Source organism: Vanacampus margaritifer, unplaced genomic scaffold (assembly GCF_051991255.1).
Source record: "Vanacampus margaritifer isolate UIUO_Vmar unplaced genomic scaffold, RoL_Vmar_1.0 HiC_scaffold_22, whole genome shotgun sequence".
NCBI classification, from domain to species: domain Eukaryota; kingdom Metazoa; phylum Chordata; class Actinopteri; order Syngnathiformes; family Syngnathidae; genus Vanacampus; species Vanacampus margaritifer.
In genome coordinates this window covers 2,999,620-3,070,744 of record NW_027520732.1, presented here as the reverse complement: position 1 = coordinate 3,070,744, position 71,125 = coordinate 2,999,620, and positions in this window count along the sequence as shown.

Below are 71,125 nucleotides of genomic sequence, written 5' to 3'. Positions count from 1 at the left end.
GGTTTCAAATTAGGGTTTAACATTAGGGTTAGCGTTTCAAACTAGTGTTTTACATTTGGGTTATTGCTTCAAACTAGGGTTTTATATTAGGTTTAGGGTTTTAAACTATGGTTTCAAATTAGATTTGGGGTTTCAAACTAGGGTTTTACATTAGGGTTAGCGTTTCAAACTAGTGTTTTACATTAGGGTTAGTGCTTCAAACTAGGGTTTTACATTAGGGTTAGAATTTCAAACTAGGGTTTTACATTAGCGTTAGGGTTTCAAACTAGGGTTTAACATTAGGGTTAGGGTTTCAAACTAGGGTTTCAAATTAGGGTTAGGGTTACAAACAAGGGGTTTTACATTAGGTTTAGGGTTTCAAACAAGGGTTTCAAATTAGGGTTAGGGTTACAAACAAGGGGTTTTACATTAGGTTTAGGGTTTCAAACTAGGGTTTTACATTAGGGTTAGGGTTTCAATCTCGGGTTTCAAACTAGGGTTAGGGTTTTCCAAACTAGGGCTTTACATTAGGGTTAGGGTTTAAAACTAGGGTTTCAAATTAGGCTTAGGGTTTCAATCTAGGGTTTTGTTTTAGGGTTAAGGTTTCAAACAAGGGTTTTACATTAGGGTTAGGGTTTCAAACTAGGGTTTTACATTAGGGTTAGAGTTTCAAACTAGGGTTTTACATTAGAGTTAGGGTTACAAACTAGGGTTTTACATTAGGGTTAGGGTTTCAAACTAGGGTTTTACATTAGGGTTAGGGTTTCAAACTATGGTTTTACATTAGGGTTAGGGTTTCAAACTAGGGTTTAACATTAGGGTTAGGGTTACAAACTAGGGTTTTACATTAGTGTTAAGGTTACAAACTAGGGTTTTACATTAGGGTTAGGGTTTCAAACTAGGGTTTAAAATTAGGGTTAGGGTTTTAAACTAGGGTTTATCATTAGGGTTAGGGTTTCAAACTAGGGTTTTACATTAGGGTTAGGGTTTCAAACTAGGGTTTCTAATTAGGGTTAGGGTTTCAAACTAGGGTTTTATATTAGGGTTAGGGTTTCAAACTAGGGTTTCAAATTAGGGTTAGGGTTTCAAACAAGGGTTTTACATTAGGGTTAGGGTTTCAAACAAGGGTTTTACATTAGGGTTAGGGTTTCAAAACAGGGGTTTTAAATTAGGGTTAGGGTTTCAAACTTGGGTTTTACATTAGGTTTAGGGTTTCAAACTAGGGTTTCAAATTAGGGTTTGGGTTTCAAATTGAGGTTTTACATTAGGATTAGGGTTACAAACTAGGGTTTTACATTAGGGTTAGGGTTTCAAACTATGGTTTCAAATTAGGTTTGGGGTTTCAAACTAGGGTTTTACATTAGGGTTAGGGTTTCAAACTAGGGTTTTACATTAGGGTTAGGGTTTCAAAATAGGGTTTTACATTAGGGTTAGGGTTTCAAAATAGGGTTTAACATTAGGGTTAGGGTTTCAAACTAGGGTTTAAATTTAGGGTTAGTGTTTCAAACTAGGGTTTATCATTAGGGTTAGGGTTTCAAACTAGGGTTTTACCTTAGGGTTAGGGTTTCAAACTAGGGTTTAAATTTAGGGTTAGTGTTTCAAACTAGGGTTTATCATTAGGGTTAGGGTTTCAAACTAGGGTTTTACATTAGGATTAGGGTTTCAAATTAGGGTTTAACATTAGGGTTAGCGTTTCAAACTAGTGTTTTACATTAGGGTTAATGCTTCAAAATAGGGTTTTACATTAGGGTTAGGGTTTTAAACTATGGTTTCAAATTAGATTTGGGGTTTCAAACTAGGGTTTTACATTAGGGTTAGCGTTTCAAACTTGTGTTTTACATTAGGGTTAGTGCTTCAAACTAGGGTTTTACATTAGGGTTAATGCTTCAAACTAGGGTTTTACATTAGGGTTAGGGTTTCAAACTAGGGTTTTACATTAGGGTTAGGGTTACAAACTAGGGTTTTACATTAGGTTTAGGGTTTCAAACAAGGGTTTCAAATTAGGCTTAGGGTTTCAAACTAGGGTTTTACATTAGGGTTAGGGTTTCAAACAAGGGTTTTACATTAGGGTTTCAAACTAGGGTTTAACATTAGGGTTAGGGTTTCAAACTAGGGTTTTACATTAGGGTTAGGGTTACAAACTAGGGTTTAACATTAGGATTAGGGTTTCAAACTAGGGTTTTACATTAGGGTTAGGGTTTCAAACAAGGGTTTTACATTAGGGTTAGGGTTTCAAAACAGTCATTTTACATTAGGGTTAGGGTTACAAACTAGGGTTTTACATTAGGGTTAGGGTTTCAAACTAGGGTTTTACATTAGGGTTAGGGTTTCAAACTAGGGTTTCAAATAAGGCTTAGGGTTTCAAACTAGGGTTTTACATTAGGGTTAGGGTTTCAAACAAGGGTTTTACATTAGGGTAAGTGTTTCAAAACAGGGGTTAAGAATTAGGGTGAGGGTTTCACACTAGGGTTTTACATTAGGGTTAGGTTTTCAAACTAGGGTTTTACATTAGGGTTAGGGTTTCAAACAAAGGTTTTACATTAGGGTTAGGGTTTCAAAACAGTCATTTTACATTAGGGTTAGGGTTACAAACTAGGGTTTTACATTAGGGTTAGGGTTTCAAACTAGGGTTTTACATTAAAATTAGGGTTTCAAACTAGGGTTTCAAATTAGGGTTAGGGTTTCATACTAAGGTTTTACATTAGGGTTAGGGTTACAAACTAGGGTTTTACATTAGGGTTAGGGTTTCAAACTAGGGTTTCAAACTAGGGTTTCAATTTAGGGTTAGGGTTTCAAACTAGGGTTTAACATTAGGGTTAGGGTTTCAAACTAGGGTTTAACATTAGGGTTAATGCTTCAAACTAGGGTTTTACATTAGGGTTAGGGTTTCAAACTAGGGTTTTACATTAGGGTTAGGGTTTCAAACAAGGGTTTTACATTAGGGTTAGGGTTTCAAAACAGTCATTTTACATTAGGGTTAGGGTTACAAACTAGGGTTTTACATTAGGGTTAGGGTTTCAAACTAGGGTTTTACATTAGGGTTAGGGTTTCAAACTAGGGTTTCAAATAAGGCTTAGGGTTTCAAACTAGGGTTTTACATTAGGGTTAGGGTTTCAAACAAGGGTTTTACATTAGGGTAAGTGTTTCAAAACAGGGGTTAAGAATTAGGGTGAGGGTTTCACACTAGGGTTTTACATTAGGGTTAGGTTTTCAAACTAGGGTTTTACATTAGGGTTAGGGTTTCAAAGAAAGGTTTTACATTAGGGTTAGGGTTTCAAAACAGTCATTTTACATTAGGGTTAGGGTTACAAACTAGGGTTTTACATTAGGGTTAGGGTTTCAAACTAGGGTTTTACATTAAAATTAGGGTTTCAAACTAGGGTTTCAAATTAGGGTTAGGGTTTCATACTAAGGTTTTACATTAGGGTTAGGGTTACAAACTAGGGTTTTACATTAGGGTTAGGGTTTCAAACTAGGGTTTCAAACTAGGGTTTCAATTTAGGGTTAGGGTTTCAAACTAGGGTTTAACATTAGGGTTAGGGTTTCAAACTAGGGTTTTACATTAGGGTTAATGCTTCAAACTAGGGTTTTACATTAGGGTTAGGGTTTCAAACTAGGGTTTTACATTAGGGTTAGGGTTTCAAACTAGGGTTTCAATTTAGGGTTAGGGTTTCAAACTAGGGTTTATCATTAGGGTTAGGGTTTCAAACTAGTGTTTTACATTAGGGTTAATGCTTCAAACTAGGGTTTTACATTAGGGTTGGGTTTCAAACTAGGGTTTTACATTTGGGTTAGGTTTACAAACAAGAGTTTTACTTTAGGGTTAGGGTTTCAAACTAGGGTTTTGCATTAGGGTTAGGGTTTCAAACTAGGGTTTATCATTAGGGTTAGCGTTTCAAACTTGTGTTTTAATTAGGGTTAGTGCTTCAAACTAGGGTTTTACATTAGGGTTAATGCTTCAAACTAGGGTTTTACATTAGGGTTAGGGTTTCAAACTAGGGTTTTACATTAGGGTTAGGGTTACAAACTAGGGTTTTACATTAGGTTTAGGGTTTCAAACAAGGGTTTCAAATTAGGCTTAGGGTTTCAAACTAGGGTTTTACATTAGGGTTAGGGTTTCAAACAAGGGTTTTACATTAGGGTTTCAAACTAGGGTTTAACATTAGGGTTAGGGTTTCAAACTAGGGTTTAACATTAGGGTTAATGCTTCAAACTAGGGTTTTACATTAGGGTTAGGGTTTCAAACTAGGGTTTTACATTAGGGTTAGGGTTTCAAACAAGGGTTTTACATTAGGGTTAGGGTTTCAAAACAGTCATTTTACATTAGGGTTAGGGTTACAAACTAGGGTTTTACATTAGGGTTAGGGTTTCAAACTAGGGTTTTACATTAGGGTTAGGGTTTCAAACTAGGGTTTCAAATAAGGCTTAGGGTTTCAAACTAGGGTTTTACATTAGGGTTAGGGTTTCAAACAAGGGTTTTACATTAGGGTAAGTGTTTCAAAACAGGGGTTAAGAATTAGGGTGAGGGTTTCACACTAGGGTTTTACATTAGGGTTAGGTTTTCAAACTAGGGTTTTACATTAGGGTTAGGGTTTCAAACAAAGGTTTTACATTAGGGTTAGGGTTTCAAAACAGTCATTTTACATTAGGGTAAGGGTTACAAACTAGGGTTTTACATTAGGGTTAGGGTTTCAAACTAGGGTTTTACATTAAAATTAGGGTTTCAAACTAGGGTTTCAAATTAGGGTTAGGGTTTCATACTAAGGTTTTACATTAGGGTTAGGGTTACAAACTAGGGTTTTACATTAGGGTTAGGGTTTCAAACTAGGGTTTCAAACTAGGGTTTCAATTTAGGGTTAGGGTTTCAAACTAGGGTTTAACATTAGGGTTAGGGTTTCAAACTAGGGTTTAACATTAGGGTTAATGCTTCAAACTAGGGTTTTACATTAGGGTTAGGGTTTCAAACTAGGGTTTTACATTAGGGTTAGGGTTTCAAACTAGGGTTTCAATTTAGGGTTAGGGTTTCAAACTAGGGTTTATCATTAGGGTTAGGGTTTCAAACTAGTGTTTTACATTAGGGTTAATGCTTCAAACTAGGGTTTTACATTAGGGTTGGGTTTCAAACTAGGGTTTTACATTTGGGTTAGGTTTACAAACAAGAGTTTTACTTTAGGGTTAGGGTTTCAAACTAGGGTTTTGCATTAGGGTTAGGGTTTTAAACTAGGGTTTATCATTAGGGTTAGGGTTTCAAACTAGGGTTTTACATTAGGGTTAGGGTTTCAAACTAGGGTTTAACATTAGGGTTAGGGTTACAAACTAGGGTTTTACATTACGGTTAGGGTTTCAAACTGGGGTTTTACATTAGGGTAAGAGTTTCAAACTAGGGTTATAATTTAGGGTTAGTGCTTCAAACTAGGGTTTAACATTAGGGTTAGGGTTTCAAACTAGGGTTTTAAATTAGGGTTAGTGCTTCAAACTAGGGTTTTACATTAGGGTTAGGGTTACAAACTAGGGTTTTACATTAGGGTTAGGGTTTCAAACTAGGGTTTCAAATTAGGCTTAGTGTTTCAAACTAGGGTTTTACATTAGGGTTAGGGTTTCAAACTAGGGTTTTACATTAGGGTTAGGGTTTCAAACTAGGGTTTTACATTAGGGTTAAGGTTTCACACTAAGGTTTTACATTAGGGTTAGGGTTACAAACTAGTGTTTTACATTACGGTTAGGGTTTCAAACTAGGGTTTAACGTTAGGGTTAGGGTTTCAAACTAGGGTTTTACATTAGGGTTAATGCTTCAAACTAGGGTTTTACATTAGGGTTACGCTTTCAAACTAGGGTTTTACATTAGGGTTAGGGTTTCAAACTAGGGTTTCAAATTAGGGTTAGGGTTACAAACTAGGGTTTTACATTAGGGTTAGGGTTTCAAACTAGGGTTTTACATTAGGGTTAGGGTTTCAAACTAGGGTTTCAATTTAGGGTTAGGGTTTCAAACTAGGATTTATCATTAGGGTTAGGGTTTCAAACTAGGGTTTTACATTAGGGTTAGGGTTTCAAACTAGGGTTTATAATTAGGGTTAGGGTTTCAAACTAGTGTTTTACATTAGGGTTAATGCTTCAAACTAGGGTTTTACATTAGGGTTGGGTTTCAAACTAGGGTTTTACATTAGGGTTAGGGTTTCAAACAAGGGTTTTACATTAGGGTTAGGGTTTCAAAACAGGGGTTTTAAATTAGGGTTAGGGTTTCAAACAAGGGTTTTACATTAGGGTTAGGGTTTCAAACAAGGGTTTTACATTAGGGTTAGGGTTTCAAAACAAGGGTTTTAAATTAGGGTTAGGGTTTCAAACTTGGGTTTTACATTAGGTTTAGGGTTTCAAACTAGGGTTTCAAATTAGGGTTTGGGTTTCAAATTGAGGTTTTACATTAGGATTAGGGTTACAAACTAGGGTTTTACATTAGGGTTAGGGTTTCAAACTATGGTTTCAAATTAGGTTTGGGGTTTCAAACTAGGGTTTTACATTAGGGTTAGGGTTTCAAACTAGGGTTTTACATTAGGGTTAGGGTTTCAAAATAGGGTTTTACATTAGGGTTAGGGTTTCAAAATAGGGTTTAACATTAGGGTTAGGGTTTCAAACTAGGGTTTTACATTAGGGTTAGGGTTTCAAAATAGGGTTTTACATTAGGGTTAGGGTTTCAAAATAGGGTTTAACATTAGGGTTAGGGTTTCAAACTAGGGTTTAAATTTAGGGTTAGTGTTTCAAACTAGGGTTTATCATTAGGGTTAGGGTTTCAAACTAGGGTTTTACCTTAGGGTTAGGGTTTCAAAATAGGGTTTAAATTTAGGGTTAGTGTTTCAAACTAGGGTTTATCATTAGGGTTAGGGTTTCAAACTAGGGTTTTACATTAGGATTAGGGTTTCAAATTAGGGTTTAACATTAGGGTTAGCGTTTCAAACTAGTGTTTTACATTAGGGTTAATGCTTCAAAATAGGGTTTTACATTAGGGTTAGGGTTTTAAACTATGGTTTCAAATTAGATTTGGGGTTTCAAACTAGGGTTTTACATTAGGGTTAGCGTTTCAAACTAGTGTTTTACATTAGGGTTAGTGCTTCAAACTAGGGTTTTACATTAGGGTTAATGCTTCAAACTAGGGTTTTACATTAGGGTTAGGGTTTCAAACTAGGGTTTTACATTAGGGTTAGGGTTACAAACTAGGGTTTTACATTAGGTTTAGGGTTTCAAACAAGGGTTTCAAATTAGGCTTAGGGTTTCAAACTAGGGTTTTACATTAGGGTTAGGGTTTCAAACAAGGGTTTTACATTAGGGTTTCAAACTAGGGTTTAACATTAGGGTTAGGGTTTCAAACTAGGGTTTTACATTAGGGTTAGGGTTACAAACTAGGGTTTAACATTAGGATTAGGGTTTCAAACTAGGGTTTTACATTAGGGTTAGGGTTTCAAACAAGGGTTTTACATTAGGGTTAGGGTTTCAAAACAGTCATTTTACATTAGGGTTAGGGTTACAAACTAGGGTTTTACATTAGGGTTAGGGTTTCAAACTAGGGTTTTACATTAGGGTTAGGGTTTCAAACTAGGGTTTCAAATAAGGCTTAGGGTTTCAAACTAGGGTTTTACATTAGGGTTAGGGTTTCAAACAAGGGTTTTACATTAGGGTAAGTGTTTCAAAACAGGGGTTAAGAATTAGGGTGAGGGTTTCACACTAGGGTTTTACATTAGGGTTAGGTTTTCAAACTAGGGTTTTACATTAGGGTTAGGGTTTCAAACAAAGGTTTTACATTAGGGTTAGGGTTTCAAAACAGTCATTTTACATTAGGGTTTGGGTTACAAACTAGGGTTTTACATTAGGGTTAGGGTTTCAAACTAGGGTTTAACATTAAAATTAGGGTTTCAAACTAGGGTTTCAAATTAGGGTTAGGGTTTCATACTAAGGTTTTACATTAGGGTTAGGGTTACAAACTAGGGTTTTACATTAGGGTTAGGGTTTCAAACTAGGGTTTCAAACTAGGGTTTCAATTTAGGGTTAGGGTTTCAAACTAGGGTTTAACATTAGGGTTAGGGTTTCAAACTAGGGTTTAACATTAGGGTTAATGCTTCAAACTAGGGTTTTACATTAGGGTTAGGGTTTCAAACTAGGGTTTTACATTAGGGTTAGGGTTTCAAACTAGGGTTTCAATTTAGGGTTAGGGTTTCAAACTAGGGTTTATCATTAGGGTTAGGGTTTCAAACTAGTGTTTTACATTAGGGTTAATGCTTCAAACTAGGGTTTTACATTAGGGTTGGGTTTCAAACTAGGGTTTTACATTTGGGTTAGGTTTACAAACAAGAGTTTTACTTTAGGGTTAGGGTTTCAAACTAGGGTTTTGCATTAGGGTTAGGGTTTTAAACTAGGGTTTATCATTAGGGTTAGGGTTTCAAACTAGGGTTTTACATTAGGGTTAGGGTTTCAAACTAGGGTTTAACATTAGGGTTAGGGTTACAAACTAGGGTTTTACATTACGGTTAGGGTTTCAAACTGGGGTTTTACATTAGGGTAAGAGTTTCAAACTAGGGTTATAATTTAGGGTTAGTGCTTCAAACTAGGGTTTAACATTAGGGTTAGGGTTTCAAACTAGGGTTTTAAATTAGGGTTAGTGCTTCAAACTAGGGTTTTACATTAGGGTTAGGGTTTCAAACTAGGGTTTTACATTAGCGTTAGGCTTTCAAACTAGGGTTTTACATTAGGGTTAGGGTGACAAACTAGGGTTTTACATTAGGGTTAGGGTTTCAAACTAGGGTTTAACATTTGGGTTAGGGTTTCAAACTAGGGTTTTACATTAGTGTTAATGCTTCAAACTAGGATTTTACATTAGGGTTAGGGTTTCAAACTAGGGTTTTACATTAGGGTTAGGGTTTCAAACTAGGGTTTTACATTTGGGTTAGGGTTACAAACTAGGGTTTTACATTAGGGTTAGGGTTTCAAACTAGGGTTTCAAATTAGGCTTAGTGTTTCAAACTAGGGTTTTACATTAGGGTTAGGGTTTCAAACAAGGGTTTTACATTAGGGTTAGGGTTTCAAACTAGGGTTTTACATTAGGGTTAGGGTTTCAAACTAGGGTTTTACATTAGGGTTAAGGTTTCACACTAAGGTTTTACATTAGGGTTAGGGTTACAAACTAGGGTTTTACATTACGGTTAGGGTTTCAAACTAGGGTTTAACGTTAGGGTTAGGGTTTCAAACTAGGGTTTTACATTAGGGTTAATGCTTCAAACTAGGGTTTTACATTAGGGTTACGCTTTCAAACTAGGGTTTTACATTAGGGTTAGGGTTTCAAACTAGGGTTTCAAATTAGGGTTAGGGTTACAAACTAGGGTTTTACATTAGGGTTAGGGTTTCAAACTAGGGTTTTACATTAGGGTTAGGGTTTCAAACGGGTTTCAATTTAGGGTTAGGGTTTCAAACTAGGATTTATCATTAGGGTTAGGGTTTCAAACTAGGGTTTTACATTAGGGTTAGGGTTTCAAACTAGGGTTTATAATTAGGGTTAGGGTTTCAAACTAGTGTTTTACATTAGGGTTAATGCTTCAAACTAGGGTTTTACATTAGGGTTGGGTTTCAAACTAGGGTTTTGCATTAGGGTTAGGGTTTCAAACTAGGGATTTACATTAGGGTTAGGGTTTCAAACTAGGGTTTATAATTAGGGTTAGGGTTTCAAACTAGTGTTTTACATTAGGGTTAATGCTTCAAACTAGGGTTTTACATTAGGGTTGGGTTTCAAACTAGGGTTTTGCATTAGGGTTAGGGTTTCAAACTAGGGTTTCAAATTAGGGTTAGGGTTTCAAACTAGGGTTTCAAATTAGGGTTAGGGTTTTAAACTAGGGTTTATCATTAGGGTTAGGGTTTCAAACTAGGGTTTTACATTAGGGTTAGGGTTTCAAACTAGGGTTTCTAATTAGGGTTAGGGTTTCAAACTAGGGTTTTATATTAGGGTTAGGGTTTCAAACTAGGGTTTCAAATTAGGGTTAGGGTTTCAAACAATGGTTTTACATTAGGGTTAGGGTTTCAAACAAGGGTTTTACATTAGGGTTAGGGTTTCAATCTTGGGTTTTACATTAGGTTTAGGGTTTCAAACTAGGGTTTCAAATTAGGGTTTGGGTTTCAAATTGAGGTTTTACATTAGGATTAGGGTTACAAACTAGGGTTTTACATTAGGGTTAGGGTTTCAAACTATGGTTTCAAATTAGGTTTGGGGTTTCAAACTAGGGTTTTACATTAGTGTTAGGTTTTCAAACTAGGGTTTTACATTAGGGTTAGGGTTACAAACTAGGGTTTTACATTAGGTTTAGGGTTTCAAACTAGGGTTTTACCTTAAGGTTAGGGTTTCAAACTAGGGTTTAAATTTAGGGTTAGGGTTTCAAACTAGGGTTTATTATTAGGGTTAGGGTTTCAAACTAGGGTTTTACATTAGGGTTAGGGTTTCAAATTAGGGTTTAACATTAGGGTTAGCGTTTCAAACTAGTGTTTTACATTTGGGTTATTGCTTCAAACTAGGGTTTTATATTAGGTTTAGGGTTTTAAACTATGGTTTCAAATTAGATTTGGGGTTTCAAACTAGGGTTTTACATTCGGGTTAGCGTTTCAAACTAGTGTTTTACATTAGGGTTAGTGCTTCAAACTAGGGTTTTACATTAGGGTTAGGGTTTCAAACTAGGGTTTTACATTAGCGTTAGGGTTTCAAACTAGGGTTTAACATTAGGGTTAGGGTTTCAAACTAGGGTTTCAAATTAGGGTTAGGGTTACAAACAAGGGGTTTTACATTAGGTTTAGGGTTTCAAACTAGGGTTTCAAATTAGGGTTAGGGTTACAAACAAGGGGTTTTACATTAGGTTTAGGGTTTCAAACTAGGGTTTCAAATTAGGGTTAGGGTTACAAACAAGGGGTTTTACATTAGGTTTAGGGTTTCAAACTAGGGTTTTACATTAGGGTTAGGGTTTCAATCTCGGGTTTCAAACTAGGGTTAGGGTTTTCCAAACTAGGGCTTTACATTAGGGTTAGGGTTTAAAACTAGGGTTTCAAATTAGGCTTAGGGTTTCAATCTAGGGTTTTGTTTTAGGGTTAAGGTTTCAAACAAGGGTTTTACATTAGGGTTAGGGTTTCAAACTAGGGTTTTACATTAGGGTTAGAGTTTCAAACTAGGGTTTTACATTAGAGTTAGGGTTACAAACTAGGGTTTTACATTAGGGTTAGGGTTTCAAACTAGGGTTTTACATTAGGGTTAGGGTTTCAAACTATGGTTTTACATTAGGGTTAGGGTTTCAAACTAGGGTTTAACATTAGGGTTAGGGTTCCAAACTAGGGTTTCAAATAAGGCTTAGGGTTTCAAACTAGGGTTTTACATTAGGGTTAGGGTTTCAAACAAGGGTTTTACATTAGGGTAAGTGTTTCAAAACAGGGGTTAAAAATTAGGGTTAGGGTTTCACACTAGGGTTTTACATTAGGGTTAGGTTTTAAAACTAGGGTTTTACATTAGGGTTAGGGTTTCAAACAAGGGTTTTTCATTAGGGTTAGGGTTTCAAAACAGTCATTTTACATTAGGGTTAGGGTTACAAACTAGGGTTTTACATTAGGGTTAGGGTTTCAAACTAGGGTTTTACATTAGGGTTAGGGTTTCAAACTAGGGTTTCAAATTAGGGTTAGGGTTTCATACTAAGGTTTTACATTAGGGTTAGGGTTACAAACTAGGGTTTTACATTAGGGTTAGGGTTTCAAACTAGGGTTTCAAACTAGGGTTTCAATTTAGGGTTAGGGTTTCAAACTAGGGTTTAACATTAGGGTTAGGGTTTCAAACAAGGGTTTTACATTAGGGTAAGTGTTTCAAAACAGGGGTTAAAAATTAGGGTTAGGGTTTCACACTAGGGTTTTACATTAGGGTTAGGTTTTCAAACTAGGGTTTTACATTAGGGTTAGGGTTTCAAACAAGGGTTTTACATTAGGGTTAGGGTTTCAAAACAGTCATTTTACATTAGGGTTAGGGTTACAAACTAGGGTTTTACATTAGGGTTAGGGTTTCAAACTAGGGTTTTACATTAGGGTTAGGGTTTCAAACTAGGGTTTCAATTTAGGGTTAGGGTTTCAAACTAGGATTTATCATTAGGGTTAGGGTTTCAAACTAGGGTTTTACATTAGGGTTAGGGTTTCAAACTAGGGTTTATAATTAGGGTTAGGGTTTCAAACTAGTGTTTTACATTAGGGTTAATGCTTCAAACTAGGGTTCATAATTAGGGTTGGGTTTCAAACTAGGGTTTTACATTTGGGTTAGGGTTACAAACAAGGGTTTTACATTAGGGTTAGGGTTTCAAACTAGGGTTTAGGGTTAGGGTTAGGGTTACAAACTAGGGTTTTACATTACGGTTAGGGTTTCGAACTGGAGTTTTACATTAGGGTAAGAGTTTCAAACTAGGGTTATAATTTAGGGTTAGTGCTTCAAACTAGGGTTTTACATTAGGGTTAGGGTTTCAAACTAGGGTTTTAAATTAGGGTTAGGGTTTCAAACTATGGTTTTACATTAGGGTTAGGGTTACAAACTAGGGTTTTACATTAGGGCTAGGGTTTCAAACTAGGGTTTTACCTTAGGGTTAGGGTTTCAAACTAGGGTTTAAATTTAGGGTTAGGGTTTCAAACTAGGGTTTATCATTAGGGTTAGGGTTTCAAACTAGGGTTTTACATTAGGGTTAGGGTTTCAAATTAGGGTTTAACATTAGGGTTAGCGTTTCAAACTAGTGTTTTACATTAGGGTTAATGCTTCAAACTAAGGTTTTATATTAGGTTTAGGGTTTTAAACTATGGTTTCAAATTAGATTTGGGGTTTCAAACTAGGGTTTTACATTAGGGTTAGGGTTTCAAATTAGGGTTTAACATTAGGGTTAGCGTTTCAAACTAGTGTTTTACATTAGGGTTAGTGCTTCAAACTAGGGTTTTACATTAGGGTTAGGGTTTCAAACTAGGGTTTTATATTAGCGTTAGGGTTTCAAACTAGGGTTTTACATTAGGGTTAGGGTGACAAACTAGGGTTTTACATTAGGGTTAGGGTTTCAAACTAGGGTTTTACATTAGGGTTAGGGTTTCAAACTAGGGTTTCAATTTAGGGTTAGGGTTTCAAACTAGGGTTTAACATTTGGGTTAGGGTTTCAAACTAGGGTTTTACATTAGGGTTAATGCTTTAAACTAGGGTTTTACATTAGGGTTAGGGTTTCAAACTAGGGTTTTACATTAGGGTTAGGGTTTCAAACTAGGGTTTTACATTTGGGTTAGGGTTACAAACTAGGGTTTTACATTAGGGTTAGGGTTTCAAACTAGGGTTTCAAATTAGGCTTAGGGTTTCAAACTAGGGTTTTACATTAGGGTTAGGGTTTCAAACAAGGGTTTTACATTAGGGTTAGGGTTTCAAACAAGGATTTTAAATTAGGGTTAGGGTTTCAAACTAGGGTTTTACATTAGGGTTAGGGTTTCACACTAAGGTTTTACATTAGGGTTAGGGTTACAAACTAGGGTTTTACATTACGGTTAGGGTTTCAAACTAGGGTTTAACGTTAGGGTTAGGGTTTCAAACTAGGGTTTTACATTAGGGTTAGGGTTTCAAACTAGGGTTTCAAATTAGGGTTAGGGTTACAAACAAGGGGTTTTACATTAGGTTTAGGGTTTCAAACTAGGGTTTCAAATTAGGGTTAGGGTTACAAACAAGGGGTTTTACATTAGGTTTAGGGTTTCAAACTAGGGTTTTACATTAGGGTTAGGGTTTCAATCTCGGGTTTCAAACTAGGGTTAGGGTTTTCCAAACTAGGGCTTTACATTAGGGTTAGGGTTTAAAACTAGGGTTTCAAATTAGGCTTAGGGTTTCAATCTAGGGTTTTGTTTTAGGGTTAAGGTTTCAAACAAGGGTTTTACATTAGGGTTAGGGTTTCAAACTAGGGTTTTACATTAGGGTTAGAGTTTCAAACTAGGGTTTTACATTAGAGATAGGGTTACAAACTAGGGTTTTACATTAGGGTTAGGGTTTCAAACTAGGGTTTTACATTAGGGTTAGGGTTTCAAACTATGGTTTTACATTAGGGTTAGGGTTTCAAACTAGGGTTTAACATTAGGGTTAGGGTTCCAAACTAGGGTTTCAAATAAGGCTTAGGGTTTCAAACTAGGGTTTTACATTAGGGTTAGGGTTTCAAACAAGGGTTTTACATTAGGGTAAGTGTTTCAAAACAGGGGTTAAAAATTAGGGTTAGGGTTTCACACTAGGGTTTTACATTAGGGTTAGGTTTTAAAACTAGGGTTTTACATTAGGGTTAGGGTTTCAAACAAGGGTTTTACATTAGGGTTAGGGTTTCAAAACAGTCATTTTACATTAGGGTTAGGGTTACAAACTAGGGTTTTACATTAGGGTTAGGGTTTCAAACTAGGGTTTTACATTAGGGTTAGGGTTTCAAACTAGGGTTTCAAATTAGGGTTAGGGTTTCATACTAAGGTTTTACATTAGGGTTAGGGTTACAAACTAGGGTTTTACATTAGGGTTAGGGTTTCAAACTAGGGTTTCAAACTAGGGTTTCAATTTAGGGTTAGGGTTTCAAACTAGGGTTTAACATTAGGGTTAGGGTTTCAAACAAGGGTTTTACATTAGGGTAAGTGTTTCAAAACAGGGGTTAAAAATTAGGGTTAGGGTTTCACACTAGGGTTTTACATTAGGGTTAGGTTTTCAAACTAGGGTTTTACATTAGGGTTAGGGTTTCAAACAAGGGTTTTACATTAGGGTTAGGGTTTCAAAACAGTCATTTTACATTAGGGTTAGGGTTACAAACTAGAGTTTTACATTAGGGTTAGGGTTTCAAACTAGGGTTTTACATTAGGGTTAGGGTTTCAAACTAGGGTTTCAATTTAGGGTTAGGGTTTCAAACTAGGATTTATCATTAGGGTTAGGGTTTCAAACTAGGGTTTTACATTAGGGTTAGGGTTTCAAACTAGGGTTTATAATTAGGGTTAGGGTTTCAAACTAGTGTTTTACATTAGGGTTAATGCTTCAAACTAGGGTTTATAATTAGGGTTGGGTTTCAAACTAGGGTTTTACATTTGGGTTAGGGTTACAAACAAGGGTTTTACATTAGGGTTAGGGTTTCAAACTAGGGTTTAGGGTTAGGGTTAGGGTTACAAACTAGGGTTTTACATTACGGTTAGGGTTTCGAACTGGAGTTTTACATTAGGGTAAGAGTTTCAAACTAGGGTTATAATTTAGGGTTAGTGCTTCAAACTAGGGTTTTACATTAGGGTTAGGGTTTCAAACTAGGGTTTTAAATTAGGGTTAGGGTTTCAAACTATGGTTTTACATTAGGGTTAGGGTTACAAACTAGGGTTTTACATTAGGGTTAGGGTTTCAAACTAGGGTTTTACCTTAGGGTTAGGGTTTCAAACTAGGGTTTAAATTTAGGGTTAGGGTTTCAAACTAGGGTTTATCATTAGGGTTAGGGTTTCAAACTAGGGTTTTACATTAGGGTTAGGGTTTCAAATTAGGGTTTAACATTAGGGTTAGCGTTTCAAACTAGTGTTTTACATTAGGGTTAATGCTTCAAACTAGGGTTTTATATTAGGTTTAGGGTTTTAAACTATGGTTTCAAATTAGATTTGGGGTTTCAAACTAGGGTTTTACATTAGGGTTAGCGTTTCAAACTAGTGTTTTACATTAGGGTTAGTGCTTCAAACTAGGGTTTTACATTAGGGTTAGGGTTTCAAACTAGGGTTTTATATTAGCGTTAGGGTTTCAAACTAGGGTTTTACATTAGGGTTAGGGTGACAAACTAGGGTTTTACATTAGGGTTAGGGTTTCAAACTAGGGTTTTACATTAGGGTTAGGGTTTCAAACTAGGGTTTCAATTTAGGGTTAGGGTTTCAAACTAGGGTTTAACATTTGGGTTAGGGTTTCAAACTAGGGTTTTACATTAGGGTTAATGCTTTAAACTAGGGTTTTACATTAGGGTTAGGGTTTCAAACTAGGGTTTTACATTAGGGTTAGGGTTTCAAACTAGGGTTTTACATTTGGGTTAGGGTTACAAACTAGGGTTTTACATTAGGGTTAGGGTTTCAAACTAGGGTTTCAAATTAGGCTTAGGGTTTCAAACTAGGGTTTTACATTAGGGTTAGGGTTTCAAACAAGGGTTTTACATTAGGGTTAGGGTTTCAAACAAGGATTTTAAATTAGGGTTAGGGTTTCAAACTAGGGTTTTACATTAGGGTTAGGGTTTCACACTAAGGTTTTACATTAGGGTTAGGGTTACAAACTAGGGTTTTACATTACGGTTAGGGTTTCAAACTAGGGTTTAACGTTAGGGTTAGGGTTTCAAACTAGGGTTTTACATTAGGGTTAATGCTTCAAACTAGGGTTTTACATTAGGGTTACGCTTTCAAACTAGGGTTTTACATTAGGGTTAGGGTTTCAAACTAGGGTTTCAAATTAGGGTTAGAGTTTCAAACTAGGGTTTTACATTAGGGTTACTGCTTCAAACTAGGGTTTTACATTAGGGTTAGGGTTTCAAACTAGGGTTTCAAATTAGGGTTAGGGTTTCAAACTAGGGTTTCAAATTAGGGTTAGGGTTTTAAACTAGGGTTTATCATTAGGGTTAGGGTTTCAAACTAGGGTTTTACATTAGGGTTAGGGTTTCAAACTAGGGTTTCTAATTAGGGTTAGGGTTTCAAACTAGGGTTTTATATTAGGGTTAGGGTTTCAAACTAGGGTTTCAAATTAGGGTTAGGGTTTCAAACAATGGTTTTACATTAGGGTTAGGGTTTCAAACAAGGGTTTTACATTAGGGTTAGGGTTTCAAACTTGGGTTTTACATTAGGTTTAGGGTTTCAAACTAGGGTTTCAAATTAGGGTTTGGGTTTCAAATTGAGGTTTTACATTAGGATTAGGGTTACAAACTAGGGTTTTACATTAGGGTTAGGGTTTCAAACTATGGTTTCAAATTAGGTTTGGGGTTTCAAACTAGGGTTTTACATTAGTGTTAGGTTTTCAAACTAGGGTTTTACATTAGGGTTAGGGTTACAAACTAGGGTTTTACATTAAGGTTAGGGTTTCAAACTAGGGTTTAAATTTAGGGTTAGGGTTTCAAGCTAGGGTTTATTATTAGGGTTAGGGTTTCAAACTAGGGTTTTACATTAGGGTTAGGGTTTCAAATTAGGGTTTAACATTAGGGTTAGCGTTTCAAACTAGTGTTTTACATTTGGGTTATTGCTTCAAACTAGGGTTTTATATTAGGTTTAGGGTTTTAAACTATGGTTTCAAATTAGATTTGGGGTTTCAAACTAGGGTTTTACATTAGGGTTAGCGTTTCAAACTAGTGTTTTACATTAGGGTTAGTGCTTCAAACTAGGGTTTTACATTAGGGTTAGGGTTTCAAACTAGGGTTTTACATTAGCGTTAGGGTTTCAAACTAGGGTTTAACATTAGGGTTAGGGTTTCAAACTAGGGTTTCAAATTAGGGTTAGGGTTACAAACAAGGGGTTTTACATTAGGTTTAGGGTTTCAAACTAGGGTTTCAAATTAGGGTTAGGGTTACAAACAAGGGGTTTTACATTAGGTTTAGGGTTTCAAACTAGGGTTTTACATTAGGGTTAGGGTTTCAATCTCGGGTTTCAAACTAGGGTTAGGGTTTTCCAAACTAGGGCTTTACATTAGGGTTAGGGTTTAAAACTAGGGTTTCAAATTAGGCTTAGGGTTTCAATCTAGGGTTTTGTTTTAGGGTTAAGGTTTCAAACAAGGGTTTTACATTAGGGTTAGGGTTTCAAACTAGGGTTTTACATTAGGGTTAGAGTTTCAAACTAGGGTTTTACATTAGAGTTAGGGTTACAAACTAGGGTTTTACATTAGGGTTAGGGTTTCAAACTAGGGTTTTACATTAGGGTTAGGGTTTCAAACTATGGTTTTACATTAAGGTTAGGGTTTCAAACTAGGGTTTAACATTAGTGTTAAGGTTACAAACTAGGGTTTTACATTAGGGTTAGGGTTTCAAACTAGGGTTTCAAATTAGGGTTAGGGTTTCAAACTAGGGTTTCAAATTAGGGTTAGGGTTTTAAACTAGGGTTTTTCATTAGGGTTAGGGTTTCAAACTAGGGTTTTACATTAGGGTTAGGGTTTCAAACTAGGGTTTCTAATTAGGGTTAGGGTTTCAAACTAGGGTTTTATATTAGGGTTAGGGTTTCAAACTAGGGTTTCAAATTAGGGTTAGGGTTTCAAACAAGGGTTTTACATTAGGGTTAGGGTTTCAAACAAGGGTTTTACATTAGGGTTAGGGTTTCAAAACAGGGGTTTTAAATTAGGGTTAGGGTTTCAAACTTGGGTTTTACATTAGGTTTAGGGTTTCAAACTAGGGTTTCAAATTAGGGTTTGGGTTTCAAATTGAGGTTTTACATTAGGATTAGGGTTACAAACTAGGGTTTTACATTAGGGTTAGGGTTTCAAACTATGGTTTCAAATTAGGTTTGGGGTTTCAAACTAGGGTTTTACATTAGGGTTAGGGTTTCAAACTAGGGTTTTACATTAGGGTTAGGGTTTCAAAATAGGGTTTTACATTAGGGTTAGGGTTTCAAAATAGGGTTTAACATTAGGGTTAGGGTTTCAAACTAGGGTTTAAATTTAGGGTTAGTGTTTCAAACTAGGGTTTATCATTAGGGTTAGGGTTTCAAACTAGGGTTTTACCTTAGGGTTAGGGTTTCAAACTAGGGTTTAAATTTAGGGTTAGTGTTTCAAACTAGGGTTTATCATTAGGGTTAGGGTTTCAAACTAGGGTTTTACATTAGGATTGGGGTTTCAAATTAGGGTTTAACATTAGGGTTAGCGTTTCAAACTAGTGTTTTACATTAGGGTTAATGCTTCAAAATAGGGTTTTACATTAGGGTTAGGGTTTTAAACTATGGTTTCAAATTAGATTTGGGGTTTCAAACTAGGGTTTTACATTAGGGTTAGCGTTTCAAACTAGTGTTTTACATTAGGGTTAGTGCTTCAAACTAGGGTTTTACATTAGGGTTAGGGTTTTAAACTATGGTTTCAAATTAGATTTGGGGTTTCAAACTAGGGTTTTACATTAGGGTTAGAGTTTCAAACTAGGGTTTTACATTAGGATTAGGGTTTCAAATTAGGGTTTAACATTAGGGTTAGCGTTTCAAACTAGTGTTTTACATTAGGGTTAATGCTTCAAAATAGGGTTTTACATTAGGGTTAGGGTTTTAAACTATGGTTTCAAATTAGATTTGGGGTTTCAAACTAGGGTTTTACATTAGGGTTAGCGTTTCAAACTAGTGTTTTACATTAGGGTTAGTGCTTCAAACTAGGGTTTTACATTAGGGTTAATGCTTCAAACTAGGGTTTTACATTAGGGTTAGGGTTTCAAACTAGGGTTTTACATTAGGGTTAGGGTTACAAACTAGGGTTTTACATTAGGTTTAGGGTTTCAAACAAGGGTTTCAAATTAGGCTTAGGGTTTCAAACTAGGGTTTTACATTAGGGTTAGGGTTTCAAACAAGGGTTTTACATTAGGGTTTCAAACTAGGGTTTAACATTAGGGTTAGGGTTTCAAACTAGGGTTTTACATTAGGATTAGGGTTTCAAACTAGGGTTTTACATTAGGGTTAGGGTTTCAAACTAGGGTTTTACATTAGGGTTAGGGTTTCACACTAAGGTTTTACATTAGGGTTAGGGTTACAAACTAGGGTTTTACATTACGGTTAGGGTTTCAAACTAGGGTTTAACGTTAGGGTTAGGGTTTCAAACAAGGATTTTACATTAGGGTTAGGGTTTCAAACTAGGGTTTTACATTAGGGTTAGGGTTTCACACTAAGGTTTTACATTAGGGTTAGGGTTACAAACTAGGGTTTTACATTACGGTTAGGGTTTCAAACTAGGGTTTAACGTTAGGGTTAGGGTTTCAAACTAGGGTTTTACATTAGGGTTAATGCTTCAAACTAGGGTTTTACATTAGGGTTACGCTTTCAAACTAGGGTTTTACATTAGGGTTAGGGTTTCAAACTAGGGTTTCAAATTAGGGTTAGAGTTTCAAACTAGGGTTTTACATTAGGGTTACTGCTTCAAACTAGGGTTTTACATTAGGGTTAGGGTTTCAAACTAGGGTTTCAAATTAGGGTTAGGGTTTCAAACTAGGGTTTCAAATTAGGGTTAGGGTTTTAAACTAGGGTTTATCATTAGGGTTAGGGTTTCAAACTAGGGTTTTACATTAGGGTTAGGGTTTCAAACTAGGGTTTCTAATTAGGGTTAGGGTTTCAAACTAGGGTTTTATATGAGGGTTAGGGTTTCAAACTAGGGTTTCAAATTAGGGTTAGGGTTTCAAACAATGGTTTTACATTAGGATTAGGGTTTCAAACAAGGGTTTTACATTAGGGTTAGGGTTTCAAACTAGGGTTTAACATTAGGGTTAGGGTTACAAACTAGGGTTTTACATTACGGTTAGGGTTTCGAACTGGAGTTTTACATTAGGGTAAGAGTTTCAAACTAGGGTTATAATTTAGGGTTAGTGCTTCAAACTAGGGTTTTACATTAGGGTTAGGGTTTCAAACTAGGGTTTTAAATTAGGGTTAGGGTTTCAAACTATGGTTTTACATTAGGGTTAGGGTTACAAACTAGGGTTTTACATTAGGGTTAGGGTTTCAAACTAGGGTTTTACCTTAGGGTTAGGGTTTCAAACTAGGGTTTAAATTTAGGGTTAGGGTTTCAAACTAGGGTTTATCATTAGGGTTAGGGTTTCAAACTAGTGTTTTACATTAGGGTTAATGCGTCAAACTAGGGTTTTATATTAGGTTTAGGGTTTTAAACTATGGTTTCAAATTAGATTTGGGGTTTCAAACTAGGGTTTTACATTAGGGTTAGCGTTTCAAACTAGTGTTTTACATTAGGGTTAGTGCTTCAAACTAGGGTTTTACATTAGGGTTAGGGTTTCAAACTAGGATTTTATATTAGCGTTAGGGTTTCAAACTAGGGTTTTACATTAGGGTTAGGGTGACAAACTAGGGTTTTACATTAGGGTTAGGGTTTCAAACTAGGGTTTTACATTAGGGTTAGGGTTTCAAACTAGGGTTTCAATTTAGGGTTAGGGTTTCAAACTAGGGTTTAACATTTGGGTTAGGGTTTCAAACTAGGGTTTTACATTAGGGTTAATGCTTTAAACTAGGGTTTTACATTAGGGTTAGGGTTTCAAACTAGGGTTTTACATTAGGGTTAGGGTTTCAAACTAGGGTTTTACATTTGGGTTAGGGTTACAAACTAGGGTTTTACATTAGGGTTAGGGTTTCAAACTAGGGTTTCAAATTAGGCTTAGGGTTTCAAACTAGGGTTTTACATTAGGGTTAGGGTTTCAAACAAGGGTTTTACATTAGGGTTAGGGTTTCAAACAAGGATTTTACATTAGGGTTAGGGTTTCAAACTAGGGTTTTACATTAGGGTTAGGGTTTCACACTAAGGTTTTACATTAGGGTTTGGGTTACAAACTAGGGTTTTACATTACGGTTAGGGTTTCAAACTAGGGTTTAACGTTAGGGTTAGGGTTTCAAACTAGGGTTTTACATTAGGGTTAATGCTTCAAACTAGGGTTTTACATTAGGGTTAGGGTTTCAAACTAGGGTTTCTAATTAGGGTTAGGGTTTCAAACTAGGGTTTTATATGAGGGTTAGGGTTTCAAACTAGGGTTTCAAATTAGGGTTAGGGTTTCAAACAATGGTTTTACATTAGGGTTAGGGTTTCAAACAAGGGTTTTACATTAGGGTTAGGGTTTCAAAACAGGAGTTTTAAATTAGGGTTAGGGTTTCAAACTTGGGTTTTACATTAGGTTTAGGGTTTCAAACTAGGGTTTCAAATTAGGGTTTGGGTTTCAAATTGAGGTTTTACATTAGGATTAGGGTTACAAACTAGGGTTTTACATTAGGGTTAGGGTTTCAAACTATGGTTTCAAATTAGGGTTAGAGTTTCAAACTAGGGTTTTACATTAGGGTTACTGCTTCAAACTAGGGTTTTACATTAGGGTTAGGGTTTCAAACTAGGGTTTCAAATTAGGGTTAGGGTTTCAAACTAGGGTTTCAAATTAGGGTTAGGGTTTTAAACTAGGGTTTATCATTAGGGTTAGGGTTTCAAACTAGGGTTTTACATTAGGGTTAGGGTTTCAAACTAGGGTTTCAAATTAGGGTTAGGGTTTCAAACTAGGGTTTCAAATTAGGGTTAGGGTTTTAAACTAGGGTTTATCATTAGGGTTAGGGTTTCAAACTAGGGTTTTACATTAGGGTTAGGGTTTCAAACTAGGGTTTCTAATTAGGGTTAGGGTTTTAAACTAGGGTTTTATATTAGGGTTAGGGTTTCAAACTAGGGTTTCTAATTAGGGTTAGGGTTTTAAACTAGGGTTTTATATTAGGGTTAGGGTTTCAAACTAGGGTTTCAAATTAGGGTTAGGGTTTCAAACAATGGTTTTACATTAGGGTTAGGGTTTCAAACAAGGGTTTTACATTAGGGTTAGGGTTTCAAACTTGGGTTTTACATTAGGTTTAGGGTTTCAAACTAGGGTTTCAAATTAGGGTTTGGGTTTCAAATTGAGGTTTTACATTAGGATTAGGGTTACAAACTAGGGTTTTACATTAGTGTTAGGGTTTCAAATTATGGTTTCAAATTAGGTTTGGGGTTTCAAACTAGGGTTTTACATTAGTGTTAGGTTTTCAAACTAGGGTTTTACATTAGGGTTAGGGTTACAAACTAGGGTTTTACATTAAGGTTAGGGTTTCAAACTAGGGTTTAAATTTAGGGTTAGGGTTTCAAGCTAGGGTTTATTTTTAGGGTTAGGGTTTCAAACTAGGGTTTTACATTAGGGTTAGGGTTTCAAATTAGGGTTTAACATTAGGGTTAGCTTTTCAAACTAGTGTTTTACATTTGGGTTATTGCTTCAAACTAGGGTTTTATATTAGGTTTAGGGTTTTAAACTATGGTTTCAAATTAGATTTGGGGTTTCAAACTAGGGTTTTACATTAGGGTTAGCGTTTCAAACTAGTGTTTTACATTAGGGTTAGTGCTTCAAACTAGGGTTTTACATTAGGGTTAGGGTTTCAAACTAGGGTTTTACATTAGCGTTAGGGTTTCAAACTAGGGTTTAACATTAGGGTTAGGGTTTCAAACTAGGGTTTCAAATTAGGGTTAGGGTTACAAACAAGGGGTTTTACATTAGGTTTAGGGTTTCAAACTAGGGTTTCAAATTAGGGTTAGGGTTACAAACAAGGGGTTTTACATTAGGTTTAGGGTTTCAAACTAGGGTTTTACATTAGGGTTAGGGTTTCAATCTCGGGTTTCAAACTAGGGTTAGGGTTTTCCAAACTAGGGCTTTACATTAGGGTTAGGGTTTAAAACTAGGGTTTCAAATTAGGCTTAGGGTTTCAATCTAGGGTTTTGTTTTAGGGTTAAGGTTTCAAACAAGGGTTTTACATTAGGGTTAGGGTTTCAAACTAGGGTTTTACATTAGGGTTAGAGTTTCAAACTATGGTTTTACATTAGAGTTAGGGTTACAAACTAGGGTTTTACATTAGGGTTAGGGTTTCAAACTAGGGTTTTACATTAGGGTTAGGGTTTCAAACTATGGTTTTACATTAGGGTTAGGGTTTCAAACTAGGGTTTAACATTAGTGTTAAGGTTACAAACTAGGGTTTTACATTAGGGTTAGGGTTTCAAACTAGGGTTTCAAATTAGGGTTAGGGTTTCAAACTAGGGTTTCAAATTAGGGTTAGGGTTTTAAACTAGGGTTTTTCATTAGGGTTAGGGTTTCAAACTAGGGTTTTACATTAGGGTTAGGGTTTCAAACTAGGGTTTCTAATTAGGGTTAGGGTTTCAAACTAGGGTTTTATATTAGGGTTAGGGTTTCAAACTAGGGTTTCAAATTAGGGTTAGGGTTTCAAACAAGGGTTTTACATTAGGGTTAGGGTTTCAAACAAGGGTTTTACATTAGGGTTAGGGTTTCAAAACAGGGGTTTTAAATTAGGGTTAGGGTTTCAAACTTGGGTTTTACATTAGGTTTAGGGTTTCAAACTAGGGTTTCAAATTAGGGTTAGGGTTTCAAACTAGGGTTTCAAATTAGGGTTAGGGTTTTAAACTAGGGTTTTTCATTAGGGTTAGGGTTTCAAACTAGGGTTTTACATTAGGGTTAGGGTTTCAAACTAGGGTTTCTAATTAGGGTTAGGGTTTCAAACTAGGGTTTTATATTAGGGTTAGGGTTTCAAACTAGGGTTTCAAATTAGGGTTAGGGTTTCAAACAAGGGTTTTACATTAGGGTTAGGGTTACAAACTAGGGTTTTACATTAGGGTTAGGGTTTCAAACTAGGGTTTTACATTAGTGTTAGGGTTTCAAACTATGGTTTTACATTAGGGTTAGGGTTTCAAACTAGGGTTTAACATTAGTGTTAAGGTTACAAACTAGGGTTTTACATTAGGGTTAGGGTTTCAAACTAGGGTTTCAAATTAGGGTTAGGGTTTCAAACTAGGGTTTCAAATTAGGGTTAGGGTTTTAAACTAGGGTTTTTCATTAGGGTTAGGGTTTCAAACTAGGGTTTTACATTAGGGTTAGGGTTTCAAACTAGGGTTTCTAATTAGGGTTAGGGTTTCAAACTAGGGTTTTATATTAGGGTTAGGGTTTCAAACTAGGGTTTCAAATTAGGGTTAGGGTTACAAACAAGGGGTTTTACATTAGGTTTAGGGTTTCAAACTAGGGTTTCAAATTAGGGTTAGGGTTACAAACAAGGGGTTTTACATTAGGTTTAGGGTTTCAAACTAGGGTTTTACATTAGGGTTAGGGTTTCAATCTCGGGTTTCAAACTAGGGTTAGGGTTTTCCAAACTAGGGCTTTACATTAGGGTTAGGGTTTAAAACTAGGGTTTCAAATTAGGCTTAGGGTTTCAATCTAGGGTTTTGTTTTAGGGTTAAGGTTTCAAACAAGGGTTTTACATTAGGGTTAGGGTTTCAAACTAGGGTTTTACATTAGGGTTAGAGTTTCAAACTAGGGTTTTACATTAGAGTTAGGGTTACAAACTAGGGTTTTACATTAGGGTTAGGGTTTCAAACTAGGGTTTTACATTAGGGTTAGGGTTTCAAACTATGGTTTTACATTAGGGTTAGGGTTTCAAACTAGGGTTTAACATTAGGGTTAGGGTTCCAAACTAGGGTTTTACATTAGTGTTAAGGTTACAAACTAGGGTTTTACATTAGGGTTAGGGTTTCAAACTAGGGTTTCAAATTAGGGTTAGGGTTTCAAACTAGGGTTTCAAATTAGGGTTAGGGTTTTAAACTAGGGTTTATCATTAGGGTTAGGGTTTCAAACTAGGGTTTTACATTAGGGTTAGGGTTTCAAACTAGGGTTTCTAATTAGGGTTAGGGTTTCAAACTAGGGTTTTATATTAGGGTTAGGGTTTCAAACTAGGGTTTCAAATTAGGGTTAGGGTTTCAAACAAGGGTTTTACATTAGGGTTAGGGTTTCAAACAAGGGTTTTACATTAGGGTTAGGGTTTCAAAACAGGAGTTTTAAATTAGGGTTAGGGTTTCAAACTTGGGTTTTACATTAGGTTTAGGGTTTCAAACTAGGGTTTCAAATTAGGGTTTGGGTTTCAAATTGAGGTTTTACATTAGGATTAGGGTTACAAACTAGGGTTTTACATTAGGGTTAGGGTTTCAAACTATGGTTTCAAATTAGGGTTAGAGTTTCAAACTAGGGTTTTACATTAGGGTTAGGGTTTCAATCTCGGGTTTCAAACTAGGGTTAGGGTTTTCCAAACTAGGGTTTTACATTAGGGTTAGGGTTTCAAACTAGGGTTTCTAATTAGGGTTAGGGTTTCAAACTAGGGTTTTATATGAGGGTTAGGGTTTCAAACTAGGGTTTCAAATTAGGGTTAGGGTTTCAAACAATGGTTTTACATTAGGATTAGGGTTTCAAACAAGGGTTTTACATTAGGGTTAGGGTTTCAAACTAGGGTTTAACATTAGGGTTAGGGTTACAAACTAGGGTTTTACATTAGGTTTAGGGTTTTAAACTATGGTTTCAAATTAGATTTGGGGTTTCAAACTAGGGTTTTACATTAGGGTTAGCGTTTCAAACTAGTGTTTTACATTAGGGTTAGTGCTTCAAACTAGGGTTTTACATTAGGGTTAGGGTTTCAAACTAGGGTTTTATATTAGCGTTAGGGTTTCAAACTAGGGTTTTACATTAGGGTTAGGGTGACAAACTAGGGTTTTACATTAGGGTTAGGGTTTCAAACTAGGGTTTTACATTAGGGTTAGGGTTTCAAACTAGGGTTTCAATTTAGGGTTAGGGTTTCAAACTAGGGTTTAACATTTGGGTTAGGGTTTCAAACTAGGGTTTTACATTAGGGTTAATGCTTTAAACTAGGGTTTTACATTAGGGTTAGGGTTTCAAACTAGGGTTTTACATTAGGGTTAGGGTTTCAAACTAGGGTTTTACATTTGGGTTAGGGTTACAAACTAGGGTTTTACATTAGGGTTAGGGTTTCAAACTAGGGTTTCAAATTAGGCTTAGGGTTTCAAACTAGGGTTTTACATTAGGGTTAGGGTTTCAAACAAGGGTTTTACATTAGGGTTAGGGTTTCAAACAAGGATTTTACATTAGGGTTAGGGTTTCAAACTAGGGTTTTACATTAGGGTTAGGGTTTCACACTAAGGTTTTACATTAGGGTTAGGGTTACAAACTAGGGTTTTACATTACGGTTAGGGTTTCAAACTAGGGTTTAACGTTAGGGTTAGGGTTTCAAACTAGGGTTTTACATTAGGGTTAATGCTTCAAACTAGGGTTTTACATTAGGGTTAGGGTTTCAAACTAGGGTTTTACATTAGGGTTAGGGTTTCAAACTAGGGTTTTACATTTGGGTTAGGGTTACAAACTAGGGTTTTACATTAGGGTTAGGGTTTCAAACTAGGGTTTCAAATTAGGCTTAGGGTTTCAAACTAGGGTTTTACATTAGGGTTAGGGTTTCAAACAAGGGTTTTACATTAGGGTTAGGGTTTCAAACAAGGATTTTACATTAGGGTTAGGGTTTCAAACTAGGGTTTTACATTAGGGTTCGGGTTTCACACTAAGGTTTTACATTAGGGTTTGGGTTACAAACTAGGGTTTTACATTACGGTTAGGGTTTCAAACTAGGGTTTAACGTTAGGGTTAGGGTTTCAAACTAGGGTTTTACATTAGGGTTAATGCTTCAAACTAGGGTTTTACATTAGGGTTAGGGTTTCAAACTAGGGTTTCTAATTAGGGTTAGGGTTTCAAACTAGGGTTTTATATGAGGGTTAGGGTTTCAAACTAGGGTTTCAAATTAGGGTTAGGGTTTCAAACAATGGTTTTACATTAGGGTTAGGGTTTCAAACAAGGGTTTTACATTAGGGTTAGGGTTTCAAAACAGGAGTTTTAAATTAGGGTTAGGGTTTCAAACTTGGGTTTTACATTAGGTTTAGGGTTTCAAACTAGGGTTTCAAATTAGGGTTTGGGTTTCAAATTGAGGTTTTACATTAGGATTAGGGTTACAAACTAGGGTTTTACATTAGGGTTAGGGTTTCAAACTATGGTTTCAAATTAGGGTTAGAGTTTCAAACTAGGGTTTTACATTAGGGTTACTGCTTCAAACTAGGGTTTTACATTAGGGTTAGGGTTTCAAACTAGGGTTTCAAATTAGGGTTAGGGTTTCAAACTAGGGTTTCAAATTAGGGTTAGGGTTTTAAACTAGGGTTTATCATTAGGGTTAGGGTTTCAAACTAGGGTTTTACATTAGGGTTAGGGTTTCAAACTAGGGTTTCTAATTAGGGTTAGGGTTTCAAACTAGGGTTTCAAATTAGGGTTAGGGTTTCAAACAATGGTTTTACATTAGGGTTAGGGTTTCAAACAAGGGTTTTACATTAGGGTTAGGGTTTCAAACTTGGGTTTTACATTAGGTTTAGGGTTTCAAACTAGGGTTTCAAATTAGGGTTTGGGTTTCAAATTGAGGTTTTACATTAGGATTAGGGTTACAAACTAGGGTTTTACATTAGGGTTAGGGTTTCAAATTATGGTTTCAAATTAGGTTTGGGGTTTCAAACTAGGGTTTTACATTAGTGTTAGGTTTTCAAACTAGGGTTTTACATTAGGGTTAGGGTTACAAACTAGGGTTTTACATTAAGGTTAGGGTTTCAAACTAGGGTTTAAATTTAGGGTTAGGGTTTCAAGCTAGGGTTTATTATTAGGGTTAGGGTTTCAAACTAGGGTTTTACATTAGGGTTAGGGTTTCAAATTAGGGTTTAACATTAGGGTTAGCGTTTCAAACTAGTGTTTTACATTTGGGTTATTGCTTCAAACTAGGGTTTTATATTAGGTTTAGGGTTTTAAACTATGGTTTCAAATTAGATTTGGGGTTTCAAACTAGGGTTTTACATTAGGGTTAGCGTTTCAAACTAGTGTTTTACATTAGGGTTAGTGCTTCAAACTAGGGTTTTACATTAGGGTTAGGGTTTCAAACTAGGGTTTTACATTAGCGTTAGGGTTTCAAACTAGGGTTTAACATTAGGGTTAGGGTTTCAAACTAGGGTTTCAAATTAGGGTTAGGGTTACAAACAAGGGGTTTTACATTAGGTTTAGGGTTTCAAACTAGGGTTTCAAATTAGGGTTAGGGTTACAAACAAGGGGTTTTACATTAGGTTTAGGGTTTCAAACTAGGGTTTTACATTAGGGTTAGGGTTTCAATCTCGGGTTTCAAACTAGGGTTAGGGTTTTCCAAACTAGGGCTTTACATTAGGGTTAGGGTTTAAAACTAGGGTTTCAAATTAGGCTTAGGGTTTCAATCTAGGGTTTTGTTTTAGGGTTAAGGTTTCAAACAAGGGTTTTACATTAGGGTTAGGGTTTCAAACTAGGGTTTTACATTAGGGTTAGAGTTTCAAACTATGGTTTTACATTAGAGTTAGGGTTACAAACTAGGGTTTTACATTAGGGTTAGGGTTTCAAACTAGGGTTTTACATTAGGGTTAGGGTTTCAAACTATGGTTTTACATTAGGGTTAGGGTTTCAAACTAGGGTTTAACATTAGTGTTAAGGTTACAAACTAGGGTTTTACATTAGGGTTAGGGTTTCAAACTAGGGTTTCAAATTAGGGTTAGGGTTTCAAACTAGGGTTTCAAATTAGGGTTAGGGTTTTAAACTAGGGTTTTTCATTAGGGTTAGGGTTTCAAACTAGGGTTTTACATTAGGGTTAGGGTTTCAAACTAGGGTTTCTAATTAGGGTTAGGGTTTCAAACTAGGGTTTTATATTAGGGTTAGGGTTTCAAACTAGGGTTTCAAATTAGGGTTAGGGTTTCAAACAAGGGTTTTACATTAGGGTTAGGGTTTCAAACAAGGGTTTTACATTAGGGTTAGGGTTTCAAATTAGGGTTTAACATTAGGGTTAGCGTTTCAAACTAGTGTTTTACATTAGGGTTAATGCTTCAAACTAGGGTTTCAAATTAGGGTTAGGGTTTTAAACTAGGGTTTTTCATTAGGGTTAGGGTTTCAAACTAGGGTTTTACATTAGGGTTAGGGTTTCAAACTAGGGTTTCTAATTAGGGTTAGGGTTTCAAACTAGGGTTTTATATTAGGGTTAGGGTTTCAAACTAGGGTTTCAAATTAGGGTTAGGGTTTCAAACAAGGGTTTTACATTAGGGTTAGGGTTACAAACTAGGGTTTTACATTAGGGTTAGGGTTTCAAACTAGGGTTTTACATTAGGGTTAGGGTTTCAAACTATGGTTTTACATTAGGGTTAGGGTTTCAAACTAGGGTTTAACATTAGTGTTAAGGTTACAAACTAGGGTTTTACATTAGGGTTAGGGTTTCAAACTAGGGTTTCAAATTAGGGTTAGGGTTTCAAACTAGGGTTTCAAATTAGGGTTAGGGTTTTAAACTAGGGTTTTTCATTAGGGTTAGGGTTTCAAACTAGGGTTTTACATTAGGGTTAGGGTTTCAAACTAGGGTTTCTAATTAGGGTTAGGGTTTCAAACTAGGGTTTTATATTAGGGTTAGGGTTTCAAACTAGGGTTTCAAATTAGGGTTAGGGTTACAAACAAGGGGTTTTACATTAGGTTTAGGGTTTCAAACTAGGGTTTCAAATTAGGGTTAGGGTTACAAACAAGGGGTTTTACATTAGGTTTAGGGTTTCAAACTAGGGTTTTACATTAGGGTTAGGGTTTCAATCTCGGGTTTCAAACTAGGGTTAGGGTTTTCCAAACTAGGGCTTTACATTAGGGTTAGGGTTTAAAACTAGGGTTTCAAATTAGGCTTAGGGTTTCAATCTAGGGTTTTGTTTTAGGGTTAAGGTTTCAAACAAGGGTTTTACATTAGGGTTAGGGTTTCAAACTAGGGTTTTACATTAGGGTTAGAGTTTCAAACTAGGGTTTTACATTAGAGTTAGGGTTACAAACTAGGGTTTTACATTAGGGTTAGGGTTTCAAACTAGGGTTTTACATTAGGGTTAGGGTTTCAAACTATGGTTTTACATTAGGGTTAGGGTTTCAAACTAGGGTTTAACATTAGGGTTAGGGTTCCAAACTAGGGTTTTACATTAGTGTTAAGGTTACAAACTAGGGTTTTACATTAGGGTTAGGGTTTCAAACTAGGGTTTCAAATTAGGGTTAGGGTTTTAAACTAGGGTTTATCATTAGGGTTAGGGTTTCAAACTAGGGTTTTATATTAGGGTTAGGGTTTCAAACTAGGGTTTCAAATTAGGGTTAGGGTTTCAAACAAGGGTTTTACATTAGGGTTAGGGTTTCAAACAAGGGTTTTACATTAGGGTTAGGGTTTCAAAACAGGAGTTTTAAATTAGGGTTAGGGTTTCAAACTTGGGTTTTACATTAGGTTTAGGGTTTCAAACTAGGGTTTCAAATTAGGGTTTGGGTTTCAAATTGAGGTTTTACATTAGGATTAGGGTTACAAACTAGGGTTTTACATTAGGGTTAGGGTTTCAAACTATGGTTTCAAATTAGGGTTAGAGTTTCAAACTAGGGTTTTACATTAGGGTTACTGCTTCAAACTAGGGTTTTACATTAGGGTTAGGGTTTCAAACTAGGGTTTCAAATTAGGGTTAGGGTTTCAAACTAGGGTTTCAAATTAGGGTTAGGGTTTTAAACTAGGGTTTATCATTAGGGTTAGGGTTTCAAACTAGGGTTTTACATTAGGGTTAGGGTTTCAAACTAGGGTTTCTAATTAGGGTTAGGGTTTCAAACTAGGGTTTTATATTAGGGTTAGGGTTTCAAACTAGGGTTTCAAATTAGGGTTAGGGTTTCAAACAATGGTTTTACATTAGGGTTAGGGTTTCAAACAAGGGTTTTACATTAGGGTTAGGGTTTCAAACTTGGGTTTTACATTAGGTTTAGGGTTTCAAACTAGGGTTTCAAATTAGGGTTTGGGTTTCAAATTGAGGTTTTACATTAGGATTAGGGTTACAAACTAGGGTTTTACATTAGGGTTAGGGTTTCAAATTATGGTTTCAAATTAGGTTTGGGGTTTCAAACTAGGGTTTTACATTAGTGTTAGGTTTTCAAACTAGGGTTTTACATTAGGGTTAGGGTTACAAACTAGGGTTTTACATTAAGGTTAGGGTTTCAAACTAGGGTTTAAATTTAGGGTTAGGGTTTCAAGCTAGGGTTTATTATTAGGGTTAGGGTTTCAAACTAGGGTTTTACATTAGGGTTAGGGTTTCAAATTAGGGTTTAACATTAGGGTTAGCGTTTCAAACTAGTGTTTTACATTTGGGTTATTGCTTCAAACTAGGGTTTTATATTAGGTTTAGGGTTTTAAACTATGGTTTCAAATTAGATTTGGGGTTTCAAACTAGGGTTTTACATTAGGGTTAGCGTTTCAAACTAGTGTTTTACATTAGGGTTAGTGCTTCAAACTAGGGTTTTACATTAGGGTTAGGGTTTCAAACTAGGGTTTTACATTAGCGTTAGGGTTTCAAACTAGGGTTTAACATTAGGGTTAGGGTTTCAAACTAGGGTTTCAAATTAGGGTTAGGGTTACAAACAAGGGGTTTTACATTAGGTTTAGGGTTTCAAACTAGGGTTTCAAATTAGGGTTAGGGTTACAAACAAGGGGTTTTACATTAGGTTTAGGGTTTCAAACTAGGGTTTTACATTAGGGTTAGGGTTTCAATCTCGGGTTTCAAACTAGGGTTAGGGTTTTCCAAACTAGGGCTTTACATTAGGGTTAGGGTTTAAAACTAGGGTTTCAAATTAGGCTTAGGGTTTCAATCTAGGGTTTTGTTTTAGGGTTAAGGTTTCAAACAAGGGTTTTACATTAGGGTTAGGGTTTCAAACTAGGGTTTTACATTAGGGTTAGAGTTTCAAACTATGGTTTTACATTAGAGTTAGGGTTACAAACTAGGGTTTTACATTAGGGTTAGGGTTTCAAACTAGGGTTTTACATTAGGGTTAGGGTTTCAAACTATGGTTTTACATTAGGGTTAGGGTTTCAAACTAGGGTTTAACATTAGTGTTAAGGTTACAAACTAGGGTTTTACATTAGGGTTAGGGTTTCAAACTAGGGTTTCAAATTAGGGTTAGGGTTTCAAACTAGGGTTTCAAATTAGGGTTAGGGTTTTAAACTAGGGTTTTTCATTAGGGTTAGGGTTTCAAACTAGGGTTTTACATTAGGGTTAGGGTTTCAAACTAGGGTTTCTAATTAGGGTTAGGGTTTCAAACTAGGGTTTTATATTAGGGTTAGGGTTTCAAACTAGGGTTTCAAATTAGGGTTAGGGTTTCAAACAAGGGTTTTACATTAGGGTTAGAGTTTCAAACAAGGGTTTTACATTAGGGTTAGGGTTTCAAAACAGGGGTTTTAAATTAGGGTTAGGGTTTCAAACTTGGGTTTTACATTAGGTTTAGGGTTTCAAACTAGGGTTTCAAATTAGGGTTTGGGTTTCAAATTGAGGTTTTACATTAGGATTAGGGTTACAAACTAGGGTTTTACATTAGGGTTAGGGTTTCAAACTATGGTTTCAAATTAGGTTTGGGGTTTCAAACTAGGGTTTTACATTAGGGTTAGTGTTTCAAACTAGGGTTTATCATTAGGGTTAGGGTTTCAAACTAGGGTTTTACCTTAGGGTTAGGGTTTCAAACTAGGGTTTAAATTTAGGGTTAGTGTTTCAAACTAGGGTTTATCATTAGGGTTAGGGTTTCAAACTAGGGTTTTACATTAGGATTGGGGTTTCAAATTAGGGTTTAACATTAGGGTTAGCGTTTCAAACTAGTGTTTTACATTAGGGTTAATGCTTCAAAATAGGGTTTTACATTAGGGTTAGGGTTTTAAACGATGGTTTCAAATTAGATTTGGGGTTTCAAACTAGGGTTTTACATTAGGGTTAGAGTTTCAAACTAGGGTTTTACATTAGGATTAGGGTTTCAAATTAGGGTTTAACATTATGGTTAGCGTTTCAAACTAGTGTTTTACATTAGGGTTAATGCTTCAAAATAGGGTTTTACATTAGGGTTAGGGTTTTAAACTATGGTTTCAAATTAGATTTGGGGTTTCAAACTAGGGTTTTACATTAGGGTTAGCGTTTCAAACTAGTGTTTTACATTAGGGTTAGTGCTTCAAACTAGGGTTTTACATTAGGGTTAATGCTTCAAACTAGGGTTTTACATTAGGGTTAGGGTTTCAAACTAGGGTTTTACATTAGGGTTAGGGTTACAAACTAGGGTTTTACATTAGGTTTAGGGTTTCAAACAAGGGTTTCAAATTAGGCTTAGGGTTTCAAACTAGGGTTTTACATTAGGGTTAGGGTTTCAAACAAGGGTTTTACATTAGGGTTTCAAACTAGGGTTTAACATTAGGGTTAGGGTTTCAAACTAGGGTTTTACATTAGGATTAGGGTTTCAAACTAGGGTTTTACATTAGGGTTAGGGTTTCAAACTAGGGTTTTACATTAGGGTTAGGGTTTCACACTAAGGTTTTACATTAGGGTTAGGGTTACAAACTAGGGTTTTACATTACGGTTAGGGTTTCAAACTAGGGTTTAACGTTAGGGTTAGGGTTTCAAACAAGGATTTTACATTAGGGTTAGGGTTTCAAACTAGGGTTTTACATTAGGGTTAGGGTTTCACACTAAGGTTTTACATTAGGGTTAGGGTTACAAACTAGGGTTTTACATTACGGTTAGGGTTTCAAACTAGGGTTTAACGTTAGGGTTAGGGTTTCAAACTAGGGTTTTACATTAGGGTTAATGCTTCAAACTAGGGTTTTACATTAGGGTTACGCTTTCAAACTAGGGTTTTACATTAGGGTTAGGGTTTCAAACTAGGGTTTCAAATTAGGGTTAGAGTTTCAAACTAGGGTTTTACATTAGGGTTACTGCTTCAAACTAGGGTTTTACATTAGGGTTAGGGTTTCAAACTAGGGTTTCAAATTAGGGTTTCAAATTAGGGTTAGGGTTTCAAACTAGGGTTTCAAATTAGGGTTAGGGTTTTAAACTAGGGTTTATCATTAGGGTTAGGGTTTCAAACTAGGGTTTTACATTAGGGTTAGGGTTTCAAACTAGGGTTTCTAATTAGGGTTAGGGTTTCAAACTAGGGTTTTATATGAGGGTTAGGGTTTCAAACTAGGGTTTCAAATTAGGGTTAGGGTTTCAAACAATGGTTTTACATTAGGATTAGGGTTTCAAACAAGGGTTTTACATTAGGGTTAGGGTTTCAAACTTGGGTTTTACATTAGGTTTAGGGTTTCAAACTAGGGTTTCAAATTAGGGTTTGGGTTTCAAACTTGGGTTTTACATTAGGTTTAGGGTTTCAAACTAGGGTTTCAAATTAGGGTTTGGGTTTCAAATTGAGGTTTTACATTAGGATTAGGGTTACAAACTAGGGTTTTACATTAGGGTTAGGGTTTCAAACTATGGTTTCAAATTAGGTTTGGGGTTTCAAACTAGGGTTTTACATTAGTGTTAGGTTTTCAAACTAGGGTTTTACATTAGGGTTAGGGTTACAAACTAGGGTTTTACATTAGGTTTAGGGTTTCAAACTAGGGTTTTACCTTAAGGTTAGGGTTTCAAACTAGGGTTTAAATTTAGGGTTAGGGTTTCAAACTAGGTTTTATTATTAGGGTTAGGGTTTCAAACTAGGGTTTTACATTAGGGTTAGGGTTGCAAATTAGGGTTTAACATTAGGGTTAGCGTTTCAAACTAGGGTTTTACATTAGGTTTAGGGTTTCAAACTAGGGTTTTACATTAGGGTTAGGGTTTCAATCTCGGGTTTCAAACTAGGGTTAGGGTTTTCCAAACTAGGGCTTTACATTAGGGTTAGGGTTTAAAACTAGGGTTTCAAATTTGGCTTAGTGTTTCAATCTAGGGTTTTGTTTTAGGGTTAAGGTTTCAAACAAGGGTTTTACATTAGGGTTAGGGTTTCAAACTAGGGTTTTACATTAGGGTTAGAGTTTCAAACTAGGGTTTTACATTAGAGTTAGGGTTACAAACTAGGGATTTACATTAGGGTTAGGGTTTCAAACTAGGGTTTTACATTAGGGTTAGGGTTTCAAACTATGGTTTTACATTAGGGTTAGGGTTTCAAACTAGGGTTTAACATTAGGGTTAGGGTTCCAAACTAGGGTTTTACATTAGTGTTAAGGTTACAAACTAGGGTTTTACATTAGGGTTAGGGTTTCAAACTAGGGTTTCAAATTAGGGTTAGGGTTTCAAACTAGGGTTTCAAATTAGGGTTAGGGTTTTAAACTAGGGTTTATCATTAGGGTTAGGGTTTCAAACTAGGGTTTTACATTAGGGTTAGGGTTTCAAACTAGGGTTTCTAATTAGGGTTAGGGTTTCAATCTAGGGTTTTATATTAGGGTTAGGGTTTCAAACTAGGGTTTCAAATTAGGGTTAGGGTTTCAAACAAGGGTTTTACATTAGGGTTAGGGTTTCAAACAAGGGTTTTACATTAGGGTTAGGGTTTCAAAACAGGGGTTTTAAATTAGGGTTAGGGTTTCAAACTTGGGTTTTACATTAGGTTTAGGGTTTCAAACTAGGGTTTCAAATTAGGGTTTGGGTTTCAAATTGAGGTTTTACATTAGGATTAGGGTTACAAACTAGGGTTTTACATTAGGGTTAGGGTTTCAAACTATGGTTTCAAATTAGGTTTGGGGTTTCAAACTAGGGTTTTACATTAGGGTTAGGGTTTCAAACTAGGGTTTTACATTAGGGTTAGGGTTTCAAAATAGGGTTTTACATTAGGGTTAGGGTTTCAAAATAGGGTTTAACATTAGGGTTAGGGTTTCAAACTAGGGTTTAAATTTAGGGTTAGTGTTTCAAACTAGGGTTTATCATTAGGGTTAGGGTTTCAAACTAGGGTTTTACCTTAGGGTTAGGGTTTCAAACTAGGGTTTAAATTTAGGGTTAGTGTTTCAAACTAGGGTTTATCATTAGGGTTAGGGTTTCAAACTAGGGTTTTACATTAGGATTAGGGTTTCAAATTAGGGTTTAACATTAGGGTTAGCGTTTCAAACTAGTGTTTTACATTAGGGTTAATGCTTCAAAATAGGGTTTTACATTAGGGTTAGGGTTTTAAACTATGGTTTCAAATTAGATTTGGGGTTTCAAACTAGGGTTTTACATTAGGGTTAGCGTTTCAAACTAGTGTTTTACATTAGGGTTAGTGCTTCAAACTAGGGTTTTACATTAGGGTTAATGCTTCAAACTAGGGTTTTACATTAGGGTTAGGGTTTCAAACTAGGGTTTCTAATTAGGGTTAGGGTTTCAAACTAGGGTTTTACATGAGGGTTAGGGTTTCAAACTAGGGTTTCAAATTAGGGTTAGGGTTTCAAACAATGGTTTTACATTAGGATTAGGGTTTCAAACAAGGGTTTTACATTAGGGTTAGGGTTTCAAACTTGGGTTTTACATTAGGTTTAGGGTTTCAAACTAGGGTTTCAAATTAGGGTTTGGGTTTCAAATTGAGGTTTTACATTAGGATTAGGGTTACAAACTAGGGTTTTACATTAGGGTTAGGGTTTCAAACTATGGTTTCAAATTAGGTTTGGGGTTTCAAACTAGGGTTTTACATTAGTGTTAGGTTTTCAAACTAGGGTTTTACATTAGGGTTAGGGTTACAAACTAGGGTTTTACATTAGGTTTAGGGTTTCAAACTAGGGTTTTACCTTAAGGTTAGGGTTTCAAACTAGGGTTTAAATTTAGGGTTAGGGTTTCAAACTAGGGTTTATTATTAGGGTTAGGGTTTCAAACTAGGGTTTTACATTAGGGTTAGGGTTTCAAACAAGGGTTTTACATTAGGGTTAGGGTTTCAAAACAGGAGTTTTAAATTAGGGTTAGGGTTTCAAACTTGGGTTTTACATTAGGTTTAGGGTTTCAAACTAGGGTTTCAAATTAGGGTTTGGGTTTCAAATTGAGGTTTTACATTAGGATTAGGGTTACAAACTAGGGTTTTACATTAGGGTTAGGGTTTCAAACTATGGTTTCAAATTAGGGTTAGAATTTCAAACTAGGGTTTTACATTAGGGTTACTGCTTCAAACTAGGGTTTTACATTAGGGTTAGGGTTTCAAACTAGGGTTTCAAATTAGGGTTAGGGTTTCAAACTAGGGTTTCAAATTAGGGTTAGGGTTTTAAACTATGGTTTCAAATTAGGTTTGGGGTTTCAAACTAGGGTTTTACATTAGTGTTAGGTTTTCAAACTAGGGTTTTACATTAGGGTTAGGGTTACAAACTAGGGTTTTACATTAGGTTTAGGGTTTCAAACTAGGGTTTTACCTTAAGGTTAGGGTTTCAAACTAGGGTTTAAATTTAGGGTTAGGGTTTCAAACTAGGGTTTATTATTAGGGTTAGGGTTTCAAACTAGGGTTTTACATTAGGGTTAGGGTTTCAAACAAGGGTTTTACATTAGGGTTAGGGTTTCAAAACAGGAGTTTTAAATTAGGGTTAGGGTTTCAAACTTGGGTTTTACATTAGGTTTAGGGTTTCAAACTAGGGTTTCAAATTAGGGTTTGGGTTTCAAATTGAGGTTTTACATTAGGATTAGGGTTACAAACTAGGGTTTTACATTAGGGTTAGGGTTTCAAACTATGGTTTCAAATTAGGGTTAGAATTTCAAACTAGGGTTTTACATTAGGGTTACTGCTTCAAACTAGGGTTTTACATTAGGGTTAGGGTTTCAAACTAGGGTTTCAAATTAGGGTTAGGGTTTCAAACTAGGGTTTCAAATTAGGGTTAGGGTTTTAAACTAGGGTTTATCATTAGGGTTAGGGTTTCAAACTAGGGTTTTACATTAGGGTTAGGGTTTCAAACTAGGGTTTCTAATTAGGGTTAGGGTTTCAAACTAGGGTTTTATATTAGGGTTAGGGTTTCAAACTAGGGTTTCAAATTAGGGTAAGGGTTTCAAACAATGGTTTTACATTAGGGTTAGGGTTTCAAACAAGGGTTTTACATTAGGGTTAGGGTTTCAAACTTGGGTTTTACATTAGGTTTAGGGTTTCAAACTAGGGTTTTACATTAGGTTTAGGGTTTCAAACTAGGGTTTCAAATTAGGGTTTGGGTTTCAAATTGAGGTTTTACATTAGGATTAGGGTTACAAACTAGGGTTTTACATTAGGGTTAGGGTTTCAAATTATGGTTTCAAATTAGGTTTGGGGTTTCAAACTAGGGTTTTACATTAGTGTTAGGTTTTCAAACTAGGGTTTTACATTAGGGTTAGGGTTACAAACTAGGGTTTTACATTAAGGTTAGGGTTTCAAACTAGGGTTTAAATTTAGGGTTAGGGTTTCAAGCTAGGGTTTATTATTAGGGTTAGGGTTTCAAACTAGGGTTTTACATTAGGGTTAGGGTTTCAAATTAGGGTTTAACATTAGGGTTAGCGTTTCAAACTAGTGTTTTACATTTGGGTTATTGCTTCAAACTAGGGTTTTATATTAGGTTTAGGGTTTTAAACTATGGTTTCAAATTAGATTTGGGGTTTCAAACTAGGGTTTTACATTAGGGTTAGCGTTTCAAACTAGTGTTTTACATTAGGGTTAGTGCTTCAAACTAGGGTTTTACATTAGGGTTAGGGTTTCAAACTAGGGTTTTACATTAGCGTTAGGGTTTCAAACTAGGGTTTAACATTAGGGTTAGGGTTTCAAACTAGGGTTTCAAATTAGGGTTAGGGTTACAAACAAGGGGTTTTACATTAGGTTTAGGGTTTCAAACTAGGGTTTCAAATTAGGGTTAGGGTTACAAACAAGGGGTTTTACATTAGGTTTAGGGTTTCAAACTAGGGTTTTACATTAGGGTTAGGGTTTCAATCTCGGGTTTCAAACTAGGGTTAGGGTTTTCCAAACTAGGGCTTTACATTAGGGTTAGGGTTTAAAACTAGGGTTTCAAATTAGGCTTAGGGTTTCAATCTAGGGTTTTGTTTTAGGGTAAAGGTTTCAAACAAGGGTTTTACATTAGGGTTAGGGTTTCAAACTAGGGTTTTACATTAGGGTTAGAGTTTCAAACTATGGTTTTACATTAGAGTTAGGGTTACAAACTAGGGTTTTACATTAGGGTTAGGGTTTCAAACTAGGGTTTTACATTAGGGTTAGGGTTTCAAACTATGGTTTTACATTAGGGTTAGGGTTTCAAACTAGGGTTTAACATTAGTGTTAAGGTTACAAACTAGGGTTTTACATTAGGGTTAGGGTTTCAAACTAGGGTTTCAAATTAGGGTTAGGGTTTCAAACTAGGGTTTCAAATTAGGGTTAGGGTTTTAAACTAGGGTTTTTCATTAGGGTTAGGGTTTCAAACTAGGGTTTTACATTAGGGTTAGGGTTTCAAACTAGGGTTTCTAATTAGGGTTAGGGTTTCAAACTAGGGTTTTATATTAGGGTTAGGGTTTCAAACTAGGGTTTCAAATTAGGGTTAGGGTTTCAAACAAGGGTTTTACATTAGGGTTAGGGTTTCAAACAAGGGTTTTACATTAGGGTTAGGGTTTCAAAACAGGGGTTTTAAATTAGGGTTAGGGTTTCAAACTTGGGTTTTACATTAGGTTTAGGGTTTCAAACTAGGGTTTCAAATTAGGGTTAGGGTTTCAAACTAGGGTTTCAAATTAGGGTTAGGGTTTTAAACTAGGGTTTTTCATTAGGGTTAGGGTTTCAAACTAGGGTTTTACATTAGGGTTAGGGTTTCAAACTAGGGTTTCTAATTAGGGTTAGGGTTTCAAACTAGGGTTTTATATTAGGGTTAGGGTTTCAAACTAGGGTTTCAAATTAGGGTTAGGGTTTCAAACAAGGGTTTTACATTAGGGTTAGGGTTACAAACTAGGGTTTTACATTAGGGTTAGGGTTTCAAACTAGGGTTTTACATTAGGGTTAGGGTTTCAAACTATGGTTTTACATTAGGGTTAGGGTTTCAAACTAGGGTTTAACATTAGTGTTAAGGTTACAAACTAGGGTTTTACATTAGGGTTAGGGTTTCAAACTAGGGTTTCAAATTAGGGTTAGGGTTTCAAACTAGGGTTTCAAATTAGGGTTAGGGTTTTAAACTAGGGTTTTTCATTAGGGTTAGGGTTTCAAACTAGGGTTTTACATTAGGGTTAGGGTTTCAAACTAGGGTTTCTAATTAGGGTTAGGGTTTCAAACTAGGGTTTTATATTAGGGTTAGGGTTTCAAACTAGGGTTTCAAATTAGGGTTAGGGTTACAAACAAGGGGTTTTACATTAGGTTTAGGGTTTCAAACTAGGGTTTCAAATTAGGGTTAGGGTTACAAACAAGGGGTTTTACATTAGGTTTAGGGTTTCAAACTAGGGTTTTACATTAGGGTTAGGGTTTCAAACTAGGGTTTTACATTAGGCTTAGGGTTTCAATCTAGGGTTTTGTTTTAGGGTTAAGGTTTCAAACAAGGGTTTTACATTAGGGTTAGGGTTTCAAACTAGGGTTTTACATTAGGGTTAGAGTTTCAAACTAGGGTTTTACATTAGAGTTAGGGTTACAAACTAGGGTTTTACATTAGGGTTAGGGTTTCAAACTAGGGTTTTACATTAGGGTTCGGGTTTCAAACTATGGTTTTACATTAGGGTTAGGGTTTCAAACTAGGGTTTAACATTAGGGTTAGGGTTCCAAACTAGGGTTTTACATTAGTGTTAAGGTTACAAACTAGGGTTTTACATTAGGGTTAGGGTTTCAAACTAGGGTTTCAAATTAGGGTTAGGGTTTCAAACTAGGGTTTCAAATTAGGGTTAGGGTTTTAAACTAGGGTTTATCATTAGGGTTAGGGTTTCAAACTAGGGTTTTACATTAGGGTTAGGGTTTCAAACTAGGGTTTCTAATTAGGGTTAGGGTTTCAAACTAGGGTTTTATATTAGGGTTAGGGTTTCAAACTAGGGTTTCAAATTAGGGTTAGGGTTTCAAACAAGGGTTTTACATTAGGGTTAGGGTTTCAAACAAGGGTTTTACATTAGGGTTAGGGTTTCAAAACAGGAGTTTTAAATTAGGGTTAGGGTTTCAAACTTGGGTTTTACATTAGGTTTAGGGTTTCAAACTAGGGTTTCAAATTAGGGTTTGGGTTTCAAATTGAGGTTTTACATTAGGATTAGGGTTACAAACTAGGGTTTTACATTAGGGTTAGGGTTTCAAACTATGGTTTCAAATTAGGGTTAGAGTTTCAAACTAGGGTTTTACATTAGGGTTACTGCTTCAAACTAGGGTTTTACATTAGGGTTAGGGTTTCAAACTAGGGTTTCAAATTAGGGTTAGGGTTTCAAACTAGGGTTTCAAATTAGGGTTAGGGTTTTAAACTAGGGTTTATCATTAGGGTTAGGGTTTCAAACTAGGGTTTTACATTAGGGTTAGGGTTTCAAACTAGGGTTTCTAATTAGGGTTAGGGTTTCAAACTAGGGTTTTATATTAGGGTTAGGGTTTCAAACTAGGGTTTCAAATTAGGGTTAGGGTTTCAAACAATGGTTTTACATTAGGGTTAGGGTTTCAAACAAGGGTTTTACATTAGGGTTAGGGTTTCAAACTTGGGTTTTACATTAGGTTTAGGGTTTCAAACTAGGGTTTCAAATTAGGGTTTGGGTTTCAAATTGAGGTTTTACATTAGGATTAGGGTTACAAACTAGGGTTTTACATTAGGGTTAGGGTTTCAAATTAGGTTTGGGGTTTCAAACTAGGGTTTTACATTAGTGTTAGGTTTTCAAACTAGGGTTTTACATTAGGGTTAGGGTTACAAACTAGGGTTTTACATTAAGGTTAGGGTTTCAAACTAGGGTTTAAATTTAGGGTTAGGGTTTCAAGCTAGGGTTTATTATTAGGGTTAGGGTTTCAAACTAGGGTTTTACATTAGGGTTAGGGTTTCAAATTAGGGTTTAACATTAGGGTTAGCGTTTCAAACTAGTGTTTTACATTTGGGTTATTGCTTCAAACTAGGGTTTTATATTAGGTTTAGGGTTTTAAACTATGGTTTCAAATTAGATTTGGGGTTTCAAACTAGGGTTTTACATTAGGGTTAGCGTTTCAAACTAGTGTTTTACATTAGGGTTAGTGCTTCAAACTAGGGTTTTACATTAGGGTTAGGGTTTCAAACTAGGGTTTTACATTAGCGTTAGGGTTTCAAACTAGGGTTTAACATTAGGGTTAGGGTTTCAAACTAGGGTTTCAAATTAGGGTTAGGGTTACAAACAAGGGGTTTTACATTAGGTTTAGGGTTTCAAACTAGGGTTTCAAATTAGGGTTAGGGTTACAAACAAGGGGTTTTACATTAGGTTTAGGGTTTCAAACTAGGGTTTTACATTAGGGTTAGGGTTTCAATCTCGGGTTTCAAACTAGGGTTAGGGTTTTCCAAACTAGGGCTTTACATTAGGGTTAGGGTTTAAAACTAGGGTTTCAAATTAGGCTTAGGGTTTCAATCTAGGGTTTTGTTTTAGGGTTAAGGTTTCAAACAAGGGTTTTACATTAGGGTTAGGGTTTCAAACTAGGGTTTTACATTAGGGTTAGGGTTTCAAACTAGGGTTTAACATTAGTGTTAAGGTTACAAACTAGGGTTTTACATTAGGGTTAGGGTTTCAAACTAGGGTTTCAAATTAGGGTTAGGGTTTCAAACTAGGGTTTCAAATTAGGGTTAGGGTTTTAAAGTAGGGTTTTTCATTAGGGTTAGGGTTTCAAACTAGGGTTTTACATTAGGGTTAGGGTTTCAAACTAGGGTTTCTAATTAGGGTTAGGGTTTCAAACTAGGGTTTTATATTAGGGTTAGGGTTTCAAACTAGGGTTTCAAATTAGGGTTAGGGTTTCAAACAAGGGTTTTACATTAGGGTTAGGGTTTCAAACAAGGGTTTTACATTAGGGTTAAAGTTTCAAAACAGGGGTTTTAAATTAGGGTTAGGGTTTCAAACTTGGGTTTTACATTAGGTTTAGGGTTTCAAACTAGGGTTTCAAATTAGGGTTTGGGTTTCAAATTGAGGTTTTACATTAGGATTAGGGTTACAAACTAGGGTTTTACATTAGGGTTAGGGTTTCAAACTATGGTTTCAAATTAGGTTTGGGGTTTCAAACTAGGGTTTTACATTAGGGTTAGGGTTTCAAACTAGGGTTTTACATTAGGGTTAGGGTTTCAAAATAGGGTTTTACATTAGGGTTAGGGTTTCAAAATAGGGTTTAACATTAGGGTTAGGGTTTCAAACTAGGGTTTAAATTTAGGGTTAGTGTTTCAAACTAGGGTTTATCATTAGGGTTAGGGTTTCAAACTAGGGTTTTACCTTAGGGTTAGGGTTTCAAACTAGGGTTTAAATTTAGGGTTAGTGTTTCAAACTAGGGTTTATCATTAGGGTTAGGGTTTCAAACTAGGGTTTTACATTAGGATTGGGGTTTCAAATTAGGGTTTAACATTAGGGTTAGCGTTTCAAACTAGTGTTTTACATTAAGGTTAATGCTTCAAAATAGGGTTTTACATTAGGGTTAGGGTTTTAAACTATGGTTTCAAATTAGATTTGGGGTTTCAAACTAGGGTTTTACATTAGGGTTAGCGTTTCAAACTAGTGTTTTACATTAGGGTTAGTGCTTCAAACTAGGGTTTTACATTAGGGTTAGGGTTTTAAACTATGGTTTCAAATTAGATTTGGGGTTTCAAACTAGGGTTTTACATTAGGGTTAGAGTTTCAAACTAGGGTTTTACATTAGGATTAGGGTTTCAAATTAGGGTTTAACATTAGGGTTAGCGTTTCAAACTAGTGTTTTACATTAGGGTTAATGCTTCAAAATAGGGTTTTACATTAGGGTTAGGGTTTTAAACTATGGTTTCAAATTAGATTTGGGGTTTCAAACTAGGGTTTTACATTAGGGTTAGCGTTTCAAACTAGTGTTTTACATTAGGGTTAGTGCTTCAAACTAGGGTTTTACATTAGGGTTAATGCTTCAAACTAGGGTTTTACATTAGGGTTAGGGTTTCAAACTAGGGTTTTACATTAGGGTTAGGGTTTCACACTAAGGTTTTACATTAGGGTTAGGGTTACAAACTAGGGTTTTACATTACGGTTAGGGTTTCAAACTAGGGTTAAACGTTAGGGTTAGGGTTTCAAACAAGGATTTTACATTAGGGTTAGGGTTTCAAACTAGGGTTTTACATTAGGGTTAGGGTTTCACACTAAGGTTTTACATTAGGGTTAGGGTTACAAACTAGGGTTTTACATTACGGTTAGGGTTTCAAACTAGGGTTTAACGTTAGGGTTAGGGTTTCAAACTAGGGTTTTACATTAGGGTTAATGCTTCAAACTAGGGTTTTACATTAGGGTTACGCTTTCAAACTAGGGTTTTACATTAGGGTTAGGGTTTCAAACTAGGGTTTCAAATTAGGGTTAGAGTTTCAAACTAGGGTTTTACATTAGGGTTACTGCTTCAAACTAGGGTTTTACATTAGGGTTAGGGTTTCAAACTAGGGTTTCAAATTAGGGTTAGGGTTTCAAACTAGGGTTTCAAATTAGGGTTAGGGTTTTAAACTAGGGTTTATCATTAGGGTTAGGGTTTCAAACTAGGGTTTTACATTAGGGTTAGGGTGTCAAACTAGGGTTTCTAATTAGGGTTAGGGTTTCAAACTAGGGTTTTATATGAGGGTTAGGGTTTCAAACTAGGGTTTCAAATTAGGGTTAGGGTTTCAAACAATGGTTTTACATTAGGATTAGGGTTTCAAACAAGGGTTTTACATTAGGGTTAGGGTTTCAAACTAGGGTTTAACATTAGGGTTAGGGTTACAAACTAGGGTTTTACATTACGGTTAGGGTTTCGAACTGGAGTTTTACATTAGGGTAAGAGTTTCAAACTAGGGTTATAATTTAGGGTTAGTGCTTCAAACTAGGGTTTTACATTAGGGTTAGGGTTTCAAACTAGGGTTTTAAATTAGGGTTAGGGTTTCAAACTATGGTTTTACATTAGGGTTAGGGTTACAAACTAGGGTTTTACATTAGGGTTAGGGTTTCAAACTAGGGTTTTACCTTAGGGTTAGGGTTTCAAACTAGGGTTTAAATTTAGGGTTAGGGTTTCAAACTAGGGTTTATCATTAGGGTTAGGGTTTCAAACTAGTGTTTTACATTAGGGTTAATGCGTCAAACTAGGGTTTTATATTAGGTTTAGGGTTTTAAACTATGGTTTCAAATTAGATTTGGGGTTTCAAACTAGGGTTTTACATTAGGGTTAGCGTTTCAAACTAGTGTTTTACATTAGGGTTAGTGCTTCAAACTAGGGTTTTACATTAGGGTTAGGGTTTCAAACTAGGGTTTTATATTAGCGTTAGGGTTTCAAACTAGGGTTTTACATTAGGGTTAGGGTGACAAACTAGGGTTTTACATTAGGGTTAGGGTTTCAAACTAGGGTTTTACATTAGGGTTAGGGTTTCAAACTAGGGTTTCAATTTAGGGTTAGGGTTTCAAACTAGGGTTTAACATTTGGGTTAGGGTTTCAAACTAGGGTTTTACATTAGGGTTAATGCTTTAAACTAGGGTTTTACATTAGGGTTAGGGTTTCAAACTAGGGTTTTACATTAGGGTTAGGGTTTCAAACTAGGGTTTTACATTTGGGTTAGGGTTACAAACTAGGGTTTTACATTAGGGTTAGGGTTTCAAACTAGGGTTTCAAATTAGGCTTAGGGTTTCAAACTAGGGTTTTACATTAGGGTTAGGGTTTCAAACAAGGGTTTTACATTAGGGTTAGGGTTTTAAACAAGGATTTTACATTAGGGTTAGGGTTTCAAACTAGGGTTTTACATTAGGGTTAGGGTTTCACACTAAGGTTTTACATTAGGGTTAGGGTTACAAACTAGGGTTTTACATTACGGTTAGGGTTTCAAACTAGGGTTTAACGTTAGGGTTAGGGTTTCAAACTAGGGTTTTACATTAGGGTTAATGCTTCAAACTAGGGTTTTACATTAGGGTTAGGGTTTCAAACTAGGGTTTTACATTAGGGTTAGGGTTTCAAACTAGGGTTTTACATTTGGGTTAGGGTTACAAACTAGGGTTTTACATTAGGGTTAGGGTTTCAAACTAGGGTTTCAAATTAGGCTTAGGGTTTCAAACTAGGGTTTTACATTAGGGTTAGGGTTTCAAACAAGGGTTTTACATTAGGGTTAGGGTTTCAAACAAGGATTTTACATTAGGGTTAGGGTTTCAAACTAGGGTTTTACATTAGGGTTAGGGTTTCAAACAATGGTTTTACATTAGGGTTAGGGTTTCAAACAAGGGTTTTACATTAGGGTTAGGGTTTCAAACTAGGGTTTTACATTAGGGTTAATGCTTCAAACTAGGGTTTTACATTAGGGTTAGGGTTTCAAACTAGGGTTTCTAATTAGGGTTAGGGTTTCAAACTAGGGTTTTATATGAGGGTTAGGGTTTCAAACTAGGGTTTCAAATTAGGGTTAGGGTTTCAAACAATGGTTTTACATTAGGGTTAGGGTTTCAAACAAGGGTTTTACATTAGGGTTAGGGTTTCAAAACAGGAGTTTTAAATTAGGGTTAGGGTTTCAAACTTGGGTTTTACATTAGGTTTAGGGTTTCAAACTAGGGTTTCAAATTAGGGTTAGGGTTTCAAACTAGGGTTTTATATTAGGGTTAGGGTTTCAAACTAGGGTTTCAAATTAGGGTTAGGGTTTCAAACAAGGGTTTTACATTAGGGTTAGGGTTTCAAACAAGGGTTTTACATTAGGGTTAGGGTTTCAAAACAGGAGTTTTAAATTAGGGTTAGGGTTTCAAACTTGGGTTTTACATTAGGTTTAGGGTTTCAAACTAGGGTTTCAAATTAGGGTTTGGGTTTCAAATTGAGGTTTTACATTAGGATTAGGGTTACAAACTAGGGTTTTACATTAGGGTTAGGGTTTCAAACTATGGTTTCAAATTAGGGTTAGAGTTTCAAACTAGGGTTTTACATTAGGGTTACTGCTTCAAACTAGGGTTTTACATTAGGGTTAGGGTTTCAAACTAGGGTTTTACATTAGGGTTAGGGTTTCAAACTAGGGTTTCTAATTAGGGTTAGGGTTTCAAACTAGGGTTTTATATGAGGGTTAGGGTTTCAAACTAGGGTTTCAAATTAGGGTTAGGGTTTCAAACAATGGTTTTACATTAGGATTAGGGTTTCAAACAAGGGTTTTACATTAGGGTTAGGGTTTCAAACTAGGGTTTAACATTAGGGTTAGGGTTACAAACTAGGGTTTTACATTAGGTTTAGGGTTTTAAACTATGGTTTCAAATTAGATTTGGGGTTTCAAACTAGGGTTTTACATTAGGGTTAGCGTTTCAAACTAGTGTTTTACATTAGGGTTAGTGCTTCAAACTAGGGTTTTACATTAGGGTTAGGGTTTCAAACTAGGGTTTTATATTAGCGTTAGGGTTTCAAACTAGGGTTTTACATTAGGGTTAGGGTGACAAACTAGGGTTTTACATTAGGGTTAGGGTTTCAAACTAGGGTTTTACATTAGGGTTAGGGTTTCAAACTAGGGTTTCAATTTAGGGTTAGGGTTTCAAACTAGGGTTTAACATTTGGGTTAGGGTTTCAAACTAGGGTTTTACATTAGGGTTAATGCTTTAAACTAGGGTTTTACATTAGGGTTAGGGTTTCAAACTAGGGTTTTACATTAGGGTTAGGGTTTCAAACTAGGGTTTTACATTTGGGTTAGGGTTACAAACTAGGGTTTTACATTAGGGTTAGGGTTTCAAACTAGGGTTTCAAATTAGGCTTAGGGTTTCAAACTAGGGTTTTACATTAGGGTTAGGGTTTCAAACAAGGGTTTTACATTAGGGTTAGGGTTTCAAACAAGGATTTTACATTAGGGTTAGGGTTTCAAACTAGGGTTTTACATTAGGGTTAGGGTTTCACACTAAGGTTTTACATTAGGGTTAGGGTTACAAACTAGGGTTTTACATTACGGTTAGGGTTTCAAACTAGGGTTTAACGTTAGGGTTAGGGTTTCAAACTAGGGTTTTACATTAGGGTTAATGCTTCAAACTAGGGTTTTACATTAGGGTTAGGGTTTCAAACTAGGGTTTTACATTAGGGTTAGGGTTTCAAACTAGGGTTTTACATTTGGGTTAGGGTTACAAACTAGGGTTTTACATTAGGGTTAGGGTTTCAAACTAGGGTTTCAAATTAGGCTTAGGGTTTCAAACTAGGGTTTTACATTAGGGTTAGGGTTTCAAACAAGGGTTTTACATTAGGGTTAGGGTTTCAAACAAGGATTTTACATTAGGGTTAGGGTTTCAAACTAGGGTTTTACATTAGGGTTAGGGTTTCACACTAAGGTTTTACATTAGGGTTTGGGTTACAAACTAGGGTTTTACATTACGGTTAGGGTTTCAAACTAGGGTTTAACGTTAGGGTTAGGGTTTCAAACTAGGGTTTTACATTAGGGTTAATGCTTCAAACTAGGGTTTTACATTAGGGTTAGGGTTTCAAACTAGGGTTTCTAATTAGGGTTAGGGTTTCAAACTAGGGTTTTATATGAGGGTTAGGGTTTCAAACTAGGGTTTCAAATTAGGGTTAGGGTTTCAAACAATGGTTTTACATTAGGGTTAGGGTTTCAAACAAGGGTTTTACATTAGGGTTAGGGTTTCAAAACAGGAGTTTTAAATTAGGGTTAGGGTTTCAAACTTGGGTTTTACATTAGGTTTAGGGTTTCAAACTAGGGTTTCAAATTAGGGTTTGGGTTTCAAATTGAGGTTTTACATTAGGATTAGGGTTACAAACTAGGGTTTTACATTAGGGTTAGGGTTTCAAACTATGGTTTCAAATTAGGGTTAGAGTTTCAAACTAGGGTTTTACATTAGGGTTACTGCTTCAAACTAGGGTTTTACATTAGGGTTAGGGTTTCAAACTAGGGTTTCAAATTAGGGTTAGGGTTTCAAACTAGGGTTTCAAATTAGGGTTAGGGTTTTAAACTAGGGTTTATCATTAGGGTTAGGGTTTCAAACTAGGGTTTTACATTAGGGTTAGGGTTTTCCAAACTAGGGCTTTACATTAGGGTTAGGGTTTAAAACTAGGGTTTCAAATTAGGCTTAGGGTTTCAATCTAGGGTTTTGTTTTAGGGTTAAGGTTTCAAACAAGGGTTTTACATTAGGGTTAGGGTTTCAAACTAGGGTTTTACATTAGGGTTAGAGTTTCAAACTATGGTTTTACATTAGAGTTAGGGTTACAAACTAGGGTTTTACATTAGGGTTAGGGTTTCAAACTAGGGTTTTACATTAGGGTTAGGGTTTCAAACTAGGGTTTCTAATTAGGGTTAGGGTTTCAAACTAGGGTTTTATATTAGGGTTAGGGTTTCAAACTAGGGTTTCAAATTAGGGTTAGGGTTTCAAACAAGGGTTTTACATTAGGGTTAGGGTTTCAAACAAGGGTTTTACATTAGGGTTAGGGTTTCAAATTGAGGTTTTACATTAGGATTAGCGTTACAAACTATGGTTTTACATTAGGGTTAGGGTTTCAAACTAGGGTTTCAAATTAGGTTTGGGGTTTCAAACTAGGGTTTTACATTAGGGTTAGGGTTTCAAAATAGGGTTTTACATTAGGGTTAGGGTTTCAAAATAGGGTTTAACATTAGGGTTAGGGTTTCAAAATAGGGTTTAACATTAGGGTTAGGGTTTCAAACTAGGGTTTCAAATTAGGGTTAGGGTTGCAAACTAGGGTTTTACATTAGCGCTAGGGTTTCAAACTCGGGTTTCAAATTAGGGGTAGGGTTTCAAACTAGGGTTTTACATTACGGTTAGGGTTTCAAACTAGGGTTAAACGTTAGGGTTAGGGTTTCAAACTAGGGTTTTACATTAGGGTTAGGGTTTCAAACTAGGGTTTCAAATTAGGGTTAGGGTTTCAAACTAGGGTTTTACATTAGGGTTAGGGTTTCAAACTAGGATTTTACATTAGGGTTAGGGTTTCACACTAAGGTTTTACATTAGGGTTAGGGTTACAAACTAGGGTTTTACATTAGTGTTAGGGTTTCAAACTGGGGTTTCAATTTAGTGTTAGGGTTTCAAACTAGGGTTTAACATTAGGGTTAATGTTTCAAACTAGGGTTTTACATTAGGGTTAGCGTTTCAAACTAGTGTTTTACATTAGGGTTAGTGCTTCAAACTATGGTTTTACATTAGGGTTAGGGTTTCAAACTAGGGTTTTACATTAGGGTTAGGGTTTCAAACTAGGGTTTTACATTAGGGTTAGGTTTTCAAACTAGGGTTTCAATTTAGGGTTAGGGTTTCAAACTAGGGTTTATCATTAGGGTTAGGGTTTCAAACTAGGGTTTTACATTAGGGTTAGGGTTTCATACTAGTGTTTAACATTAGGGTTAGGGTTTCAAACTAGTGTTTTACTTTAGGGTTAATGCTTCAAACTAGGGTTTTACATCAGGGTTAGCGTTTCAAACTAGGGTTTTACATTATGGTTAGTGTTTCAAACTAGGGTTTTACATTTGGGTTAGGTTTACAAACTAAGGTTTTACATTAGGGTTAGGGTTTCAAACTAGGGTTTCACATTAGAGTTAGGATTTCAAACAGGGGTTTCAAATTAGGGTTAGGGTTTCAAACAAGGGTTTCAAATTAGGGTTAGGGTTTCAAACTAGGGTTTTACATTAGGGTTAGGGTTTCAAACTAGGGTTTAACATTAGGGTTAGGGTTTCAAACTAGGGTTTCAAATTAGGGTTAGGGTTACAAACAAGGGGGTTTACATTAGGGTTAGGGTTTCAAACTAGGGTTTTACATTAGGGTTAGGGTTTCAAACTCGGGTTTAAAATTAGGGTTAGGGTTTCAAACAAGGGTTTTACATTAGGGTTAGGGTTTCAAACTAGGGTTTTACATTAGGGTTAGGGTTTCAAACTAGGGTTTTACATTAGAGTTAGGGTTACAAACTAGGGTTTTACATTAGGGTTAGGGTTTCAAACTAGGGTTTTACATTAGGGTTAGGGTTTCAAACTATGGTTTTACATTAGGGTTAGGGTTACAAACTAGGGTTTTACATTAGGGTTAGGGTTTCAAACTAGGGTTTTAGATTAGGGTTAGGGTTTCAAACTGGGGTTTCAATTTAGTGTTAGGGTTTCAAACTAGGGTTTAACATTAGGGTTAATGCTTCAAACTAGGGTTTTACATTAGGGTTAGTGTTTCAAACTAGTGTTTTACATTAGGGTTAGTGCTTCAAACTAGGGTTTTACATTAGGGTTAGGGTTTCAAACTAGGGTTTTACATTAGGGTTAGGGTTTCAAACTAGGGTTTTACATTAGGGTTAGGGTTTCAAACTAGGGTTTTACATTAGGGTTAGTGTTTCAAACTAGGGTTTTACATTTGGGTTAGGGTTACAAACTAGGGTTTTTTATGAGGGTTAGGGTTTCAAACTAAGGTTTCACATTAGAGTTAGGATTTCAAACTAGGGTTTCAAATTAGGGTTAGGGTTTCAAACTAGGGTTTTACATTAAGGTTTGGGTTTCAAACTAGGGTTTAACATTAGGGTTAGGGTTTCAAACTAGGGTTTCAAATTAGGGTTAGGGTTACAAACAAGGGGTTTTACATTAGGGTTAGGGTTTCAAACTAGGGTTTTACATTAGGGTTAGGGTTTCAAACTCGGGTTTAAAATAAGGGTTAAGGTTTCAAACTAGGGCTTTACATTAGGGTTAGGGTTTAAAACTAGGGTTTCAAATTAGGCTTAGGGTTTCAATCTAGGGTTTTGTTTTAGGGTTAGGGTTTCAAACAAGGGTTTTACATTAGGGTTAGGGTTTCAAACTATTGTTTTACATTAGGGTTAGGGTTTCAAACTAGGGTTTTACATTAGGGTTAGGGTTTCAAACTAGGGTTTTACATTAGGGTTAGGGTTTCAAACTATGGTTTTACATTAGGGTTAGGGTTACAAACTAGGGTTTTACATTAGGGTTAGGGTTTCAAACTAGGGTTTTACCTTAGGGTTAGGGTTTCAAATTAGGGTTTAACATTAGGGTTAGCGTTTCAAACTAGTGTTTTACATTAGGGTTAATGCTTCAAACTAGGGTTTTACATTAGGGTTAGGGTTTTAAACTATGGTTTCAAATTAGATTTGGGGTTTCAAACTAGGGTTTTACATTAGAGTTAGCGTTTTAAACTAGTGTTTTGCATTAGGTTTAGGGTTTCAAACTAGGGTTTATCATTAGGGTTAGGGTTTCAAACTAGGGTTTTACATTACGGTTAGGGTTCCAAACTAGGGTTTTACATTACGGTTAGGGTTTCAAACTAGGGTTTAACGTTAGGGTTAGGGTTTCAAACTAGGGTTTTACATTAGGGTTAATGCTTCAAACTAGGGTTTTACATTAGGGTTACGCTTTCAAACTAGGGTTTTACATTAGGGTTAGGGTTTCAAACTAGGGTTTCAAATTAGGATTAGAGTTTCAAACTAGGGTTTTACATTAGGGTTACTGCTTCAAACTAGGGTTTTACATTAGTGTTAGGGTTTCAAACAAGGGTTTTACATTAGGGTTAGGGTTTCAAACTAGGGTTTAACATTAGGGTTAGGGTTCCAAACTAGGGTTTTACATTAGTGTTAAGGTTACAAACTATGGTTTTACATTAGGGTTAGGGTTTCAAACTAGGGTTTCAAATTAGGGTTAGGGTTTCAAACTAGGGTTTCAAATTAGGGTTAGGGTTTTAAACTAGGGTTTATCATTAGGGTTAGGGTTTCAAACTAGGGTTTTACATTAGGGTTAGGGTTTCAAACTAGGCTTTCTAATTAGGGTTAGGGTTTTAAACTAGGGTTTATCATTAGGGTTAGGGTTTCAAACTAGGGTTTTACATTAGGGTTAGGTTTTCAAACTAGGGTTTCTAATTAGGGTTAGGGTTTCAAACTAGGGTTTTATATTAGGGTTAGGGTTTCAAACTAGGGTTTCAAATTAGGGTTAGGGTTTCAAACAAGGGTTTTACATTAGGGTTAGGGTTTCAAACAAGGGTTTTACATTAGGGTTAGGGTTTCAAAACAGGGGTTTTAAATTAGGGTTAGGGTTTCAAACTTGGGTTTTACATTAGGTTTAGGGTTTCAAACTAGGGTTTCAAATTAGGGTTTGGGTTTCAAATTGAGGTTTTACATTAGGATTAGGGTTACAAACTAGGGTTTTACATTAGGGTTAGGGTTTCAAACTAGGGTTTCAAATTAGGTTTGGGGTTTCAAACTAGGGTTTTACATTAGGGTTAGGGTTTCAAACTAGGGTTTTACATTAGGGTTAGGGTTTCAAAATAGGGTTTTACATTAGGGTTAGGGTTTCAAAATAGGGTTTAACATTAGGGTTAGGGTTTGAAACTAGGGTTTCAAATTAGGGTTAGGGTTGCAAACTAGGGTTTTACATTAGCGCTAGGGTTTCAAACTCGGGTTTCAAATTAGGGGTAGGGTTTCAAACTAGGGTTTTACATTACGGTTAGGGTTTCAAACTAGGGTTTAACGTTAGGGTTAGGGTTTCAAACTAGGGTTTTACATTAGGGTTAGGGTTTCAAACTAGGGTTTCAAATTAGGGTTAGGGTTTCAAACTAGGGTTTTACATTAGGGTTAGGGTTTCAAACTAGGGTTTTACATTAGGGTTAGGGTTTCACACTAAGGTTCTACATTAGGGTTAGGGTTACAAACTAGGGTTTTACATTAGGGTTAGGGTTTCAAACTAGGGTTTCACATTAGAGTTAGGATTTCAAACAGGGGTTTCAAATTAGGGTTAGGGTTTCAAACAAGGGTTTCAAATTAGGGTTAGGGTTTCAAACTAGGGTTTTACATTAGGGTTAGGGTTTCAAACTAGGGTTTAACATTCGGGTTAGGGTTTCAAACTAGGGTTTCAAATTAGGGTTAGGGTTACAAACAAGGGGTTTTACATTAGAGTTAGGGTTTCAAACTAGGGTTTCAAATTAGGGTAAGGGTTACAAACAGGGGTTTCAAATTAGGGTTAGGGTTTCAAACTAGGGTTTTACATTAAGGTTTGGGTTTCAAACTAGGGTTTAACATTAGGGTTAGGGTTTCAAACTAGGGTTTCAAATTAGGGTTAGGGTTACAAACAAGGGGTTTTACATTATGGTTAGGGTTTAAAACTAGGGTTTTACATTAGGTTTAGGGTTTCAAACTCGGGTTTAAAATAAGGGTTAGGGTTTCAAACTAGGGCTTTACATTAGGGTTAGTGTTTAAAACTAGGGTTTCAAATTAGGCTTAGGGTTTCAATCTAGGGTTTTGTTTTAGGTTTAGGGTTTCAAACAAGGGTTTTACATTAGGGTTAGGGTTTCAAACTATTGTTTTACATTAGGGTTAGGGTTTCAAACTAGGGTTTTACATTAGAGTTAGGGTTACAAACTAGGGTTTTACATTAGGGTTAGGGTTTCAAACTAGGGTTTTATATTAGGGTTAGGGTTTCAAACTATGGTTTTACATTAGGGTTAGGGTTACAAACTAGGGTTTTACATTAGGGTTAGGGTTTCAAACTAGGGTTTTACCTTAGGGTTAGGGTTTCAAACTAGGGTTTAAATTTAGGGTTAGTGTTTCAAACTAGGGTTTATCATTAGGGTTAGGGTTTCAAACTAGGGTTTTACATTAGGGTTAGGTTTCAAATTAGGGTTTAACATTAGGGTTAGCGTTTCAAACTAGTGTTTTACATTAGGGTTAATGCTTCAAACTAGGGTTTTACATTAGGGTTAGGGTTTTAAACTATGGTTTCAAATTAGATTTGGGGTTTCAAACTAGGGTTTTACATTAGAGTTAGCGTTTCAAACTAGTGTTTTACATTAGGGTTAGTGCTTCAAACTAGGGTTTTACATTAGGGTTAATGCTTCAAACTAGGGTTTTACATTAGGGTTAGGGTTTCAAACTAGGGTTTTACATTAGTGTTAGGTTTTCAAACTAGGGTTTTACATTTGGGTTAGGGTTACAAACTAGGGTTTTACATTAGGGTTAGGGTTTCAAACAAGGGTTTTAAATTAGGGTTAGGGTTTCAAACTAGGTATTAACATTAGGGTTAGGGTTTCAAACTAGGGTTTTACATTAGGTTTAGGGTTACAAACTAGGGTTCAACATTAGGATTAGGGTTTCAAACTAAGGTTTTACATTAGGGTTAGGGTTTCAAACTAGGGTTTCAAATTAGTCTTAGGGTTTCAATCTAGGGTTTTGTTTTAGGGTTAGGGTTTCAAACTAGGGTTTCAATTTAGGGTTAGGGTTTCAAACTAGGGTTTATCATTAGAGTTAGGGTTTCAAACTAGGGTTTTACATTAGGGTTAGGGTTTCAAACTAGGGCTTATAATTGGGGTTAGGGTTTCAAACTAGTGTTTTACATTAGGGTTAATGCTTCAAACTAGGGTTTTACATTAGGGTTGGGTTTCAAACTAGGGCTTTACATTTGGGTTAGGGTTACAAACAAGGGTTTTACTTTAGGGTTAGGGTTTCAAACTAGGGTTTTGCATTAGGGTTAGGGTTTCAAACTAGGGTTTATCATTAGGGTTAGGGTTTCAAACTAGGGTTTTACATTAGGGTTAGGGTTACAAACTAGGGTTTTACATTACGGTTAGGGTTTCAAACTAGGGTTTTACATTAGGGTTAATGCTTCAAACTAGGGTTTTACATTAGGGTTACGCTTTCAAACTAGGGTTTTACATTAGGGTTAGGGTTTCAAACTAGGGTTTAAAATTAGGGTTAGAGTTTCAAACTAGGGTTTTACATTAGGGTTACTGCTTCAAACTAGGGTTTTACATTAGGGTTAGGGTTTCAAACAAGGGTTTTACATTAGGGTTAGGGTTTCAAACTAGGGTTTAAGATTAGGGTTAGGGTTCCAAACTAGGGTTTTACATTAGTGTTAAGGTTACAAACTAGGGTTTTACATTAGGGTTAGGGTTTCAAACTAGGGTTTCAAATTAGGGTTAGGGTTTCAAACTAGGCTTTCTAATTAGGGTTAGGGTTTTAAACTAGGGTTTATCATTAGGGTTAGGGTTTCACACTAGGGTTTTACATTAGGGTTAGGGTTTCAAACTAGGGTTTCTAATTAGGGTTAGGGTTTCAAACTAGGGTTTTATATTAGGGTTAGGGTTTCAAACTAGGGTTTCAAATTAGGGTTAGGGTTTCAAACAAGGGTTTTACATTAGGGTTAGGGTTTCAAACAAGGGTTTTACATTAGGGTTAGGGTTTCAAAAAAGGGGTTTTAAATTAGGGTTAGGGTTTCAAACTTGGGTTTTACATTAGGTTTAGGGTTTCAAACAAGGGTTTCAAATTAGGGTTTGGGTTTCAAATTAGGGTTTGGGTTTCAAATTGAGGTTTTACATTAGGATTAGGGTTACAAACTAGGGTTTTACATTAGGGTTAGGGTTACAAACTAGGGTTTTACATTAGGGTTAGGGTTTCAAACTAGGGTTTCAAATTAGGTTTGGGGTTTCAAACTAGGGTTTTACATTAGGGTTAGGGTTAGGGTTTCAAACTAGGGTTTTACATTAGGGTAAGGGTTTCAAAATAGGGTTTAACATTAGGGTTAGGGTTTCAAACTAGGGTTTCAAATTAGGGTTAGGGTTGCAAACTAGGGTTTTACATTAGCGCTAGGGTTTTAAACTCGGGTTTCAAATTAGGGGTAGGGTTTCAAACTAGGGTTTTACATTACGGTTAGGGTTTCAAACTAGGGTTTAACGTTAGGGTTAGGGTTTCAAACTAGGGTTTTACATCAGGGTTAGGGTTTCAAACTAGGGTTTCAAATTAGGGTTAGGGTTTCAAACTAGTGTTTTACATTAGGGTTAGGGTTTCAAACTAGGGTTTTACATTAGGGTAAGGGTTTCACACTAAGGTTTTACATTAGGGTTAGGGTTACAAACTAGGGTTTAAATTTAGGGTTAGTGTTTCAAACTAGGGTTTATCATTAGGGTTAGGGTTTCAAACTAGGGTTTTACATTAGGGTTAGGGTTTCAAATTAGGGTTTAACATTAGGGTTAGCGTTTCAAACTAGTGTTTTACATTAGGGTTAATGCTTCAAACTAGGGTTTTACATTAGGGTTAGGGTTTTAAACTATGGTTTCAAATTAGATTTGGGGTTTCAAACTAGGGTTTTACATTAGAGTTAGCGTTTCAAACTAGTGTTTTACATTAGGGTTAGTGCTTCAAACTAGGGTTTTACATTAGGGTTAATGCTTCAAACTAGGGTTTTACATTAGGGTTAGGGTATCAAACTAGGGTTTTACATTAGTGTTAGGTTTTCAAACTAGGGTTTTACATTTGGGTTAGGGTTACAAACTAGGGTTTTACATTAGGGTTAGGGTTTCAAACAAGGGTTTTACATTAGGGTTAGGGTTTCAAACTAGGGTTTAACATTAGGGTTAGGGTTTCAAACTAGGGTTTTACATTAGGGTTAATGCTTCAAACTAGGGTTTTACATTAGGGTTAGGGTTTTAAACTATGGTTTCAAATTAGATTTGGGGTTTCAAACTAGGGTTTTACATTAGAGTTAGCGTTTCAAACTAGTGTTTTGCATTAGGTTTAGGGTTTCAAACTAGGGTTTATCATTAGGGTTAGGGTTTCAAACTAGGATTTTACATTAGGGTTAGGGTTACAAACTAGGGTTTTACATTACGGTTAGGGTTTCAAACTAGGGTTTAACGTTAGGGTTAGGGTTTCAAACTAGGGTTTTACATTAGGGTTAATGCTTCAAACTAGGGTTTTACATTAGGGTTACGCTTTCAAACTAGGGTTTTACATTAGGGTTAGGGTTTCAAACTAGGGTTTCAAATTAGGGTTAGAGTTTCAAACTAGGGTTTTACATTAGGGTTACTGCTTCAAACTAGGGTTTTACATTAGGGTTAGGGTTTCAAACAAGGGTTTTACATTAGGGTTAGGGTTTCAAACTAGCGTTTAACATTAGGGTTAGGGTTCCAAACTAGGGTTTTACATTAGTGTTAAGGTTACAAACTAGGGTTTTACATTAGGGTTAGGGTTTCAAACTAGGGTTTCAAATTAGGGTTATGGTTTCAAACTAGGGTTTCAAATTAGGGTTAGGGTTTTAAACTAGGGTTTATCATTAGGGTTAGGGTTTCAAACTAGGGTTTTACATTAGGGTTAGAGTTTCAAACTATGGTTTTACATTAGAGTTAGGGTTACAAACTAGGGTTTTACATTAGGGTTAGGGTTTCAAACTAGGGTTTTACATTAGGGTTAGGGTTTCAAACTAGGGTTTCTAATTAGGGTTAGGGTTTCAAACTAGGGTTTTATATTAGGGTTAGGGTTTCAAACTAGGGTTTCAAATTAGGGTTAGGGTTTCAAACAAGGGTTTTACATTAGGGTTAGGGTTTCAAACAAGGGTTTTACATTAGGGTTAGGGTTTCAAATTGAGGTTTTACATTAGGATTAGCGTTACAAACTATGGTTTTACATTAGGGTTAGGGTTTCAAACTAGGGTTTCAAATTAGGTTTGGGGTTTCAAACTAGGGTTTTACATTAGGGTTAGGGTTTCAAAATAGGGTTTTACATTAGGGTTAGGGTTTCAAAATAGGGTTTTACATTAGGGTTAGGGTTTCAAAATAGGGTTTAACATTAGGGTTAGGGTTTCAAACTAGGGTTTCAAATTAGGGTTAGGGTTGCAAACTAGGGTTTTACATTAGCGCTAGGGTTTCAAACTCGGGTTTCAAATTAGGGGTAGGGTTTCAAACTAGGGTTTTACATTACGGTTAGGGTTTCAAACTAGGGTTAAACGTTAGGGTTAGGGTTTCAAACTAGGGTTTTACATTAGGGTTAGGGTTTCAAACTAGGGTTTCAAATTAGGGTTAGGGTTTCAAACTAGGGTTTTACATTAGGGTTAGGGTTTCAAACTAGGATTTTACATTAGGGTTAGGGTTTCACACTAAGGTTTTACATTAGGGTTAGGGTTACAAACTAGGGTTTTACATTAGTGTTAGGGTTTCAAACTGGGGTTTCAATTTAGTGTTAGGGTTTCAAACTAGGGTTTAACATTAGGGTTAATGTTTCAAACTAGGGTTTTACATTAGGGTTAGCGTTTCAAACTAGTGTTTTACATTAGGGTTAGTGCTTCAAACTATGGTTTTACATTAGGGTTAGGGTTTCAAACTAGGGTTTTACATTAGGGTTAGGGTTTCAAACTAGGGTTTTACATTAGGGTTAGGTTTTCAAACTAGGGTTTCAATTTAGGGTTAGGGTTTCAAACTAGGGTTTATCATTAGGGTTAGGGTTTCAAACTAGGGTTTTACATTAGGGTTAGGGTTTCATACTAGTGTTTAACATTAGGGTTAGGGTTTCAAACTAGTGTTTTAATTTAGGGTTAATGCTTCAAACTAGGGTTTTACATCAGGGTTAGCGTTTCAAACTAGGGTTTTACATTATGGTTAGTGTTTCAAACTAGGGTTTTACATTTGGGTTAGGTTTACAAACTAAGGTTTTACATTAGGGTTAGGGTTTCAAACTAGGGTTTCACATTAGAGTTAGGATTTCAAACAGGGGTTTCAAATTAGGGTTAGGGTTTCAAACAAGGGTTTCAAATTAGGGTTAGGGTTTCAAACTAGGGTTTTACATTAGGGTTAGGGTTTCAAACTAGGGTTTAACATTAGGGTTAGGGTTTCAAACTAGGGTTTCAAATTAGGGTTAGGGTTACAAACAAGGGGGTTTACATTAGGGTTAGGGTTTCAAACTAGGGTTTTACATTAGGGTTAGGGTTTCAAACTCGGGTTTAAAATTAGGGTTAGGGTTTCAAACAAGGGTTTTACATTAGGGTTAGGGTTTCAAACTAGGGTTTTACATTAGGGTTAGGGTTTCAAACTAGGGTTTTACATTAGAGTTAGGGTTACAAACTAGGGTTTTACATTAGGGTTAGGGTTTCAAACTAGGGTTTTACATTAGGGTTAGGGTTTCAAACTATGGTTTTACATTAGGGTTAGGGTTACAAACTAGGGTTTTACATTAGGGTTAGGGTTTCAAACTAGGGTTTTAGATTAGGGTTAGGGTTTCAAACTGGGGTTTCAATTTAGTGTTAGGGTTTCAAACTAGGGTTTAACATTAGGGTTAATGCTTCAAACTAGGGTTTTACATTAGGGTTAGTGTTTCAAACTAGTGTTTTACATTAGGGTTAGTGCTTCAAACTAGGGTTTTACATTAGGGTTAGGGTTTCAAACTAGGGTTTTACATTAGGGTTAGGGTTTCAAACTAGGGTTTTACATTAGGGTTAGGGTTTCAAACTAGGGTTTTACATTAGGGTTAGTGTTTCAAACTAGGGTTTTACATTTGGGTTAGGGTTACAAACTAGGGTTTTTTATGAGGGTTAGGGTTTCAAACTAAGGTTTCACATTAGAGTTAGGATTTCAAACTAGGGTTTCAAATTAGGGTTAGGGTTTCAAACTAGGGTTTTACATTAAGGTTTGGGTTTCAAACTAGGGTTTAACATTAGGGTTAGGGTTTCAAACTAGGGTTTCAAATTAGGGTTAGGGTTACAAACAAGGGGTTTTACATTAGGGTTAGGGTTTCAAACTAGGGTTTTACATTAGGGTTAGGGTTTCAAACTCGGGTTTAAAATAAGGGTTAAGGTTTCAAACTAGGGCTTTACATTAGGGTTAGGGTTTAAAACTAGGGTTTCAAATTAGGCTTAGGGTTTCAATCTAGGGTTTTGTTTTAGGGTTAGGGTTTCAAACAAGGGTTTTACATTAGGGTTAGGGTTTCAAACTATTGTTTTACATTAGGGTTAGGGTTTCAAACTAGGGTTTTACATTAGGGTTAGGGTTTCAAACTAGGGTTTTACATTAGGGTTAGGGTTTCAAACTATGGTTTTACATTAGGGTTAGGGTTACAAACTAGGGTTTTACATTAGGGTTAGGGTTTCAAACTAGGGTTTTACCTTAGGGTTAGGGTTTCAAATTAGGGTTTAACATTAGGGTTAGCGTTTCAAACTAGTGTTTTACATTAGGGTTAATGCTTCAAACTAGGGTTTTACATTAGGGTTAGGGTTTTAAACTATGGTTTCAAATTAGATTTGGGGTTTCAAACTAGGGTTTTACATTAGAGTTAGCGTTTTAAACTAGTGTTTTGCATTAGGTTTAGGGTTTCAAACTAGGGTTTATCATTAGGGTTAGGGTTTCAAACTAGGGTTTTACATTACGGTTAGGGTTCCAAACTAGGGTTTTACATTACGGTTAGGGTTTCAAACTAGGGTTTAACGTTAGGGTTAGGGTTTCAAACTAGGGTTTTACATTAGGGTTAATGCTTCAAACTAGGGTTTTACATTAGGGTTACGCTTTCAAACTAGGGTTTTACATTAGGGTTAGGGTTTCAAACTAGGGTTTCAAATTAGGATTAGAGTTTCAAACTAGGGTTTTACATTAGGGTTACTGCTTCAAACTAGGGTTTTACATTAGTGTTAGGGTTTCAAACAAGGGTTTTACATTAGGGTTAGGGTTTCAAACTAGGGTTTAACATTAGGGTTAGGGTTCCAAACTAGGGTTTTACATTAGTGTTAAGGTTACAAACTATGGTTTTACATTAGGGTTAGGGTTTCAAACTAGGGTTTCAAATTAGGGTTAGGGTTTCAAACTAGGGTTTCAAATTAGGGTTAGGGTTTTAAACTAGGGTTTATCATTAGGGTTAGGGTTTCAAACTAGGGTTTTACATTAGGGTTAGGGTTTCAAACTAGGCTTTCTAATTAGGGTTAGGGTTTTAAACTAGGGTTTATCATTAGGGTTAGGGTTTCAAACTAGGGTTTTACATTAGGGTTAGGTTTTCAAACTAGGGTTTCTAATTAGGGTTAGGGTTTCAAACTAGGGTTTTATATTAGGGTTAGGGTTTCAAACTAGGGTTTCAAATTAGGGTTAGGGTTTCAAACAAGGGTTTTACATTAGGGTTAGGGTTTCAAACAAGGGTTTTACATTAGGGTTAGGGTTTCAAAACAGGGGTTTTAAATTAGGGTTAGGGTTTCAAACTTGGGTTTTACATTAGGTTTAGGGTTTCAAACTAGGGTTTCAAATTAGGGTTTGGGTTTCAAATTGAGGTTTTACATTAGGATTAGGGTTACAAACTAGGGTTTTACATTAGGGTTAGGGTTTCAAACTAGGGTTTCAAATTAGGTTTGGGGTTTCAAACTAGGGTTTTACATTAGGGTTAGGGTTTCAAACTAGGGTTTTACATTAGGGTTAGGGTTTCAAAATAGGGTTTTACATTAGGGTTAGGGTTTCAAAATAGGGTTTAACATTAGGGTTAGGGTTTGAAACTAGGGTTTCAAATTAGGGTTAGGGTTGCAAACTAGGGTTTTACATTAGCGCTAGGGTTTCAAACTCGGGTTTCAAATTAGGGGTAGGGTTTCAAACTAGGGTTTTACATTACGGTTAGGGTTTCAAACTAGGGTTTAACGTTAGGGTTAGGGTTTCAAACTAGGGTTTTACATTAGGGTTAGGGTTTCAAACTAGGGTTTCAAATTAGGGTTAGGGTTTCAAACTAGGGTTTTACATTAGGGTTAGGGTTTCAAATTAGGGTTTTACATTAGGGTTAGGGTTTCACACTAAGGTTCTACATTAGGGTTAGGGTTACAAACTAGGGTTTTACATTAGGGTTAGGGTTTCAAACTAGGGTTTCACATTAGAGTTAGGATTTCAAACAGGGGTTTCAAATTAGGGTTAGGGTTTCAAACAAGGGTTTCAAATTAGGGTTAGGGTTTCAAACTAGGGTTTTACATTAGGGTTAGGGTTTCAAACTAGGGTTTAACATTCGGGTTAGGGTTTCAAACTAGGGTTTCAAATTAGGGTTAGGGTTACAAACAAGGGGTTTTACATTAGGGTTAGGGTTTCAAACTAGGGTTTCAAATTAGGGTTAGGGTTTCAAACTAGGGTTTTACATTAGGGTTAGGGTTTCAAACTAGGGTTTAACATTAGGGTTAGGGTTTCAAACTAGGGTTTCAAATTAGGGTTAGGGTTACAAACTAAGGTTTCACATTAGAGTTAGGGTTTCAAACTAGGGTTTCAAATTAGGGTAAGGGTTACAAACAGGGGTTTCAAATTAGGGTTAGGGTTTCAAACTAGGGTTTTACATTAAGGTTTGGGTTTCAAACTAGGGTTTAACATTAGGGTTAGGGTTTCAAACTAGGGTTTCAAATTAGGGTTAGGGTTACAAACAAGGGGTTTTACATTATGGTTAGGGTTTAAAACTAGGGTTTTACATTAGGTTTAGGGTTTCAAACTCGGGTTTAAAATAAGGGTTAGGGTTTCAAACTAGGGCTTTACATTAGGGTTAGTGTTTAAAACTAGGGTTTCAAATTAGGCTTAGGGTTTCAATCTAGGGTTTTGTTTTAGGTTTAGGGTTTCAAACAAGGGTTTTACATTAGGGTTAGGGTTTCAAACTATTGTTTTACATTAGGGTTAGGGTTTCAAACTAGGGTTTTACATTAGAGTTAGGGTTACAAACTAGGGTTTTACATTAGGGTTAGGGTTTCAAACTAGGGTTTTATATTAGGGTTAGGGTTTCAAACTATGGTTTTACATTAGGGTTAGGGTTACAAACTAGGGTTTTACATTAGGGTTAGGGTTTCAAACTAGGGTTTTACCTTAGGGTTAGGGTTTCAAACTAGGGTTTAAATTTAGGGTTAGTGTTTCAAACTAGGGTTTATCATTAGGGTTAGGGTTTCAAACTAGGGTTTTACATTAGGGTTAGGTTTCAAATTAGGGTTTAACATTAGGGTTAGCGTTTCAAACTAGTGTTTTACATTAGGGTTAATGCTTTAAACTAGGGTTTTACATTAGGGTTAGGGTTTTAAACTATGGTTTCAAATTAGATTTGGGGTTTCAAACTAGGGTTTTACATTAGAGTTAGCGTTTCAAACTAGTGTTTTACATTAGGGTTAGTGCTTCAAACTAGGGTTTTACATTAGGGTTAATGCTTCAAACTAGGGTTTTACATTAGGGTTAGGGTTTCAAACTAGGGTTTTACATTACGGTTAGGGTTTCAAACTAGGGTTTAACGTTAGGGTTAGGGTTTCAAACTAGGGTTTTACATTAGGGTTAATGCTTCAAACTAGGGTTTTACATTAGGGTTACGCTTTCAAACTAGGGTTTTACATTAGGGTTAGGGTTTCAAACTAGGGTTTCAAATTAGGATTAGAGTTTCAAACTAGGGTTTTACATTAGGGTTACTGCTTCAAACTAGGGTTTTACATTAGTGTTAGGGTTTCAAACAAGGGTTTTACATTAGGGTTAGGGTTTCAAACTAGGGTTTAACATTAGGGTTAGGGTTCCAAACTAGGGTTTTACATTAGTGTTAAGGTTACAAACTATGGTTTTACATTAGGGTTAGGGTTTCAAACTAGGGTTTCAAATTAGGGTTAGGGTTTCAAACTAGGGTTTCAAATTAGGGTTAGGGTTTTAAACTAGGGTTTATCATTAGGGTTAGGGTTTCAAACTAGGGTTTTACATTAGGGTTAGGGTTTCAAACTAGGCTTTCTAATTAGGGTTAGGGTTTTAAACTAGGGTTTATCATTAGGGTTAGGGTTTCAAACTAGGGTTTTACATTAGGGTTAGGTTTTCAAACTAGGGTTTCTAATTAGGGTTAGGGTTTCAAACTAGGGTTTTATATTAGGGTTAGGGTTTCAAACTAGGGTTTCAAATTAGGGTTAGGGTTTCAAACAAGGGTTTTACATTAGGGTTAGGGTTTCAAACAAGGGTTTTACATTAGGGTTAGGGTTTCAAAACAGGGGTTTTAAATTAGGGTTAGGGTTTCAAACTTGGGTTTTACATTAGGTTTAGGGTTTCAAACTAGGGTTTCAAATTAGGGTTTGGGTTTCAAATTGAGGTTTTACATTAGGATTAGGGTTACAAACTAGGGTTTTACATTAGGGTTAGGGTTTCAAACTAGGGTTTCAAATTAGGTTTGGGGTTTCAAACTAGGGTTTTACATTAGGGTTAGGGTTTCAAACTAGGGTTTTACATTAGGGTTAGGGTTTCAAAATAGGGTTTTACATTAGGGTTAGGGTTTCAAAATAGGGTTTAACATTAGGGTTAGGGTTTGAAACTAGGGTTTCAAATTAGGGTTAGGGTTGCAAACTAGGGTTTTACATTAGCGCTAGGGTTTCAAACTCGGGTTTCAAATTAGGGGTAGGGTTTCAAACTAGGGTTTTACATTACGGTTAGGGTTTCAAACTAGGGTTTAACGTTAGGGTTAGGGTTTCAAACTAGGGTTTTACATTAGGGTTAGGGTTTCAAACTAGGGTTTCAAATTAGGGTTAGGGTTTCAAACTAGGGTTTTACATTAGGGTTAGGGTTTCAAATTAGGGTTTTACATTAGGGTTAGGGTTTCACACTAAGGTTCTACATTAGGGTTAGGGTTACAAACTAGGGTTTTACATTAGGGTTAGGGTTTCAAACTAGGGTTTCACATTAGAGTTAGGATTTCAAACAGGGGTTTCAAATTAGGGTTAGGGTTTCAAACAAGGGTTTCAAATTAGGGTTAGGGTTTCAAACTAGGGTTTTACATTAGGGTTAGGGTTTCAAACTAGGGTTTAACATTCGGGTTAGGGTTTCAAACTAGGGTTTCAAATTAGGGTTAGGGTTACAAACAAGGGGTTTTACATTAGGGTTAGGGTTTCAAACTAGGGTTTCAAATTAGGGTTAGGGTTTCAAACTAGGGTTTTACATTAGGGTTAGGGTTTCAAACTAGGGTTTAACATTAGGGTTAGGGTTTCAAACTAGGGTTTCAAATTAGGGTTAGGGTTACAAACTAAGGTTTCACATTAGAGTTAGGGTTTCAAACTAGGGTTTCAAATTAGGGTAAGGGTTACAAACAGGGGTTTCAAATTAGGGTTAGGGTTTCAAACTAGGGTTTTACATTAAGGTTTGGGTTTCAAACTAGGGTTTAACATTAGGGTTAGGGTTTCAAACTAGGGTTTCAAATTAGGGTTAGGGTTACAAACAAGGGGTTTTACATTATGGTTAGGGTTTAAAACTAGGGTTTTACATTAGGTTTAGGGTTTCAAACTCGGGTTTAAAATAAGGGTTAGGGTTTCAAACTAGGGCTTTACATTAGGGTTAGTGTTTAAAACTAGGGTTTCAAATTAGGCTTAGGGTTTCAATCTAGGGTTTTGTTTTAGGTTTAGGGTTTCAAACAAGGGTTTTACATTAGGGTTAGGGTTTCAAACTATTGTTTTACATTAGGGTTAGGGTTTCAAACTAGGGTTTTACATTAGAGTTAGGGTTACAAACTAGGGTTTTACATTAGGGTTAGGGTTTCAAACTAGGGTTTTATATTAGGGTTAGGGTTTCAAACTATGGTTTTACATTAGGGTTAGGGTTACAAACTAGGGTTTTACATTAGGGTTAGGGTTTCAAACTAGGGTTTTACCTTAGGGTTAGGGTTTCAAACTAGGGTTTAAATTTAGGGTTAGTGTTTCAAACTAGGGTTTATCATTAGGGTTAGGGTTTCAAACTAGGGTTTTACATTAGGGTTAGGTTTCAAATTAGGGTTTAACATTAGGGTTAGCGTTTCAAACTAGTGTTTTACATTAGGGTTAATGCTTTAAACTAGGGTTTTACATTAGGGTTAGGGTTTTAAACTATGGTTTCAAATTAGATTTGGGGTTTCAAACTAGGGTTTTACATTAGAGTTAGCGTTTCAAACTAGTGTTTTACATTAGGGTTAGTGCTTCAAACTAGGGTTTTACATTAGGGTTAATGCTTCAAACTAGGGTTTTACATTAGGGTTAGGGTTTCAAACTAGGGTTTTACATTAGTGTTAGGTTTTCAAACTAGGGTTTTACATTTGGGTTAGGGTTACAAACTAGGGTTTTACATTAGGGTTAGGGTTTCAAACAAGGGTTTTAAATTAGGGTTAGGGTTTCAAACTAGGTATTAACATTATGGTTAGGGTTTCAAACTAGGGTTTTACATTAGGTTTAGGGTTACAAACTAGGGTTCAACATTAGGATTAGGGTTTCAAACTAGGGTTTTACATTAGGGTTAGGGTTTCAAACTAGGGTTTCAAATTAGTCTTAGGGTTTCAATCTAGGGTTTTGTTTTAGGGTTAGGGTTTCAAACTAGGGTTTCAATTTAGGGTTAGGGTTTCAAACTAGGGTTTATCATTAGAGTTAGGGTTTCAAACTAGGGTTTTACATTAGGGTTAGGGTTTCAAACTAGGGCTTATAATTAGGGTTAGGGTTTCAAACTAGTGTTTTACATTAGGGTTAATGCTTCAAACTAGGGTTTTACATTAGGGTTGGGTTTCAAACTAGGGCTTTACATTTGGGTTAGGGTTACAAACAAGGGTTTTACTTTAGGGTTAGGGTTTCAAAATAGGGTTTTGCATTAGGGTTAGGGTTTCAAACTAGGGTTTATCATTAGGGTTAGGGTTTCAAACTAGGGTTTTACATTAGGGTTAGGGTTACAAACTAGGGTTTTACATTACGGTTAGGGTTTCAAACTAGGGTTTTACATTAGGGTTAATGCTTCAAACTAGGGTTTTACATTAGGGTTACGCTTTCAAACTAGGGTTTTACATTAGGGTTAGGGTTTCAAACTAGGGTTTAAAATTAGGGTTAGAGTTTCAAACTAGGGTTTTACATTAGGGTTACTGCTTCAAACTAGGGTTTTACATTAGGGTTAGGGTTTCAAACAAGGGTTTTACATTAGGGTTAGGGTTTCAAACTAGGGTTTAAGATTAGGGTTAGGGTTCCAAACTAGGGTTTTACATTAGTGTTAAGGTTACAAACTAGGGTTTTACATTAGGGTTAGGGTTTCAAACTAGGGTTTCAAATTAGGGTTAGGGTTTCAAACTAGGCTTTCTAATTAGGGTTAGGGTTTTAAACTAGGGTTTATCATTAGGGTTAGGGTTTCACACTAGGGTTTTACATTAGGGTTAGGGTTTCAAACTAGGGTTTCTAATTAGGGTTAGGGTTTCAAACTAGGGTTTTATATTAGGGTTAGGGTTTCAAACTAGGGTTTCAAATTAGGGTTAGGGTTTCAAACAAGGGTTTTACATTAGGGTTAGGGTTTCAAACAAGGGTTTTACATTAGGGTTAGGGTTTCAAAAAAGGGGTTTTAAATTAGGGTTAGGGTTTCAAACTTGGGTTTTACATTAGGTTTAGGGTTTCAAACAAGGGTTTCAAATTAGGGTTTGGGTTTCAAATTAGGGTTTGGGTTTCAAATTGAGGTTTTACATTAGGATTAGGGTTACAAACTAGGGTTTTACATTAGGGTTAGGGTTACAAACTAGGGTTTTACATTAGGGTTAGGGTTTCAAACTAGGGTTTCAAATTAGGTTTGGGGTTTCAAACTAGGGTTTTACATTAGGGTTAGGGTTAGGGTTTCAAACTAGGGTTTTACATTAGGGTAAGGGTTTCAAAATAGGGTTTAACATTAGGGTTAGGGTTTCAAACTAGGGTTTCAAATTAGGGTTAGGGTTGCAAACTAGGGTTTTACATTAGCGCTAGGGTTTTAAACTCGGGTTTCAAATTAGGGGTAGGGTTTCAAACTAGGGTTTTACATTACGGTTAGGGTTTCAAACTAGGGTTTAACGTTAGGGTTAGGGTTTCAAACTAGGGTTTTACATCAGGGTTAGGGTTTCAAACAAGGGTTTCAAATTAGGGTTAGGGTTTCAAACTAGTGTTTTACATTAGGGTTAGGGTTTCAAACTAGGGTTTTACATTAGGGTAAGGGTTTCACACTAAGGTTTTACATTAGGGTTAGGGTTACAAACTAGGGTTTAAATTTAGGGTTAGTGTTTCAAACTAGGGTTTATCATTAGGGTTAGGGTTTTAAACTATGGTTTCAAATTAGATTTGGGGTTTCAAACTAGGGTTTTACATTAGAGTTAGCGTTTCAAACTAGTGTTTTACATTAGGGTTAGTGCTTCAAACTAGGGTTTTACATTAGGGTTAATGCTTCAAACTAGGGTTTTACATTAGGGTTAGGGTATCAAACTAGGGTTTTACATTAGTGTTAGGTTTTCAAACTAGGGTTTTACATTTGGGTTAGGGTTACAAACTAGGGTTTTACTTTAGGGTTAGGGTTTCAAACAAGGGTTTTACATTAGGGTTAGGGTTTCAAACTAGGGTTTAACATTAGGGTTAGGGTTTCAAACTAGGGTTTTACATTAGGGTTAATGCTTCAAACTAGGGTTTTACATTAGGGTTAGGGTTTTAAACTATGGTTTCAAATTAGATTTGGGGTTTCAAACTAGGGTTTTACATTAGAGTTAGCGTTTCAAACTAGTGTTTTGCATTAGGTTTAGGGTTTCAAACTAGGGTTTATCATTAGGGTTAGGGTTTCAAACTAGGATTTTACATTAGGGTTAGGGTTACAAACTAGGGTTTTACATTACGGTTAGGGTTTCAAACTAGGGTTTAACGTTAGGGTTAGGGTTTCAAACTAGGGTTTTACATTAGGGTTAATGCTTCAAACTAGGGTTTTACATTAGGGTTACGCTTTCAAACTAGGGTTTTACATTAGGGTTAGGGTTTCAAACTAGGGTTTCAAATTAGGGTTAGAGTTTCAAACTAGGGTTTTACATTAGGGTTACTGCTTCAAACTAGGGTTTTACATTAGGGTTAGGGTTTCAAACAAGGGTTTTACATTAGGGTTAGGGTTTCAAACTAGCGTTTAACATTAGGGTTAGGGTTCCAAACTAGGGTTTTACATTAGTGTTAAGGTTACAAACTAGGGTTTTACATTAGGGTTAGGGTTTCAAACTAGGGTTTCAAATTAGGGTTATGGTTTCAAACTAGGGTTTCAAATTAGGGTTAGGGTTTTAAACTAGGGTTTATCATTAGGGTTAGGGTTTCAAACTAGGGTTTTACATTAGGGTTAGGGTTTCAAACTAGGCTTTCTAATTAGGGTTAGGGTTTTAAACTAGGGTTTATCATTAGGGTTAGGGTTTCAAACTAGGGTTTTACATTAGGGTTAGGGTTTCAAACTAGGGTTTCTAATTAGGGTTAGGGTTTCAAACTAGGGTTTTATATTAGGGTTAGGGTTTCAAACTAGGGTTTCAAATTAGGGTTAGGGTTTCAAACAAGGGTTTTACATTAGGGTTAGGGTTTCAAACAAGGGTTTTACATTAGGGTTAGGGTTTCAAAACAGGGGTTTTAAATTAGGGTTAGGGTTTCAAACTTGGGTTTTACATTAGGTTTAGGGTTTCAAACTAGGGTTTCAAATTAGGGTTTGGGTTTCAAATTGAGGTTTTACATTAGGATTAGGGTTACAAACTAGGGTTTTACATTAGGGTTAGGGTTTCAAACTAGGGTTTCAAATTAGGTTTGGGGTTTCAAACTAGGGTTTTACATTAGGGTTAGGGTTTCAAACTAGGGTTTTACATTAGGGTTAGGGTTTCAAAATAGGGTTTTACATTAGGGTTAGGGTTTCAAAATAGGGTTTAACATTAGGGTTAGGGTTTCAAACTAGGGTTTCAAATTAGGGTTAGGGTTGCAAACTAGGGTTTTACATTAGCGCTAGGGTTTCAAACTCGGGTTTCAAATTAGGGGTAGGGTTTCAAACTAGGGTTTTACATTACGGTTAGGGTTTCAAACTAGGGTTTAACGTTAGGGTTAGGGTTTCAAACTAGGGTTTTACATTAGGGTTAGGGTTTCAAACTAGGGTTTCAAATTAGGGTTAGGGTTTCAAAGTAGGGTTTTACATTAGGGTTAGGGTTTCAAACTAGGGTTTTACATTAGGGTTAGGGTTTCACACTAAGGTTTTACATTAGGGTTAGGGTTACAAACTAGGGTTTTACAT